Source organism: Loxodonta africana, chromosome 3, assembly GCF_030014295.1.
Source record: "Loxodonta africana isolate mLoxAfr1 chromosome 3, mLoxAfr1.hap2, whole genome shotgun sequence".
Classification (NCBI taxonomy): domain Eukaryota; kingdom Metazoa; phylum Chordata; class Mammalia; order Proboscidea; family Elephantidae; genus Loxodonta; species Loxodonta africana.
Genome location: NC_087344.1, coordinates 14,060,114 through 14,132,202, shown reverse-complemented (window position 1 = coordinate 14,132,202; position 72,089 = coordinate 14,060,114). Strand labels below are relative to the sequence as shown.

Here is a 72,089-nt window from a genome sequence, read left to right as displayed (position 1 = left end):
AGGAGAAGAAATTTTGAAACACTTGTTTGGTTCCTGGGTTCCATATTGTTGATGAATCTGATGGGATGACTGGGTGACAAGACAATCAAATGTGTGGTCACTGGACCAACAGCAGTAGTAGCAGCATCACCAGAGGCAAACATTATCTTGGGGAAGGAAGAAGAGGAATGGAGGGGGATACAAAAGTGGTAAATTCTGTATGCATATTATTTGGTTATTCAAAAAAAATAAAAAAAAAAAGACCTGAAGCTAATCTAGCAGAATGTCAACATTAATTTCTTCTGGAAAGGGGTGGGAATGGTTATTTTCTTATTACACTATCCGTGCTTTTATGATCATTTTAAATATTTAGTAATTTTATAAATAGAAATAGATAGACTTAGAAGGCAGCCTGATAAGTCAATCTGGGTCTCCATCTCCTTCCCCAAAGATCAGAAAGGGCAATGGAGATAATACAAACATGTACGAAGAACCAGGAAGATAAGATGGAGCTGACAAACCCTCCTCTGCCATTACCACCACAAGATCGCAAGTTAATGTCAGAAAATTTTGTAACGGTCATCTTGTTTGACAAAGGTTAGGGTTCCGCTCAACAGGAAAATCATCCTTGCAGTTGTAGAGACAGAGCAAGAGACTAGCAGAATGAGAACTCTTTGATATTGGTGCAAAGTTCTAAGAAAACCTGGCAAGAAAAAGACAGACAAGCAAGATTCCCATGGAAGACTTGGTTCCAGTCATTTCCTGCATGTACTCTCTTCACATGCATCATTCTCCTGGATGCCCTTTTCAAACACTAACTTTCCAAATATTAACTAGGGGACTTTAGGTTACCTGGCTGGCTGAGGAATGATACCTGACATCTGCTCTGGATGCAGAAGACAGAAGATATGTCCTCAGGAAGGACAGAGAGTCTGAGTGAAGCACTAGACTCCTGGGCAAAAAGGGTCATCTCTGGGAAGAGGGTCATGTGTCCTTATAGGGGAAGAACTCTAAAGTGAGATGTTCCAGGCAGCCTATTTGGAGTCTCTCTATCCCTGGAGGCTCAATATCCAAAGCTCCTCATTAGCCCAACACATTTATTGTCATTCTGATTGCAAGGCAGTAAAAATCCTAGAAGACCAAGACTTTAGAAGGTGGAGTTCAGGATTGTTGATTTCCTATGAGACCAGCTTCATGCCATTCACTTTGCTGCACCTGTTGTGCTCACCTCCATGTCACATACATTGTATATGCGGACCCATCATCATTTTCCAACTGGATTCCGATCTTTTCTTCTTACGTACAACAAAGGACATCTCTATCTAATCAACAGTATCAGGAAAACCAAATTCAATATTAGGTGTGTATGAGTCGGAATCGACTCGACGGCAGTGGGTTTGGTTTGGTTTTGGTTAAGTACAGTTTTTTTTTATATGCGTGAATATGAAAATATATAAAATAGCTAATATAATGTAGAAATGCAAACTCAGCAGTTTCTTCTAAGAATAATGACTGTTTCCTGAAACTTAGCCTATCTTTTGTGTATTTTAAAAGATATTCTAGCCTATCCCCTGATCGGTTTTGCCCCTGATCAATATAAGCAGATCTAGATCTGTTACTCCCTATTTAGAATTCTATAACCACTTTTTCCAACTTCCTTACGTTAGTTTAACATACATTTTTCTTTATATTGGGAGATTGTGGGTTGAAATCAGGGCTTTTGATTTTTAATAGAGTTGTGAGAAATTATAATGTGACAGGAACAACATTAAAAATGTGGTTTATCCATATTCAGTAAATTTTGTTAGATTTTAACCAAAATTTAACAGATGAAGATTGTGTTTTAAGTGAATATTCACTTAGAAACTTGTCGTTTTTTTAATTCAATATTTTCATGTGTTTATGAATTTATTTTACCACTATTTCTATAGGTAAAGAAATTTAATCTATGGTTATTTGATATATTAAAATCAACTTGAGACAAGTTGGCATTGTAGTGTTACCCGTTGCCATCTTAACTCCATTCACTTCAAATATGTGCAATAATAGATAAAACATAATAAGATATACCTGGGCTCAGAGAGTAGGCATGGCGAAGTTGGCAGAGGAGCCAGATGCCTCCAGTGGCCCCTCTTACAACAAAGACCCCCCAAAACAAGTGATTCAATTATATATATGACAAGCTAGGAACCCTGAATATCAAAGGCAAAGTTAAGAAATCGGACTGAGTCACAAGGGGAGGGAGAGACAGTGCAGAAGCAGCAAGAAGTTGTCAGACATGACTCTGTGGGGTGCAGCCCCAATTCCCTAGCAAGACCCCTGGGGGTCCAAGTCAGCATGTAGAACCCATGTACGCCTTCGGAATCTGAGATATAAGAGCACCCTCGGAACAAGATAAGTGATTTTGTCTAATTTACAGTGCAGATCTAATAGCTCCTCCTTGTGAAAGAACTCTCCCCCATCTATCTGATCCCTCCTCCCTTTGCCCCAACCAGCTTCAGCGACAGTTGATTTCCCTGGGCCTGAGTTACATCCTGCTGCACTCCCTGAGCCATTCACCTGGCCTGGGAGAAGGAACAAATTGACAAAAGGGGGAAAAATAATCTGCCGGCTTCCCTAATCTGAAAACTTAGAGCAGAAGCAGCTCCTGTCCAGGCACAAGCAGTCCACAGATTTTGAATGTCTTTCATCCCTGCATGGACCCAGGTGGCCCCAGTACAGCAGAAAGGATCTCGTAAATATATTTCAAGGGTGAATGTCCTTGACGTTTGACTGTAACTGTTTCAGCTGTGCACTGGAGAGGCCGGTTTTTGATGTTTGACACTGCTCTGCATATTAAACAGAGACCTCACCTACTCATAGCAGGGACCTAAGGACTGGTGGCTCCACCCATACCACCAAGTCACTCTGGACAGGGGGTCCATGGATAAGTGGTGCCTCCCAGTTCTTACAGTTAAAATAATTGGGTGCCTATGGTATGGCTGCTGAGCCCACCAACCAGTGCACTCTACAGAACAGAGACTAGACTTTCTCAAAGAAACTTGGAGGAAGGTTGTCAGGCCCTGCCTTCCACAGAGTGTGACCTCCTGCTGCAACCAGAAACCTGTGCATACACCAATCACCACTGCTCCACTAAGATCGTAGGTCAGGAGGTGGGCCAAGATGGCAGTATAGACAGATCCTTCCAGTGAGCCCTCTTACAACAAAGACAAAAAAAAAAAAAGTGAAATGAGTATATTTATGACAAACTAGAGTCCTGAACATCAAAGGCAAGGTTAGAAAATGAACTAAGGGGAAAAGGGGGAGAAAAAGACAGTTCAGAAGTGGACAGGAGTTACTGGACCTGAAATGCCGAGAGCTCTCAGGCACCATCCCCAGAAGTGGCTGAGGCAGTTTCCTCAGGGAGAGGTAGCCAGCCACGCAGCCTACTCATACCTCTGGAACCTGAGAAGAACTGAGCTTTCGGCAAAAGCTAAGTACTAAGTACTTGGGTATATTTTATTGCGCCCCTGCCACCAAGCCAGCTTCAGTGGCTGTTGATTTACCTGGGCCTGAGATAGGCCATGTTGAGCACCTATAGCCATCCTCCAGGCCCTGGAGAAGGAATAAATTCACAATTGGGAGAGAAGATAAGTTGCCAGCTCTGCTATCTTGGGGAGCGCAGGCAGAAGCGGCTCCTGTCCAGGCATAAACAGTGCATGGACTTTGAGTACCTTTCCTCTCTGCATGTGCCTGTGTGGCCTATTTCAGGAGAATAAGCTCTTGTTGGCAGACTATAGCTGTTTCAGCTATGCAGTGGAGAGGTGGGTGTTTGGTGATGGACATTGCTTTGCTTATTAAACAGGGTCCTCACATACCCACATCAGGGGCCTAAGGACTGGTGGCTCCATTCAGGTCACCCAGCCACCCACAACAAGGGTCCAAGGATAACTGGTACCTCCCAGTCCTTACGACCAAATACACTGGGTTCCCATGGTCCATCTGCAGAACAAACCCACCTATACACTCTAGGGAACAGGGACACTCTTTCCTCAGAGACACTTGGGGGATGATGCTCAGCCCCCTGCCTTGTTCAGAGCATGAGCCCCTGCTGCAACCAGATACTGATACCTACACCAATCGCCCCTGCCCTCTGACACTATAGGACAGAGCCTGTACCATGCACTTGATGAGCAGTTACCTGGACACCTGAACTGAATTCATACAAGAAAAGTGAATGGACTCCTAGACTGATATACCTGATAACACCTCCAGCCATCTGAGAACAGGAGGTCAGAGCCCCAAATGCAAAAATAATCGAGCTAGCTCACTCAAGCAACCCATTGGGCATATCAAAACAAAACAAAGCAGGAAGCTATGATACAGTAAGCAAACAGAAAATAAACTAATGCAATAACATATAGATGGCTCAGAGACAACAGTTAGTATCAAGTCACATAAAGAAACAGACCATGATCCCCTCAACAAGCTCTCAAAACAAAGAATCAAGGGATCTTCTAGATGAAAGTGCATTCCTGCAATTACCAGAGGCAGAATACAAAAGATTAATATACAGAACCCTTCAAGACATCAGGAAGGAAATGAGGCAATATGCAGAACAAGCCAAGGAACACACAGATAAAGCAGCTGAAGAAATTAAAAAGGCTATTCGGGAACCTAATGAAACATGTAATAAGCTGGAAAAATCCATAGACAACAATCAGGAATTCAGTAGATGAATAACAAAATTACAGAAGTAGACAACTCGATAGAAAGTCAGAGAAGCAGATTTGAGCAAGTGGAAAGCAGAATTTGTGAACTTGAAGATAAAGCACTTGGCACCAATATATTTGAAGAAAAACAAAAGAATTAAAAAAAAAATGAAAAAACCTTTAGAATCATGTGTGACTCTATCAAGAGAAACAACCTACAAGTGATTGGAGTACCAGAACAGGGAGGGATAACAGAAAATACAAAGAGAGTTGTTGAAGATTTGTTGGCAGAAGAATTCCCTGATATCATGAAAGATGAGAAGATATCTATCCGAGATGCTCTTTGAACTCCACTTAAGGTAGATCTTAAAAGAAAGTCATCAAGACATATTGTAATCAAACTTGCCAAAACCAAAGACAAGGAGAGAATTTTAAGAACAGCTAGGGATCAATAAAAAAGTCACCTACAAAGGAGAGCCAAAAGGAAAAATCTCAGACTACTTGGCAGAAACCATGCAGGCAAGAAGGGAATGGGCTTACTTACATAAAAAATAGAAGGGAAAAAAATGCCTGCCAAGAATTATATATCCAGCAAAATGCTCTCTCAAATATGAAGCTGAAATTAGGACATTTCCAGATAAACAGAAGGTTAGGGAATTGGTAAAATCCAAACCAAAACTAGAAGAAATACTAAAGGGATTTCTTTGGTTAGAAAATCAATAACATCAGGTATCAACCCAAGACTAGGACACTGGGCAGAGCAATCAGAAGTCAACCCAGACAGGGAAATCACAAAAATAAATCAAGATTAAAAAAAAAAATGCTCAGAACAGTGTAACAGCAATGTTATTACATAAAAGAAGACAACATTAAAACAATAAAGAGGGACTAAGAAATGTTGTCATAGATCTTCCATATGAAGAGGAAGATAAGGCAATACAAAGGAATAAAAGTTAGGTTTAAATTTAGAAAAATAGGGGTAGATAATTAGGTAACTACAAAGGAGACAAACTATCCTACACATCAAAATAAAATACAAGGAAAAAACAAAGACTCAGAAGAAACAAAATCAACAACAATGAATATAAGGAATGGACCATACATAAAGACAATCTACTCAGCACATAAAATTATGTGGGAAGAAGAAACTGTCAGCAACACACAAAAAAAAAGACATCAAAATGATAGCATTAAATTCATACCTATCCATAATTATGCTGAATGTAAATGGACTAAATGCACCAATAAAGAGACAGAGTGGCAGAATGGATCAAAAAACAGGATCTGTCTCTATGCTGCCTACAAGAGACACACCTTAGACTTAGAGACACAAACAAACTAAAACTCAAAGGATGGGAAAAAATATATCAAGCAAACAACAATCAAAACAGACCAGGAGTGGCAATACTAATTTCTGACAAAATAGACTTTAAAGTAAATTCCATCATAAAGGATAATGATTAAAGGGACAATATGAAATTATTTTTTTAATTTTATACCAAGAAGATAAAACCATATTAAATATTTATGCAATGACAGGACTGCAGGATACATAAGACAAACTCTATCAACATTGAAAAGTGAGATACACAGCTCCACAATAATAGAAGACTTCAACACACCATTATCAGTGAAGGACAGGACATCCAGAAAGAAGCTCAAAAAGACACCCAAACCAAAACCAAACCCACTGCCATTGAGTCAATTCCGACTCATAGTGACCTTAAAGGACAGAGTAGAACTACCCCATAGAAATTCCAAGGAGTGCCTGGCGGATTTGAACTGCCAACCTCTTGGTTGGCAGCTGTAGCACATAACCACTATGCCACCAGGGTTTCCAATAAAGACATGGAAGATCTACATGCCACGGTAAACCAACTTGACCTCATAGACATATACAGAACACTCCACCCAACAGCAACCAAGTATACTTTCTTTTCTAGTGCGCATGGAACATTCTCTAGAATAGACCACATATTAGGTCATAAAGCAAGCCATAGCAGAATGCAAAACGCTGAAATATTACAAAGCATCTTCTCTTACCATAAGGTCACAAGTGCAAATCAGTAACAGAAAGAACAGGGAAAAGAAATCAAACACTTGGAAACTGAAAAATACTCTGCTCAAAAAAGACTGGATTATAGAAGATATTAAGGATGGAATAAAGTAATGCATAGAATCCAATAAGATGAAAATACCTCCTATCAGAACCTTTGGGACACAGGGAAAGCAGTGCTTAGAGGTTAATTCATATCAATAAATGCACACATAGAAAAAAGAAGAAAGGGCCAAAATCAAAGAATTATCCGTACAGCTTGAACAAATAGAAAGAGAGCAACAAAAGAAACCGTCAGGCACCACAAGAAAACAAATAAAAAAATTTAGAGTAGGGCTAAATGAAACAGAAACAGAAAAACAATTGAAAGAATTAATAAGATCAAAAGCTGGTTCTTTGAAAAAATCAACAAAATTGAAAAACCATTGGCCAAACTGACAAAAGAAAAACAGGAGAGGAAGCAAATAACCCGAATAAGAAATGAGATGGGCGATATTACAACAGACCCAACTGGAATTAAAAGAATCATACCAGATTAGTATGAAAAATTGCACTCTAACAAATTTGAAAACCTAGAGGAAATGGATGAATTCCTAGAAACACATTACCTACCTAAACTGACACGAACAGAGGTAGAACAACTAAATAGACCCATAACAAAAGAAGAGATTGAAAAGGTAATCAAAAAACTCTCAGCAAAAAACAAAAGCCTTGGCCCAGACGGCTTCACTGCAGAGTTCAACCAGGCTTTCAGAGAACAGTTAACACCCCTACTAGTAAAGGTATTTCCGAGCATAGAAAAGGACGAAATACTCCCTAACTCATTCTATGAAGCCAGCAAAGCCCTGATACCAAAACCAGGTAAAGATATCACAGAAAAAGAAAATTATAGACCTATATCCCTCATGAACTTATATGCAAAAATCCTCAACAAAATTCTAGCCAATGGAATTCAACAACATATCAAAAAAATAATTCACCATGACCAAGAGGGATTCAAACCAGGTATGCAGGGACGGTTCAACATTAGAAAAACAATTAATGTAATCCATCATATAAATAAAAGAGAAGAATCACATGATTTTCTCAATTGATGCAGAAAAGGCATTTGACAAAGTTCAACACCCATTCATGATAAAAAAGAAAAAAACTCTCAGCAAAATAGGAATAGAAGGAAAATTCCTCAACATAATAAAGGGCACTTGTACAGAGCCAATAGCCAACATCATCCTAAATAGAGGGAGCCTGAAAGCATTCCCCTTGAGATTGGGAACCTGACAAGGATGCCCTTTATCACCACTCTTATTCAACATTGTGCTGGAAGTCCTAGCCGTAGCAATTAGGCTAGATAAAGAAATAAAGTGCATCCAGAGTGGCAAGGGAGAAGTAAAAGTCTCTCTATTTGCAGATGACATGATTTTATACACGAAAAACCCTAAGGAATCCTCAAGAAAACTACTGAAACTAAAAGAAGAGTTCAGCAGAGTATCGGGATACAAGATAAACATACAAATATCAGTTGGATTCCCCTACACCAACAAAAAGAACATTGAAGAGGAAATCACCAAATCAACACCATTTACAATAGCCCCCAAGGAGATAAAATACTTAGGAATAAATCTTTCCAGGGATGTAAAAGACCTATACAAAGAAAACTACAATACAGTTCTGCAAAAAACCAAAAGAGACCTACATAAGTAGGAAAACATACCTTGCTCATGGATAGGAAAACGTAACATTATAAAAATGTCTCTTCTACCAAAAGTGATCTATACATTTAATGCAATTCTGATCCAAATTCCAATGACATTTTTTAATGAGATGGAGAAACAAATCACCAACTTCATATGGAAGGAAAAGAGGCCTCAGATAAATAAAGCATTACTGAAAAAGAAGAACAAAGTGGGAAGCCTTACTCTACCTGATTTTAGAACCTATTATACTGCCACAGTACTCAAAACGGCTGGTACTGGTACAACAACAGATACATAGACCAATGGAAGAGAATTGAGAATCCAGACATAAGTTCATCCACACATATGAGCTGTTGATATTTGATAAAGGCCCCAAAACAGGTAAATGGCGAAAAGACAGTCTTTTTAACAAATGGTGCTGGCATAACTGGATATCCATCTGCAAAAAAATGAAACAAGACTCATACCTCACATTATGCACAAAAACTAACTCAAAATGGACTTTGTCAAATCTAAAACATTAAAGATCATGGAAGGAAAAAATAGAGACAAGACTAGGAGCCCTAATACATGGCATAAACAGTATACAAAACACTGCTAACAATGCACAAACACCAGAAGAGAAACTTGATAACTGAGAGTGCCTAAAAATCAAACACTTATGGTCATCCAAAGACTTCACCAAAGAGTGAAAAAACAAGCTACAGACTGGGAAAAAAATCTGGGCTATGACACGTCAGATCGGCATCTAATCACAAAATCTATAAGATACTACAAAACCTCAACAACGAAAAGACAAATAACCCAACTAAAAAATGGCAAAGGATATGAACCAGCACTTCCAAAGAAGGCATTCAGGCAGCTAACAGATACATGAGGAAGTTCTCATAATCATTATCTATTTGAGAAATGCAAATCAAAATGAAATGGCATCTCATCCCATCAAGGTTAGCATTAATGCATAAATAAATAAATAAATGTTGGAGAGGTTGTAGAGAGATTGGAACATTTAAACACTGCTGGTGGGAATGTAAAGTGGTACAACCAGTTTGGAAATCGATTTGGTGCTTCCTTAAAGAGGTTGAAATAGAACTACCGTACAATCCAGCAATCTTACTCTTTGGCATATATCCTAGAGAAATGAGTCCTCACATGAATAGATACATGTACAGCCATGTTTATTGCAGCACTGTTTACAATAGCAAAAAGATGGAAACAACCAAGGTGCCCATCAATGGATGAATGGGTAAACAAGGCAGGGGACTGACAACCGCCCCTCAGTGTCTGTGAGGAAAGCCTGTCCCTATTCCCTAGGGCATGTAGGTAGGTGAGCTTTGCAGCTGGAATATGGGCACCCAGTGCTGTTGGCTGTAAGAGCTAAGAGGCACCACTTACTCTTGGATCCCTGTAATGGGTGGCTAAGTGGTGTGGTTGGAGCCACCAGTCGTCAAGCCCCTGATGTAGGTAGGTGAGGACCCTGCTTAATAGGCAGAGCAATGTCAAATATGAGCGTGTCTGTCCACCATATAGCTGAAACAGTTGAAGTTAGACTTCAGGTATATACCCTGTTGCACTGTGCTAATGAAGGCCTATGTTGTTGCAAGGAGCCCACGCAGCTCTCTGGAGGGGTGAAAGGCATTCCAAGTCCATGGACCCCATATGTCTGTGCCTAAGCAAAGGAGCTGTTTCTGCCCTGAGTTCTCGGCTTTAGGGGAGCAGGCAGATTATTACTTCCCTGTTTGTTAATTTGTTCCCTTTCCGAGGCCAGGAGAATGGCTCTGGCTGTATGACAGTTTCTACTTCCAGCCCAGAGGATGCAGCCAGCTTGGACCCAGAGCAGAGTGGGGACCGAGCAGTTAAGTGGGAGAGAGGTTTCTCCCAAAAGGGTATTGTTTGATCTGCAAGGTAGGTTAGACACATGAACTTATTTTTTGCCAATTAAGCACCACTTTTAACTGATTCTGGACGCATGAATAGATGTGAAAAATGCATCCTGAATGCCTCTCCTTGTGTCACCATACTCATGCCAGTAGATTCAGCCTGCAGGATGCAGGTTCTCGCTTGGTCAGGTCTGACAACTCCTTGCTGCTTCTGAACCATCTCTCCCTCCCCCTGCTGCTCAGCCTGATTCCTCAACTTTGAGTTTGATGTTCAAAGCTCCTAGACTGTCATATATAATTGATACACTTTTTTTTTTTTTTAATCTTTGTTGTAAGAGGGACCACAAGAAGTGTCTGACTACCCCGCCATCTTGGCCACACCTGCAAGGGAAGTTTTGCTGAAAATCATTCAAAGAGGCTGCAACAGTATATTGACAGAGAATTGTCAGAAATTCAAGCCAGTTTCCGAGGAGGGCATGACATCATTGCTGATGTCAGATGGATGCTGGCTGAAAGCAGAGAATACCAGAAAGAAGTTTACCTGTGTTTTACTGACTATGTTAAGGAATTTGACTGCATGGATCATAACACACTATGGATAAAATTGTGGAGAATGGAAATTCCAGAACACTTATTTGTGCTCAGGAGGAGTCTGTACATGGATCAAGAGACAGTCATTTGAACAGAACAAGGGGACACTGCATGGTTTAAAGTCAGGAAGGGAGTGCATCAGGGTTGGATCCTTTCACCATAACTATTCAATCTGTATGCTGAGCAAATCTTCTGAAAACCTGGCCTATATGAAGAAGAATGGGGCATTAAGATTGAGGAAGACTCATAACCTTCGTTATGCAGATGACACAACCTTGCTGAAAGTGAAGAGGACTTGAAGCACTTACTGATGAAGATCAAAGACCACAGCCTTCAGGATGGATTACACCTTAACATAAAGAAAACAAAACCCCTCACAACTGGACAAATAAACAACATCATGATAAATGGAGAAAAGATTGAGGTTGTCAAGAATTTCATTTTACTTGGATCCATAATCAACACCCATAGAAGCAGCAGTCAAGAAATCAAAAGACGCATTGCATTGTGCAAATTGGCTTCACAAGACCTCTTTAAAGTGTTGAAAAGTAAAGATATCGCCTTGAGGACTAAGGTGTATCTGACCCAAGCCATGGTATTTTCAATCGCCTCATACACCTGTGAAAACTGGACAGTGAAAAAAGAAGACAGAAGAACTGATGCCTTTGAATTGTGGTGTTGGCAAAGAATATTGAATATACCATGGACTGCCAAAAGAATGAACAAGTCTGTCTTGGGGAAAGTACAGCCAGAATGCTCCTTAGAAGCAAGGATGGCGAGACTGCGTCTCACATACTTTGGACATGTTACCAGGAGGATTCAGTCCCTGGAGAAGGACATCATGCTTCATAAAACAGAGGGTCAGTGAAAAAGAGGAAGACCGGTAACTGGTACAGTGACTCTGTGGTACAACGACTCTGTGTATTCCTTCCCTCTGCTTTTGATGCTTCCTGTGTCATTCAATATTATAGTCATAGAACACTTCAATATTACAATTTGAGGCTTGAATTTTTATTTAGCTCTTTCATCTTGAGATGTAGAGCATGTTCTTTGCTTTTGGTTTTCTAATTCCAGGTCTCTGCACATCTCGTTAAAATACTTTGTCTTCTCGAGCTGCCCTTTGAAATCTTCTGTTCAGCTCTGTTACTTCCTCATTTACTCCATTCACTTTAGCTACTCTATGTTCAAATGCAAGTTTCAGATTCATTTCTGACAGCCATTTTGGTCCTTTCTTTCTTTTCTGTCTTTTAAAAGGCCTTTTACTGTATTCATGTATGATGCCCTTGATGTCATTCCACTACTTGTCTTCTCTTCAGTCATTAACGTTCGGTAGGTCAAATCTCTTCTTGAGGTGGTCTCTAAAGTCAGGTGGAATATACTCAAGGTCATACTTTGGCTTTTGTGGACTTGTTTGAATTTCCTTCAGCTTCAACTTAAACTTGTTTATGAGCGATTGATGGTCTTTTCTGCAATTGGCTGATGGCCTTGTTCTGGCTGATGGTATTGAGCTTCTTCATCTTCTATTTCCACAAATGTTCCTGCCATCTGACGACTTCCACATGTGTAGTAGCCATTTATGTTGTTGCAAAAAGATGTTGTTAGGTATTGTTGAGTCAGTTTTGACTCCTAGCGACCCTATGTACAGCAGAACAAAACCTCACAATTGTTATGCTTGAGCTGATTGTTGCAGCCACTGTGTCAATCCAACTTGTTAAAGGTTTTCCTCTTTTTCACTGACTTTTTTACTTTACCAAACATGATGTCCTTCTCCAGGGACTGGTCCCTTCTGATACCATGTCTAAAGTATGTGAGACGAAGTTTCGCCATCCTTGCTTCCAATGAACATTCTGCCTGAATAAGTTGCTGGTCTTGCAAAATTCTGTCATGTGATTTCTGGCATCTTTACTATCACCCAGGCCATATTTTCCAACTCCTGATCCTTCTTGGTTTCCAACTTTTGCATTTCAATTGCCAGTAATTACCAATGCATCTTCACTGCATATTTGATCAATTTCATACTGTGGAAGTTGGTAAAAATCTTCAATTTCTTCATCTTTGGCCTTAGTGGTTGGTGTGTAAATTTGAATAATAGTTGTATTAACTGGTCTTCCTTGTAGGCATAGGGATATTATCCTTTCACTAACAGTGATGTACTTCAGGATAGATCTTGAAATGTTCTTTTTGACAATGAATGCAACACTGTTCCTCTTCAATTTGCTATTCCCGGCATAGTAGAGTATATGATTGTCCCATTCAAAATGGCCAATACTGATCCGTTTTAGGGCATTAATGCCTAGGATATCAATCTAGTGTTTTCCATTTCATTTTGGATGACTTCCAATTTTCCTAGACTCATGCTTCATACATTTCACATTCGGATTATTAATGGATGTTTGCAGCTATTTCTTCTCATTTTGAGCCATGCCTCATTAGTAAATAAAGGTGTCATGGATTGAAATATGTCTCCCTAAAAAAGTGTGTATCAGTTTAGCTGGGCCATGATTCCCAGTATTGTGTGATTTTCCAGTATGTTATAAATCCTGCCTCCATGATGCTAATAAGGGAGAATGGGCAGCAGTTGTGTTAGTGAAGCAGGACTCAGTCTACAACACTGGTTTGTGTCTTTAGGCGATCTCTTGAGATATAAAAGAGAGAAGTGGGCAGAGAATTGGAGGACCTTATACTACCAAGAAAGAAGTGCCAGGAGTGGAGCTCGTCCTTTGGACCTGGGGTCCCTGTGTGGAGAAGCTCCCAGTCTGGGTGAAGTTTGATGAGAGGGCCGATAGAGAGAGAAAGCCTTTCCCTGGAGCTGATACCCTGAATTTGGACTTTTAGCCTACTCTACTGTGAAGAAATAAATTTCTCTTTGTTAAAGCCACCCAGTATTTCTGTTAGAGCAGAACTAGATGACTAAGACAGAAGGTCTTGAAAACTTTATTCCATCCTCATCATTAAGGTAAACTCTACTTTGAGGAGGCAGATCTTCCCCAGTCATATTTTGTGTGTCTTCCAACCTGGGGGACTCATCTTCCAGCACTGTATTAGACGGTGTTCTGTTGATAATCATAAGGTTTTCTCTGTCTTCACCTGGAAGCTCTGCTGTAACCTGTCTACTGCCACCACAGGACAAAAACTGACAGATGAGTGATGGAATATATGTAAAATAATGTGAACTAATATAATTTTGCTAAATTTATGGATGAAGAACCTGAACTTAGAGAAATGCAATAGAATATCAAACGCTATACAGCTATCACAGAGCAGAGGTAGAATTCAAACACTAGTGGTCTGATTTCAAAAGTTTCACTCTTAATCACTATGATTCCTGGTCTTCTGTATTCAAAGAACTCCGCCAGTGTTTCTGGGTTACTCATTATTTATATCTCTTTGTGAAATTCCCACAGCTTAAGCCCAAAGCTGGTGAGATGTTACAAATAACTTCCAACCCTAGCTTTTCTGGAGTTAGGGAAACCTTCTCAGGTTAAGGGCTGTGGACAGAATTTTTAATACTTGTAGCATCCAGACTTTCTGGAGTTACTGAGATTGAAAATGACACATCTGACAAACTATTGCCCTGAGATAATCTTTCAACCTTAATTAATCAGTAATTATTTCAATTGTTCTTCAAGAAAATGCTGATGAAATTCTGCATGTCTACAGGTTATTCTGTAAACAGTCTTCTGGTTCTGCTTCTGAGGTAATGCATAATTTCTAGTGACAAACTATGGTATATAACCTGTGAAAGATTTTTCTTCTTGGGAACATTTTTCACTCTCTAGTCAGAAGTGTTGTCCTGATATATAAATCATATATTCAAAAAAATCTTTGATAAATTTTCTATTATCAGCTTAACATTCTTTTTATTTTAACAGGCCATAAGGCTGCCCTCACTTCTGACACTAGCTTGAAGTTCAGGTTCCTCAGGCCACCCTCATTTCTGACCCATTAGCTAAAATTTCAGTGGTTCCCATGGCCCCCTTAGGTTCTGTAGGTCACTAGAACAACTCAAAGAACTCAGGAAAGCAATATGCTTATGATTACAATTTTATTATAGTAGAAGGATACAAAACAGAACCAGCCAAAGGGAGAGATGCATAGTATGAGGTCTGGGATGGTCACAAACATGAAACTTCTGTGTCTCCAGGGACACATTACCCTCCTGGAACATCAATGTGTGACAGTTCACAAAACATGGACAGCCAGAGAAGCCAAGCTCACCTAAGCTTCAGTGTCCTGAGTTTTTATTGCAGTTTTATTATATAGGTAGGTCCCTAGGTTGTGCAAACAGTTTGCACTTGACTACTAACTTAAAGGTTGGCTGTTCAAACCTACCAGCAGTGCCGTGAATGAAAGGCCTGGAGATGTGTTTCTGTAAAAATCACAGCCTAGAAAATCTTATGGAGCAGTTCTATTCTGTAACACATGTGGTCACCATGTGTTGGAAGCAACTTGCTGGCAATGAGTATGGGATTACATAGACATGATTGATTGAATCAATAGTCATGTGTTTGAACTCAATCTTCACCTGTCACCCTCTTTGGAGGTCAGGCTGATATCAAGTGGCTTAAAATTTCAACCACCTAATCATGAAGACAGCCTTTCTGGCATGATAACCCTATGCTGAGTCATCCCTTTAGCATTACTTGTGAAGGGGTCAACCATAAGTCACTTTGTTATCACAAACTATCAGGTGTGGCCCCAGGCCCACTATGAATAAAAAGGCAGTCCAAAAACTCATACCGCCCAAAGACCAGCAACAATAGCCAGGTGTATCTTTGTGTAAAATTCATTCTTCATCACACTCACATCAGTGGAAAGAAGATATTCTTGAGAAGAGTTTCCTCAAAGCCCCCATCATGTCCTTGTTCCTCAGACTGTAGATAAAGGGGTTCAGCATAGGCATGACTATAATGTACATCACTGATGCTATTGCACTCTTCCTGCCAGAAAGAGTAGCTGCAGAGCTAAGGTAGACCCCAAAAACTGTCCCATAGAACAAGGAAACAATAGAGAGGTGAGACCCACATGTAGAAAAAGCTTTATACTTTCCTCCAGCTGATGCGATTCTCAAAATGGAGGAGGAAATTTGAATGTAAGAAAATGATCCCAAGGAGAGTAACACCACCCCAAACACTAGTCACAAAAAATTCTAGGATATTATTGATGAGGGTATCCGAACAGGCCAGCTTGAGGACTTGACCAGGTTCACAGAAGAAGTGAGGGATTTCCAGGTCTATGCAGAAGGACAGATACAACACCATCAGACTATGGAGCAGGGCATTCATGATGCTAATGAACAAGGACGGTAGAATTAGCAGGCCACGGAAGCAGGGATTCATGATGACTGTGTACCTCAGTGGCTGACATATGGCCACATAGCGGTCATAGGTCATTGCTGCAAGGAGACCATTTTCCAAACCAGCAAAAACCAAACCAAAGCAGATCTGGGTGAGGCAGCCTGTGTAACTGCTGGATTTGCTCTGTGTCTGAATGTTCACCAGCATCTTGGGGACCGTGGCGGTGCTGAAACAGATGTCATTGAAGGGCAGGTTGGAGAGGAAGAAGTACATGGGGGTGTGGAGGTGGGAGTCTGAGCTGATGGCCAGGATGATGAACAGATTTCCAAGCACAGTGGCCAGGTATACGGTCAGGAACAGCCCAAAGAGGAGGGGCTGCAGTTCTGGATTCTCTGAGAGGCCCAGGAGGAGGAATTCTGCTATATCTGTTTTGTTTTCTAATTTCATGTTGTTGTTAAGTCTGAAAAAAAAAGTAGAGGAAATGAGACAGATAACAGATCCCTTCTTTTAGAGAAACTGTAGGATCTATATTGTGAAACAAAGTGAATATTAGAAATATCTGTCTCTCCCTGTTCCTCTCTACCTCTCTCGGTTGCTCTTCTTTTTCCCTCTTCTCATTTCTTTTTTCACTGCCCATCTACCACATTTTATTCAAGTGTCTACACATTTCCACATTTGCCAACTAACAGAAATAAAGTAGGGAATGATATATAATTTCTCCCTGAGAATTTTTTACCCTCCTTCAAACTATCAGCAAAAATAAAATAAAAATTTTAAAATGTTACATCAGTTAAATGTTAGAGCAGTGGTTTTAAAAGTTGGTATTGCATCACAATCAGCTGGAGGGCTTGTTAAAACCCTTGTTAAAACCAGATGTTTGGCCCCATCCTCAGAGTACTGGATTCAGAAGGTTGGGTATGGGGTCAAGGGTTTGCCTTTCTAACAAATTCACATATGTTCTACTGATGGTCTGGAGTCCATACTTTAAACAACACTGTTCTAGAGCATGGACAACCAACTCATTTGTGATTGGAGCAGACCTGGAATGATTAATGAGGAAAATGAAGGTCCAGCTCATTAGTGCACTGTACAGTGGGCTGTCTGAGCGTTCAAGTCCGTGACTCCACTTAGCATCTTAATTGTCAGTGAGTCCTCAAAATCTGCCCTTTTCACTTCCCATTTCTATTTCAATATCTCATTATTTCACATTGTCCTTTTCAGAATTAATTGTAATATTATCACCACAGTAAATGTAGTAATTGTTATACACTGCTATTATCACCACCACGAACACGGATTGCCAGGCTCTTCACCTCTATTAAATGATTTTATTATTTCAACAGACCTGTGAGTTAGGTACTTCTACCATTCTACATCTTCCCCATGATCTCATGTAGCTGAGATAAGGTTAAATTACAGTACAAAGTACCTGGCTCTCTGGTAACAGATGATGTGAGATTTGAACTCAGGATGTCAGACTTCAGAGCCGACCCCATAACATCATGTGATATGACCCCTAAGTATGATAGAACTAGGTATCCTGAAAGGTCAATCAGATTTCATCACTTGCCTCTTGAATAAAGACCCAAGTGTTTTACCTGGTCATGAAGATCTTCTACTCTCCGACCACATAAGTAGTATCTAGCAGGTAACGGCATTAAACAGGACCACTCACACTCAGGACTTGAGGTCAAGAGAGAATATGCTACCTGAAACCTTAAGTTGTTAAGGCTATTATGTCTGGAAGACTTTCTTTTCTCTCAAATGATAGAAGATTAAAACATTTTTCTCCTGAGGTGACATGTAGCATTTTTTTTTTTCTTTTTCCAAATCAGAAGACTGGAAGGAATATTGAAACACATGGGGTCTTGACAAAAAGGCAATAAAAAAAGCAACGATTTGTTGACTTACTGAATTCTAGGATGAGAAAGATAAATACTGCCCACACAAATGCCCAAGTGCCTTGAATTTAATATTGGGAGTAGGAGATCGGCAAGTCAATCTTAGGAGGTGACCAGACATTGAGCAAAGTACACCTGAACACCTGAAAAGCCTTTATACTTGTGGGGCTTAAAAAATAGAATCAATATAAATTGTTTAGCAAGAAGCCTCACCCCTGGAGTAAAGTACTTGTTTTTAAGGTTATCAGGAAAAATGGCTAAGAAAATGAGAAATTTCTTACCTCCTCCAGACCCCACCAATGTAAAAAATACACACATGCACATTCTTCTGTTTAACTGACACTCCTATTTTTTTATGAAAAACAATAACAGAAAGACACCATACGATTTCAATTTTATTGTAGTTATAATTTATCGCCATTAATAGGCTACTGTTTCTAGACTTGTTTTCCCTTTTCTTTATTTCTTTCCCAAGGAGCCCACTGGAATCTGCTCCTCCCTTCATATCCTCCTTTTAATAACATGGAAATAATTGTTTTCTCACTATGAGGTAGCTTGATCCATTCCCTATTCCTTTTATGTTTTCCTATATCTATCTTCCTTGTGTAATTAGCAGATAGTTTTAGAGGAGGATATATTGAAAATCAATCATGAAAGTTGATGTCCTCCTCCTTGTGTTTCTGGCTGGTCCCCATCAAAGCCTGGATCAGGCAGTTTTGGGCACTGGTTCCTATAGGGATCCTGAGATTGTGTACGAGGATCAAGTCCAGGACACTCACACTTCCAGTGTTAAAATGCCACCCCTGGGTATATGATCATTGGATCCCCCAAACAGGCGAGTGTTGATTGATAAGTCCTGGGCAAGTCAATGTATTTGCTCATTATTCTTGTAAATCACTGTATCACACACACACACACACACACACACACACACAGTTAAAGTAAATAGTAGAACCAGACAAACTTGGTTTGTGAACAAGGACATTTTTATAGCTCTTTGAGAAGCTTCTATCTTCCCATTTGTATAATGGGAGAGATCATGAATCTTTATAAGGATATTGCAAAGATAAGAATAGACAAAATCTTGACATAAGAGACCCTCTCAGTATTTCGTACTGTGATTTGTTTTTGCCATGAACACAATCTGATCACACGGCCTGATTCATTACAGGGAGGGAAGTGACAGGTGGGGCAAGATGAATGAGGAGGAGAAAAAGAGTAATTTCAAGGAAGGATGGATGTGCTGAAACTCCACTGGGAATCTTGCTTATATAGAGAAGCAAGCAGAAGGAAGACCTCAAATCACTGATCACTAATATCAAAGTTTGTTTGACATAAATATATAGCAGTTAAGATGAATAAATTAGACATAGATTCATCTACATGGATAATAAAAACTCAAAATAGAAAAGTAATCTGTCTAACAAAACATCTATAGTATGAGAAAATTTTAATAGAATCTAAAATTATGCAGACTTTATAAATAACAAAAAAGTACAGGGAAAAAACAATACAGACCTCTTTATCCACCACTCAGCAACATCAAATTAAAATATACTGCCATACTCGCACTAGCTATTCTTAAAGAAACAATGAGTATTTATTTGAAATCCTCTCTTTTATTTTTCCACATTATCAATTTTTTTTTGTTTCCTATGGGGGAACCATTGCACTGAACTTAAGTGGAAATTTTCCTGCAATATCAACACATTTATTATAATTCTATCTATGCACAATGTTTTTTTTCTGTATCTTAAAAATGTATAACTATACATGTCATTTGACTATTTCTTTAAATAATACTTTAAATGACTTAGAGATCTTGGTACATTTTGCTGTGGTCCATTAGCTTTAAATACCTTAAGGCATTCCACTGTCTTATTCTATCACTGTTTAACCCTCTCCCAACTGATGGGCATTTTCACTGTGGTATGCACACACACACACACACACACACACACACAAACACACACACACACAGAGAAACAGTTTAAAATAATGCTTGCTGACCAACCATATTCAAGACTGTGGTTGCCTCTGGGAAGGGAAGAAAAGGAATTGAGGAGTTATACTAGCTTTATGCATACTACTTTGTTCCTTTGAGAAAAGAACTCTAATAACAAGCTATCAACATTTACTAACTCTGAAGACATGGATAGATAGGTATTTGTTTGTTTTTTGTTTGTTTTTTTCTTTCTTTCTTCTTTTCTTTGCACAGCACTGCCTTGTAATGTATTGTCCAGGTTAATAAAAACAGAACAATAGACTATGGATATAGTTTATGGGCTCTGCCTCGTTCTTCATCTCTTCCCCTTGAATCCTTATACCTGGTAACAGGGTTGAGACCAAGATCTTCCCTACAAAGAGCCATCAGGAACCAGGTACTGAAAGATAAGAAGCTGACTATACATCCCTGCCCTCTGCCAAAGAAATTAAAGAAAATTTTAGAGAATCACTAGGATTGGTGACATCTCTAGGACTGTGTGTCACTAGGATTGGTGGCATATATAGGGCTGGGGTCTCATGGTGTCAATAACTCATGGTGTACCCCCCATGGACCTCCTCCCATATCAGACCATAAAGAATCCTTAGCAATTTTTTTTGTACTGTTACTAATTTTTATCATAGAATAATGTGTGACAAATATAATTGTGAATTGATTAAATGTAATAGTTCTTAGGTTACATGAATACTAACAAAATTATTTTGTAGTCTATTTCTACAATAAATGACAACATTATTAGTAACAGAGTGGAAGGCTTTTTTGTTTTTCTCTTTCTTTTCTGTTAATTACTATTTCATTCTAAAAAAAATTATCAACATAGGTTCACAAATACTAGTTACCTCAATGTTTTAGCTAAAACACCAGAAAATTTGACAAAATCAGCAAAATGAAAACACAGCAAAAACAAAAACAGCAGTGTGCACTTGTAGTGCGGGCAGATGAAACCACGTGCTTCGAAGCATCACTGTAATTGGGTAATAACGACAGCTCTGACTGGAACACATTAGAAGGTTCAAAAAATAAATTACTATAGAGTTTTAGCCTTGTAGGTATATTGATGCACGTAAGCTGGGCTCATGAAAAATGTTTTTGTTGTTATAGCTAACTACAGGGATATTTTTATTAAAAATTATAAATTTCTGCTGAAACACTGCACAAAAATTTTATAGACAGTCATTTCGGTGTCACCCCCTCTGAAAGTGTCACCTGCACCTCCTTAGTGATACCACTGTAAGAGATGGTTTCTGCTAAGATGGAAAAAGTCCCTGGAAATTATGATTAGAGTAAAAGCAGAATGAAAGCTGCTCAAGTATTAGTGCAAAGGTACAAGGAAACATGGCAAGTAGATGATGGAATATCAAGCAGACACCTCACGGGTGCCTCCATTTTGCCCCTCTTCTTCATGTACTCACCTCACAGCTACTCCCAGATGGACTGATAGAAAAAGACCTCTCCTTATTTGTCAAGAATAAACTGGGGAACTTCAGATTACCTGGGTACCACCACTAAGGAATGACATTCAGTTCTGTCCTGGAGGTTGAATGGTAAAAATGGAAGCTCTGGGCTCAGGGAGGCACAGGAAGTCAGAGAGGAGGACCAGGCTCCTGTGCAGAAATGATGATTCCTGGGATGAGGCTCAGGGGTGCTGCCTCCTGACCTGGGCAGGGCTATTGAGTAATTTGCACAGGCAGACAATTTTTAGTCTCTGTGATCCTTGGGGTTCAGTATCCAAAGCTCCTCATTAATCAAATCCTTTTGCTGTCATTTTGATCTCAGGACAGTACAAATCCTTAAGGAGCAAGGCTCAGAGAAGGAGGAACTTATTTTTAGCTGATTTCCACACTCAGAGAGGCCAGGGATATGCCAGCCCCGTTCCTCCATCTCTTTCTGCACAAATCCATTTCAAGTACAATATACACAGGGACACACGTCCCTTCTGTAATTGATTCTAGTCTTCTTTCTTTAGGTGCGTTGAAAGGAAACCCTAACACCAATGTCAGAAAAAATGACATCACATTTAGGTTAACAAGTGTAATATATATATATATGCATATATATATATATAACCCGCATAAATACAAAAAGTAATATAGAAGATGTACCCCCAAAATGCAAATATTGTTGTTGTTAGGTGCCGTCGAGTAGGTTCCAACTCATAGTGACCCTATGCACAACAGAATGAAATGCTGCCCAATCCTGTGCCATCCTCACAATCTTTATTATGCTTGAGCCCATTGTTGCAGCCACTGTATCAATCTATCTTCTTGAGGGTCTTCCTCTTTTTCACTGACCCTCTACTTTACCAAGCATGATGTCCTTCGCCAGGGACTGATGTCTCCTGATAACATCTCCAAAGTACGTGAGACATAGTCTTGTCACCCTTGTTTCTAAGGAGCATTCTGGGTGTACTTCTTCCAGGATAGATTTGTTCATTCTTTTGGCAGTCCATGGTATATTCAGTACTCTTCACCAACACCATAATTCAAAGGCATCAATTCTTCTTTAGTTTTCCTTATTCGTTGTTCAGCTCTCGCATGCAAAAAATGCAAATACTAAGGACTAATTCTATGCTTGGTTCATTGAAGGTCGATCCTGTTTCTGCATATTATAGTCAGCATCTATAAACATATTTTCTCTCATCAACATGAAATAAACAGGTAACAGACGTTTTATTTCCTTGTTAGAACTGCACTGCCACCTTTTCCCAATACAAGCAGTAGCTTCAATATACTTTTTTTTTTTCCACCAGGGGACCATGGATTGAAATTATGGCTCTCATTTATTATATTGCTGCAGTAAAATGCAAAGGATCAGAGAAGCAGTCAACCTGTGATATAATGCACATTTGTAGTGTGGGAATTATTTGTAACTAGTTATTTTTAGCTGAATGGTATGACAGAATAAGTAAGACATGATATTGATGCAGGGATACAACAGACCTATTGATCAGAAGATAAAAAAAAAATCCAGTTGCCATTGAGTCAACCCAGACTTACGGTGACCTCACGTGTGTCAGAGTAGAACCGTGCTGCGTAGGGTTTTCAATAGGTGATTTTTCAGAACTAGACAATGAGTTCTTTCTTCTGAGTTGCCTCTGGGTGGACTTAAACCTCTAAACTTTGGGCAGTGGCTGAATGTATTAACCATTTGCACCACTTAGAGACTGATTAGAAGATAGAGCCCAGATAAAAACCAACACATAAATGGGCAGCTTAGCCATTGCAGCAGTGTACTTACAGTGAACGGATGAACTATTTAATAAAAAGTTAAAAGATATAAAAATGAATTTTTGTTCTTACCTCACATCGAAGGCAAAAGCAAACCTCAGGTGGGTTCAGGCCTCAAATATAAAGGTAACACTACAAATCCTGTGCATTGAGATAGGTAGGGATTTCATAAACAAGACTTTTTGAGCACAAACAAAAAAACTGACAAATTTAACTATATTTAAACTAAGCACTTGTGTTCATCCAGAAAACACTATAAGCGATATGCAAAACAAGCCACACAGCTAATGAAGAAATTTGCAGTGCATATAACTGACAAAGGATAATTATCCTAATTAAATAAATGACTCATGAATTAATAGAAAAAGAGAGCTCAATTGTTGTTAGGTGCCATGGAGTCGGTTCCAACTCCTAGTGATCCTACGCACGAGGGAATGAAACATGACCACACCCTGTGCCATCCTCCCAGTCCTTGTTATACTCGAGCCCATTGTTGTAGCCACTGCATCAATACATCTCATCAAGGGCCTTCCTCTTTTTCCTGACCCTCTACTTTACCAAGAATGATGTCCTTCCAGGGACTGGTCCCTCCTGACAACATGTCCAAAGTGTGTGAGATGAAGTTTTGCCATTCCTGATTCTAATAAGAATTCTGGCTATACTTCTTTCAAGACAGATTTGTTAGTTTTTCTGGCACTCCATGGTATATTCAACATTCTCTACCAACACCATAATTCTAAGGCATCAATTTTTCTTCAGTCTTCCTTATTCAGTGTCCAGCTTTCACATGCATACAAGGCAATCGAAAACACCGTGGCTTGTGTCAGGTGCACCATAGTACTGAAAGTGACACCTTTGCTTTTTAACACTCTTTAACACTTCTGTCTGTAGGTTCCCCACACATCTGTCAGTTTGTCCTACTGTGGTGGCCTGTATGTTGCTGTAAAGCTGGAAGCTATGCCACCAGTATTTCAAATACCAGCAGGGCCACCCATGGAGGACAGGTTTCAGCAGAGCCTCCAGACTTAGACTAGGAAGAAGGACCCAGTGGTCTACTCCTGAAAAAATTAGCCAGTGAAAACTGTATGAGTAGCAGTAAAGATTACAGCCTTGGAAACCTATGGGACAGTTCTCTACTCTGTCCCATAGGGTTGATAATTCAGAACCCTACAGCAACAGATTTTTTTTTTTTCCTGTAAATCAGGCCACTATTGTTGACCAATGAGATTCTGACAGTGCTTCAATAGTGAATTGTATAAGCCAATCAGAAATAAACTTTTCTTTCAGTATTTTGTCAATATAAGCCAAGTCCCTTTCTACATGTGGTTTGGTGCTATCTGATTGATGAATCTTCTGCCCAAATAAACCTCATCTAATAGATTAATTTTATTATTGACTCAGTTTCTTTTGACAAAGCTAAACAAATATAACCACTGAAGCAAGTAGTAAAATATAATAATTTATATTTATATTCATAAAGCCTGCGAGCTAAAGAATTATAAGGTTTATGAATATAGGCAAGATATGGAACACAATGCATTAGTTAAACTTCACTGAGTACTTATTATGCGCCAGGAATTGAACTAAGTGCTTGCGGTGGTTATGGGGTTGACTTCCCAACAGTCAAAGCAGGAATCAAATCAAGATGGGTCACAAAGGGGCATTTTAGACAAGGTGGCCAGGGAAGGATCTGAGGGAATAATAGGTCCAGATGATAAATATTTTAATAACGCTGGGGGAAGAAAAAAACATTGCAGGGAACAGGAAATGAAAAGGAACTGAGGTGGGACTGTGCCTGGCGAAGTTTTCATACAGCAAGGAAGCCAGTCTGTGTCTGAAGACGAAAGAGTAAGAGGGAGGGAAACACAGAAACGGGGATAGAGGAGGAAGATTGCGGTCTTATAGAGGCAGTGTCTTATTGTTTATGTCCAGCATCTAGTGTTTTAGAATATGTTTGCTGAATGAATAAATACTTGAATAAGGAATGAATGAGTGAATGGACAAGTTACACAGCCTATCTGAGCCTCAGTGTCCTCACCTACCAATGATGATAAGAAAGGACCCACCTCATAATGGGCCATGTAAAGCACTTAGAACTCCTTGGCACATAGCAGACTCACTCTGCATGTGTGCTTAATAAATAAAAGCAGGAGTAAACTAAGAAGTCTTAATTCCTGCCTTTTCAGGAAGAAATCTTTTTTTAACAAAATGAATGAAACTGAATTCAAAGTTATGACGAGGGAGAATCACTCTTATTGAAGTGGTATGGCTTAGAGAACTTAAAAGCACATGCCCTTAGAGCTGTTCAAGGAGAGGTAAGGCCCCCTCCTCATCCTTTACTCTCTGATTCCAATTGGGGTTGGACCAGAAATCAGCATTTCTAAATATGTTAGAAAAGCACATAGATGTGTTAAAAAGTCTTTCATGAAAAGGAATGCGTGCCTCTCCTACTGCATCAGGGAGTAGTGGTGCTCATCAGAATTTCCTAATAACACAAAAGACAAAGGCAAATTCATACACTTGATCAGGTGTCAAAGGAAGGGGAAGTGAACTGTTAGGTCAACTCTTAGTCGGAGTTTCTGCTGGTTTTTTACTATACTGTGTTCCGCGACATGAGTAAAGTGGACTTTTGTGAGAGAATAGTGTTCAGTGAGTAGGACCTCTTTTGGGAATTTCTTCCTAAGTGGAATACACAACAGATAGGGAATAGGGAAGGTAATACAGGGAAGCTACACTTTCCAGCTCAGAAGGAGTTGATGAAGCCCATATATGCATTCAAGAAGCCCATGGGATCCTCTAGCTGTGGGTAGCGGCAAATGTGGTCATCCAGAATTGACGCTGTGGACCTTGGCAGCATTTTCCTATAAAAAAAAATAAATAAAACCTATACAGCTCCAAAAACTCCAGGTAAGGATTTATGGGATCCAATGGCCCACAGATAAAATGAATGGGAATAGATACAGAGGCAAGGGCTCCCACCCAGCATCTTCTAAACTTCTTCCTCTGGTTAACATACTGTAGAAGACTATCAATGACTAAGTCTCTGTCATTGTTACTATCTCTGCCCATACGTCCCACAGGTCACTCTCAGAGGCCAAGTGTAGGGCCCAAAGACCGGGATGAGACCTCAAGAGAATAACAAAGAAGTTCATCAAACGTGTGAGGATGGTTGACAGCATGCCTCCATCTTTAAGAAGCTTCTGGAGAAGGAGAGGATGATGAGTCTCGGAAAAGATACCTCCATCTGACAGGCAGAGACTTTATGGTAAGCTGCCCAGACAGATTCCACTTGTACCTATGGAGCAGCTCCTGAGCCACAATGTCTCCATAGTCATGAGACAGGTGGTTGATCCTACAGTTCTGGAGAACCAAAAGCCTCTCAAGCATGCCTCCGCATGCTGGCCTGTTCAAATATGGAGTAGTGGTGTGGTCTCCGTTTGTCACTGAAGCCAAAGCCTAAGAAATCAAGAGCAATTACTCATGAAACCTGAGGGTCAGACCTTCCGAAATCTTGTACCATCATAGCTGGATGTTGGAAAGCCATATAGGAGCACAACTATTTCTGGACTTCCAACCACACCCACGGAGTCTTGGTAAAAGATGCGCAGTCCCTGGTAGGTGAAAAATTTGCCTGTGGACTTTCATGAGTAAAGAGCAGGGGAAAGCTGAGCGGGCGGGATGTGCAGGTAGGCCGCCAGCAGGAACACGGCCAGCAACCCCACCTGGACCCACCACTCCCTCACCGTGTGCAGGTTATCTCGGTGCACCCTGGCCGCCCTTAGCTTGTGCAGCCGGTCAGCGCCCAAGCTGCAAGAATGCTGGCACAAGGCCTGCCAGCTACAGCTACCTCCAGCAGCGCGAGAGGGCTGCAAAGCGGGCCTGCTGCCCAGCGGCTCAGCCACCTAAATGGCAGTCCGCTGAGGCACTGCGTGAGGACTGGCCGCTGCCACAGCAGCTGTTATTTCCTTTTTTAATGCGTTGAAGCTTTCATCAGCCTAAGGGATTCATCTGATTCAGTGTGAATGAGTGAACTTTGTCTTCTCTGGGTCCATTGAGGAATAAAGCCACTTCACAGGAGGGCTTTCCCAGACAACAAACGAGGCAAATAGGAAGGCTGGTGTCTGTCTTTCCTCCAAAGGAAACTCAGGTTAAATCCCAATAAAGTCTGCAGTTTAGTTAATAGTATTGCTCCAATATATACTATGATTATGAAAGATTAAGAGCCCTGGTAGCCCACTGGTTAAGAGCTTAGCTGCTAACTAAAAGGTTGGCAGTTTGAATCCACCAGCCACTCCTCAGAGACCCTTTGGAGCAATTCTACTCTGTCCTAAAAGGCCAGTCTGAGTCCAAATCGACTCAATGGCAAAGGGTTTATTGAGAAAGATTGTGTCACCATTGGAGGACGCTGGGTAAAGGGTACCCAGACAATCTTGGTACTATTTTTGCAACTTCTATGTGTGAATAAATTATTTAAAAATAAAGAGTGAAAAAGGCAGTGGGGAAGCACTGTCTCTCATGGGGTAAATAATCAGATATAGTTTTTGTTTAATAAGAAATTCCCAGGCTCAATGGCTTAGTGTTACCCTCCTATTCCATGAAGGGAAAACTGATTTCCTTTTTCTTGACTGAGGTCTTGACTTGCCTAAACTTAACTCATTCTGAATACCTATGCCTCTTTCTTTTCTTTGGATGAGAAAGAGATTCCATTAGACACAAACAATTATGAGTCAGATAGAATGTGGGGAAGAGCTGTGTTTTCCCATGCAAATGGTTCATCTACTCTGTGCTGGGGCGAGACCTATAATGTGACTACAGTGTTCACTACAGGCAAGTGGTATTTGAACTGTGGGTGCAGGCACACTAGAGCAATAAACTCTGGGACATGACTGGTTTGTGGGTGATTTTTATCCATTTACAGAGGGACCTACTGTCCTTGGAAACCTCCCTGCCAAAAAAAAAAAAATCTATTGTTTTAGTTACTAGTGCTGCTATAACAGAGGTAACTCTGGTGGCATAGTGGTTGGGTACTACGGCTGCTAACCAAGAGATCGGCAGTTCGAATCTGCCAGGTGCTCCTTGGAAACTCTATCGGGCAGCTCTACTCTGTCCTACAGGGTCACTATGAGTCGGAATCAACTTGACGGCAGTGGGTGGGTGTTATAACAGAAATATAAGTGGATGGCTTTAACAAAGAGAAATTTATTCTCTTACAGTCTAGTAGGTTACGAGTCCAAATTCAGGGTGTCACTTCCAGGGGAACACTTTCTTTCTCTGTCATTTCTGGAGGAAGGTCCTTGTCCTCAAACTTCCCCTGGCCGAGGAGCTTCTCAAGCACAGGGACCCTGCGTCCAAAGGATGTGCTTTGCTCCTGGTGCTGCTTTCTTGGTGATATGAGCTCCCCACTCTCTGCTTGCTTCCATTTCCTTTTATCTCTTGAGAGATTAAAGGTGGTGCAAGTCACACCCCAGGGAAACTCCCTTTACCTTGGATCAGGGAGGCGACCTGAGTAAGGTTGGTGCTACAATCCCACTCTAATTCTCTCAACATAAAATTACAATCACAAAATGGAGGGCAACCACACAATACTGGGAATTGTGGCCTAATCAAGTTGACAAACACATTTTTGGAGGAGCATAAATCAACCCATGACATTCCATCTTTTGCCCACCCCCAAAATCACATCCTCGCAACATGCAAAACATATTAATCCCATTATATCATAGCAAAAGTCTTAACTCCAAGTCCAAAACCCCAAAATTCCTCTTCATCTGTGAAATCTAGAATACGAGTTATCTGCTTCCACTGGCACAATGGCAGAACAGGCATAAGGTAGACATTTCCATTACAAATGGGAGAAACTGAAGGGAAAAAAGGCATAAGCAAGTCAGCAGAACACATTACATTAGCTCTCAAAGCTTTGAAAATAATCCTCTGTTCCCTGAGACAATTTACACAATAACCCTGCCCTCCAGCCTCTAGGTATTGGCCACACTCTCCGGATTCTGTGTGGAGGCCCCTTGGTCCTGGGCTTCAGCTCTGCCTTCCAGGCTCACTGGGACCAAACCTCTGCTCCCTCAGCTTTAGGCACACCATTCTCCTAGTCCATCTGAGTGGTGACTCCACCCTTAGAAACACCAGAGGCCATGGCTCCATCCTTTGAAACCCCTGAGGTCATGGCCATACATTTTGAGACTGAGGCAGCTCAGTTTCTTGTGTTTTTTGTCTCTTCAGCTTCTGTTTCTGGTTTCTTGGCCTCTTGGCTCCTCAGGCCTCACATCTGCATCTGCCCTGCTGGAGCAAGTGTTCCAAAGCTTGGTGGCTCCACCAATAAGTTCCTGGAGGCTCCCCACTCTGCCAGGAAGCCTCCTGCACACAGGCACTCAGCTTTCTTGCTCCATGGGTCGGCAAGCCTAGCTCCACCGATAAGTGCCCGGAGGCACCCCAATCCGCCACTGCATGTTCTCTGCTGCTGTTGGTCCTGTGCCATTGCTGCAACTCTATCCATTCACAGAGAGACTTATATCAGGGAAATGGCTCACACAGTTGTAGAGGCTGGAACATCCCAAGTCCGTGGGTCAGGATAGAGCCTTCTCCTGATTCACGTAGCCACAGGGCCTGGCGAACCCAAGATTGGCAGGTCAGGGGGCAGGGTTATTGTTGACAGGCTGCAAATACCAATGAATTCCAAGATCAGCAGGCAAGGCTACAGGTAAGCTGCTAGCTCAAGTCCCAAGAACCAGGGGTCAGACGAACAGAAGCAGCTGAAGGATCCAGCAGGAGCAAAAATCTCATGAGCCTTGCCAGAATGTCCACTTATATTCAATGCAGGCCACACACCCAAGGAAACTCCCTTCCAACTGATTGGCTACTCACAGCAGATCCCACCACGGAGGTGATCATAACATCTTACGACTGCCAAACCCCTGAAAATCTTGGCCCACAAATACCTAGGAGTGAAATTGCTGGTCATGTGGTAATTCTATGTTTAATGATTTGAGGAACTACCAGAATATTTTCCAAAATTGCTGCACCATTTCACTTTCCCATCCACAATGTACAAGAGTTCTGATTTCTCTACGTCTTTGCCAATTCTTGTGCATATTTTCTTTTTTTTAAATACAGACTATAAAAAAAGCCCATTGCCATCGAGTTGATTCCGACTCATAGCAACCCTATAGGACAGAGTAGAACTGCCCCATAGGGTTTCCAGGGAGCACCTGGTAGATTCGAACTGCCAACCTTTTGGTTTGCAGTTGTAGCTCTTAACCACTATGCTACTAGGGTTTCCAAATAGACTATATCCTAGTGGATTTGAAGTGGCATCACATGGAAGTTTTGGTTTGCATTTCCCTGATGACTAATGATGCTGAGCATCTTTTCCTGTGCATTTCTTCTTTGTAGAAGTGTCTATTCAAGTGCATTGTTCATTTTTTAATTAGTCATTTGTCTTTTTAGCTTGAATAAAAATATATGAACACATACAATTTGCAAATTTTTTCTCTACATGTTGTCTTTTCACTTCTTTGATGGTATCCTTTGAAGTAAAGCATTTTAAATCCAATTTATCTTTTTTTTTTTCTTTTGATGCATGTACTTTTGGTGTCATATCTAAGAATTCTTTGCCAAATCCTAGGTCAAGATTTACCCCTATGTTTTCTAAGCATTTTACAGTTTTAGTTCTTACATTTAGGTCTTTGATCCACTTTGGGTTCTTTTTCTTTCTTAATGTCATTTGAGGTAAGAATCCTACTTTATGCTTTTGCATGTGGCTACACATTTGTCCTAGTACCATTTGTCAAAAAGATTATTATATCCCCGTTGGATGAATCTTGGCACATTTGTTGAAATGAACTGACCAGGTATATATGGGTTTTTTTCTAGGCTCCCAATTTTCATCCATTGATCTATATGTCTATCCTTGTGCCAGCACCACACTATCTTAATTACTGTTGCATTTGTGGTAAGTTTTGTGTTGAAAATGTGAGTTTTCCTACTTTGTTCTCTTTTTCAAGATTCTTTTGGCTGTTTTGGGTCCCCTGTAATTCCGCATAAATTTAGAATCAGTTTGTCAATTTGTATAAAGAAATAATCTGGTATTCTGATAGGGATTATGTTTCATCTGTAGGTCACTTTGGAGAATATTGCCATTTTAACAATGTTAAGTTTTCCAACTCAGGAACATAGATTTTTTTCTAATTATTTAGATCATCTTAAATTCATTTCAACAATGTTTTAACTTTTCAATATATGTCTCCCACTTCTTTTATTAATTTATTTCTAAGTATTTTATTCTTTTTGATGCTTTTATAAATTGAATTTTTCCCTTAATTTTGTTTCTCGGTTGTTCAAGGATATAGAAATACAACTGATTTTTACATAGTGATTGTGTATCCTGCAATCTTGCTGAGCATGTTTACTAGTCCAAATAGTTTTTTTTGATGGATTCTTTAGAATTTTCTGTAGGTCATCTCTCATGTCATCTGCAAACATAGTTTTAGTTCTTCCTTTCCAGTTTGGGTAACTTGTATTTATTTTCTTTTCTTCTTATTATTTTTTCCATATTTGCACTAACTCAAACCTTCACCACAAATGGAATAGAAGTAGAAAGAGTGAACATCCTTTTTTGTTCCTGATCTTAGAGGAAAGCACCCAGTCCATTAAGTACAATGTTAGCTGTGAGTTTTTCATAGACGCCATTTATGAGGTTCAAGGAAGGGATACATATAGAGGCAGTAAAACTAATATGTTGAAACACATGAACATGACGGTTATGTAGATCAAAAACAGTGAAATGCTGGCAATTTCATAGAGTCCAAACCAATATAAGGAACAGCAAAGAAAATAATAAATGTGAAATTCAAGATACTGGTTACTTCTGGGACAGAGAGAGGGTGATTAGACTGGGAGGCCCTACAGGGGGATTCTAAGATGATTGTAAATGTCCATTTTCCAATTTAGGTGCTGAGTATATGTGTTTTTATTGTATGAATATTCTATAAGAACTTCAGATATATTACACACATTTTTACATATATTTCACAAATAAAATTGAACGAATATATTTCATACGCCGTATTTTAAATACCTTCTAGCATTAAAAGTATGGTTTCAAAATGTAGAGCTCATCATTATTTCACAAAGACCTTGTTAACAATACTTTTCCTAGGGACCTATCCCCACAGTTCAGAGACAGTAGTCCTTGAATGAGGTCCAGGAACCTGCAGCTTTAACAAAGGCCCAAAATGCTGCAGGTAATTTAAGGACATCATTGGGTGAACCACTCACTAGCAGAGGACTTGGATGCCAGTTTGGGAGCTGTCCCTAGAAGTGGTGCTGAACATAATGGAACTCAGTGATGAGCAGAGCAGGGGGCTCTCTAGGCATTCACTTAATTTTCCAGGAAGTCATCCATTCTCAACATGAATTCTCTCCTTAGTGTAATAATGATCCCCAATAAAAGCAAACTTTCTCCTAGCTTCTCTATAGTATCACAATTGACTCCTCCAATACATGGCAGACCCCTTCTAAGACTGCAGTGATTCTATTTGCTTTATTCAAACACATTTAATGTCTGTATTTCATCTGAAAAAGAATCAGAAACAGAAAGGGTGACTCAAGGAAAAAAGGAAGAAGTCAGTCATTGCTAGCAAGTAATCAGTGAGAAAGAATCATAGGAAATCAACTGTCAAGAAAAGATAATTCACCTTAGCTTGAATGTCTAATAATTATGTATTAGATTATATTGCTAGATTCACTTAGAATGCTGATACATACTTAAATTAAGGTAAGCAATGATAACTGCTAAAGCAAGTCTTATAAAACGTGTGAAAGCAAAAGGTTTTAATAGCAAAGAATACAGGGCAAGATAAGGAATACAATGATACTAGTCTAATTTTATTGAATACTTCCTGTACCAGTGGGCTCCCCTCACACTACTGAGCCCAAATCTCTTAGAATAGGCTAAGGAATCTGTTATCTAACAAGTTCTCCAGTTCTTATACTCATTAAGGTTGGAGGACAGCTTTTCTAGATGATTGGTCAAATGCACTCATAATAATCCCATTCTCCTCACAAAAGAATAGTTTAATAAGGGGCTTGTACATCCTAATTCAGGTGTCTAAGCAATGAAATGATGTATTCTTAATGACTCATTAGAAATACCACCTCTTTATTAAAAAACAAAAAACATGAAGTCATAGTCAGCTTTCTGGGATATGATGCCTGTAAGTGATGCAGCCATCTGGTGACCTTGAGGGAAACCAGTCATAGTATGCAACCAATGAAATATCACAAAGCTAGAGGAGAGCAAATTTGGATTCCATGTTGAAATACTGTTATTCACTATGGTATACGATGGTTGTAGCAAAAGATTTGAAAGCAGAAACACAGATACTTGTATACCAATGTTCGTTGCTGCACTATTCGTAATACCTATAAGGTGGAAACAGGGTAGATGTCCATCAACTGATGAATGGATACACAAAATATCATACATACTATGAAATACTACTCAGCCATAAAGAGAAATAAAGTCCTAATACATACTACAACATAGATGAACCTTGAAAACATTATGCTGAGTGAAATGTCAGCTCCACTTATATGAAATACCTAGAGTAAGCAAGTGTATAAACTCTGAAGTTTATTAGTGGTTACCAGGGCCATTAAGGACGAAGAAAGAAATGGAGACTCATTGCTTAGGGGACACTGAGTTAAGGGTGATGAAAAAACTGTGAAAATGGATAGTGGTGATGGTTGAATAACATGAAGAATGTAATAAATGTCACTGAAAGGTACAACTAAAAAATGTATAAACGGCAAACGTTTTGTTAAATATATATCTGCCAAAAATAAAAACAATAAATCGACATTTTAACGTACTAAATTATCAAAGTAAAAATTGTGATGACAGAAGTGTGCAAGTAAATATGCACACATATGTAAAAATTATTTAAAATTAATAATAAACAAAAATATTATCACAATGTAAAAAAAAAACTTGTTACTGGAAGATTCTAACCTTCTGATTCACCAAGTATTCTTTCACTTTGACTCATTATAGAAGCACAAGCCTAAGGCAGATGATACAACTAAGAAAAAGAAGATGTTCTCCAGAAGAGTTTCTGCAAGGCCCCCTGCATGTCTCTGTTCCTCAGGCTGTAGATAAAGGGGTTCATCATTGGAGGGACCACAGTGTACATCACTGAAGCTACTGCTAAGTTTTTGGAAGAATGAGTAACTGCAGAACTAATGTAGACTCCAAAAGCTGTTCCATAGAATAAGAAAACCACTGACAGGTGAGACCCACAGGTGGAGAAAGCTTTATACATTCCCCCGGCTGATGGCATGCTCAGAATGGAAGAGACAATTTTAATGTAAGAGAAAATAATCCCAAGGAGAGGAACACTACCCAATATGCTAGGTATTAAATATACCAGGATGTCATTGATGAGGGTATTGGAGCAGGCAAGTTTGATGACCTGAGCAAGTTCACAGAAGAAGTGAGGGATTTCCAGGTCTGCACAGAAGGACAGACGCAGCACCATCAGACTGTGAAGCAGGGCATCCACCAAACTAATAAACAAGGAGAAGAGAATCAGCAGGCCACAGAGGTAAGAGTTCATGATGACTGTGTACCTCAGTGGATGGCAGATGGCCACATAGCGGTCATAGGCCATTGCTGCAAGGAGAAAATTTTCTACACCTGCAAACATTAGAACAAAGCAAGCCTGGGCGAGGCAGCCTGTGTAACTGATGGATTTGCTTTGAGTCTGGATGTTCACCAGCATCTTGGGGACTGTGGTGGTGCTGAAACAGATGTCAGCGAAGGACAAGTTGGAGAGGAAAAAGTACATGGGGGTGTGGAGGTGGGAGTCTGAGCTGATGGCCAGGATAATAAGTAGGTTCCCCAACACAGTGACTAGGTACATGGTCAGGAATAGCCCGAAGAGGAAGGGCTGCAGTTCTGAATCCTCTGAGAGCCCCAGGAGGAAGAATGCTGCTACACCAGTTTGGTTTTCTGATGCCATGCTGTTCATGAGTCTGATGATAGAAGTGATAGAACATATAACAGATTTAGAAGAATTGTGTATTTCAGAGAAATTCTAGAATCTATATTGTGAAACTAAGTGAATACTACAGATTTTTCCTCTCTCTGTCCCTCTCTTCCCTTTTCTTTTCCTTTTCCCTTTCCTTCTTTGTCTTTCTCTCCCTTCACCTGTCTCTGTCCCATCCTCTCTCCCTTCCTCCCTCCTGTTTTCTCTCTATTCTTCTCTCTCTTCCATCACCACATCTTCCAAAAATCTTTCACCTGAATAAAGACACAAGTGCTCTCCCTGGTTTTAAAGATCCTTTACTCTCTGAGCAAATAGGTAGTATCTTTGTGTTTATTGTATATCTACTATTTTTTCACGTTGTGCCAACTAACAGCCATAAAGTAGAAAAAAATACATGGCTTTTTCCTTGGGAATTTTCCTAAGCCTTCAAACTAGCATAAACACAAACTCTACACCTATGTTTTTAGAGCAGTGGTTCTCAAACTCCTCCTTTCATCAGAATCAGCTGAAGAACTTGTTAAGCCCCACCCTCAGAGTATTGAATTCAGAATTTGGGGTCTAAGGCTCTAAAATTTTTCTTTCTAACCATTTCTCAAATGCTACTGTTGCTGGTCTGGGGATCACACTTTGAGGTTCACTGTTCTAGAGCATCAACCATTGTGGCCCATGTATAATAGATTCATATTCACGGAAGAACAGATTTGATGTACCTCAAGAGGAGATGGGGACCTGGCTCGCCATGCTCTGCTGAGGGAGCTGGCCAGGATTTCATTCTCATGACTCAACTAAGCTTTTTCATTTTCAGTTGTTCCTCAAAATCTGTCCTTTATATTCTTATTTCCATTTAAATGTTCCATCATTTAGGTTCTTATTCCTTGTCATGGATTCAATTGTGTCTCCCCAAAATATGTATCAATTTGGCTATGCCATGATTCCCAGTATTATGTGAATGTCCACCATTTTGTTATCTGATATGATTTTCCCATGTATTGCAAATATCCTATCATTATGATGTTAATGAGATGGATCAGCAGCAGTTATGTTGATGAGATCTACAAGATTAGATTGTCTTAAGCCGGTCTCTTTTGAGATATAAAAGAGAGAAATGAACAGAGAGATGTGGGGACCTCATACTACCAAGAAGCAAGAGCCAGGAGAATAGCACATCCTTTGTATCTGGGGTCTCTGCACTGAGAAGCTCCTAGTCCAGAATAAGATTGATGACAAGGGCCTCCCTCTAGAGCCAACACTAAGAGAAAACCTTACTCTGGAGCTGACACCCCGAATTTGGACTTCTAGCCTACTACACTGTGAGAGAATAAACTTCTGTCTGCTGAAGCCATCCACGTGTGCTATTTCTGTTATAACAGCACTAGATGACTAGGACGTCCCTTGTTATTATTGTTTTAATTAATAGTATTATCAGAAAGCATAGTAATAAACATCATAATTATTATAAACCGCTCTCTTTACCAACACTAACACTTACTGATCTCTGATTATTGGCAGGCATAGTTTTCAGGATTTACTATACTACCTGTTTTTATTCTCACAATGGACATATGAATAAGGTGCTCCTATTATCTCACATTTTATCCATGACCTCGTGTAAAGGTAAAAGAAAAGTGAAGTTGCAGATACAAAGTACATGGTACTCTGCAAAGAGGTAAAAACAGGATTTGAATTTTGGCTGCCAGAACTTGGAGCTGACCTTATATGACCACTGTTTTGGGGTGATATAATCTCTGAGTAGGGCAGGACAAGGCATCCTGAAGGGGCAACAAATTCTATTACTTACCTCTTGAAACCTTTCACCTGAATTAAAACCAAGTGCTTTCCCTGGTAGTTGAGGTCACTTGCTCTCTGACCACATAGGTAGTATCCAACAGGTGACAGAATCAAAACAGGACCCAAACTCAGGACGTGATGTCAACCTACAATGTACTAGCTGAAACCTTAAGCTTAACAGCTATTATGAAATGAGATTTCCTTTTCTTCCAGTTATTTGAAGATTGAAATATTATTCTCATAAGTTGATATATACCCATTGCAGGTGAGTTGATTTCCACTCATTGTGACCCTATATGACAGAACTGCCACATAAAATTTCCAAGGCTGAAAACTTAATAGAAGCTGACTGCCATGTCTTTCTCCTGTGGGGAAGCTGGTGTGTTCAAACTGCCAACTTTTGATTAGGAGCTGAGTGCTTAATCACTGCGCTAACAGGGCACCCAGGTGATATGCAGCATATCTTTTTTTACCCAAAGCTCAAGAATGGGAGGAAGGAGGAAATGCATGAGCCTTGAAAAAACTGGAGAAAAAAAGCAACAATTTTTTTAGTGTGTTCAAAGCAGAATCTTGACATCTCTACTTATTAACAATTTTAAAAGATCTTTTGCAGCAGATTTCTCCAAAGAAATACATCATTTGATTTCTTGACTGCTGCTTCCGTGGATGTTGATTGTGGTTCCAAGTAAAATGAAATCCTTGACAACTTCAATCTTTTCTCCACTTATCATGATGTTGCTTTTCGACCCAATGTGAAAATTTTTGTTTTCTTTATGTTGAGGTGTAATCCATACTGAGTGCTGTAGTCTTTGGTCTTCATCTGTAGATGTTTCAGCCCTCTTCACTTCCAGCAAGCAAGGTTGTGTCATCTGTACATTGCTGATTATTAATTCGTCTTCCTCCAAACCTGATGCTGCGTTCGTCTTCATAAAGTCACCTTCTCAGATTAAATGGTCAGCATACAGATTGAACAGATATGGTGAAAGGATACGATTCTGACATACACCTTTTCAGATTTTAAACCATCAAGTATTCCCTCGTTGTATCCGAACAAAAGTCTCTTGGTCTATGTACAGTTCCACAAAAGCACAATTAAGTGTTCGGGAATTCCCATTCTTCCCAGTGTTATCCGTGATTTCTTATGATCCACATGTTTATTTGAATGTGTTTGCATTGTCAATAATAATAATAATAATAAAAGATGGTAAACATCTTTCTTGTTTTCTTTGCTTTCAGTCAAGATCTATGCGACATCGACAACGATATCCCTGGTTCCACATTCTCTTCTGTATCCAGCTTGAATTTCTGGCAATTCCTTGTCGATGTACTCCTGTAATGGTTTTTTTTTTAATTATCTTCAGCAAAATTTTACTTGTGTGTGATGTTAATCATATTATTTGATAATTTCCACATTGTTATGTCACCTTTCTTTGGAATGGGCACAAATATGGATATCTTCCACTCGACTGGTCAGGTAGCTGTCTTCCAAATTTCTTGGCAAAGATGAGTACTTCCAGCATTGGATACATTTGTTGAAACATCTCAGTTGGTCTTCCCTCAATTCCTAGAGCCTTGTTTTTCACCAATGCCTCAGTGTACCTTGGACATCTTCCTTTAATGCTATCAGTTCTTGATTATATGCTACCTCTTGAAATAGTTCAACATCAACCAATTCTTTTTGTACAGTGACTCTGTGTATATCTTCCATCTTCTTCTTATGGTTCCTGCATCGTTCAATATTATGCCCATAGAATTCTTTGATATTGCAACTTGAGGATTGAATTTTTTCTTTAGTTCTTTCAGCCTGAAAAATGTCAATCCTGTTCTTCCCTTTTGGTTTTCTAACTCCAGGTCTGGGCACATTTCATTATAATATTATACTTTGTTGTCTCAAGCTTCCCTTTGGAATGTTTTGTCCAGCTCTTTTACTTTATTGTTTCTTCCATTTGCTTAGCTACTCTAAGTTCAAGAGCAAGTTTAAGAGTCAAGAGCAAGTTTTGGTCTTTTCTTTCATTCCTGTCTTTTTTAATGACCTTTTGCTCTCTTCAGTTATGATGTCCTTCCACAACTCATCTGGTCTTCAGTTATTAGTGTTTGAAATCTTAAAAAGGAAAGGTGCCACTTGGAGGACTAAAGTGTGCCTGACTCAAGCCATGTTATTTTCAATGGCCTCATGTGCATGAGAAAGCTGGACAATGAAAACAGAAGGCCAAAGAAGAATTGGTGTGTTTAAATTATAGTGTTAGGAAATAATATTGAATATACCATGGACTGCCAGAAGAAGAACAAATCTATCTTGAAAGACATACAGCCAGAATGCTCCGTAGAAGCAAGGATGGCAAGACTTTGTCTCAAGTACTTTGGACATGTTATCAGGAGGGACCAGTCCCTGCAGAAGTACATAATGCTTGGTAAAGTAGAAGATCAGCAAAAAAGTGGAAGACACTCAGTGAGATGGATTGACATGGTGACTGCAACAATGGGCTCAAACAATAGCAACAATCTTGAGAAATGTGTGGGAGTGGACAGTGTTTTGTTCTGTGTAGTACACAGGGTTGCTGAGCCAGAACTGAGCCCATGGCATCTAATAACAACAGCAAGCAGAATCCTAAAATGAGAAAGACACAATCTAACAACACAAACACCTAGGCTGCTTGACAGGAGGGTCCCAACAGTAGTAGAAAATTGAGGAACATTGTCAAGTCAGCCTTAAAGGAGAAAAAAACACAGAGCAAAGTACACCTGGACACTTCAGATACTTGTATAATTGTGGTACTTAAAAAATGTAATCAATACAAATTGCTTAGCAGGAAGCCTGGAACCTGGTGAGTGTGAAGTATTAAGATTATCATGATAATTGAATAAGATAATGTAACTTTATTGTTTTAGAAATTTCTTACCTTGTCACACACAACAATGTATGAAATAAACACATATATACTCTTTTCTGTTTAACTGCCGCTCACATTTTTACACATAAATCAGTGGAAAAGGGAACCATTCAATTTCAAAAGTAATGTCACAATTAATATCTATTAATAGGTTATTACTCCTAAATTTATTTTCTCATTTCTTTACTCCCTTCCCATATAGCCCACAGTGATCTGTTCCTCCCTTCCTCTCTCCCTTTTTATGGCAGACGGTGGAAAAAATCCCATGCTGCTCAGTAGCTTCATTGATTCGCTATTCCTTTTATGTTTTGACTCAGCATCTCCATTGTAAAATTAGTAGATGTTAGAAAAAGAAATATTGAAAATCAATCATGTAATTTTGGATCTTCTTTCCTTCTGTAGCTGGTTGGGTCCTATCAAAGCCTGAGTCAGGAAATATTGGCCACTGCCTTGTGTGGGAATCTCAAGGTTGTGTACTAAGATCAACTCTAGGACACTTCCATTTCCTATGTTAAGATGAGACTCTCAAGAATATCTGGATCCCTAAAACCAGGTAAGAGTTAACTGACTATGTCCTTGATGCATTTGCCAATTATTCTTATGAACCAATGCTTTAGAAAAATTCTGTGAAGGAAAACTACAAAACACTACTGCAAGAAACCAAAGGAGACCTACATAAATGGAAAGATATATCATGCTCATGGATAGGTAGACTCAACATTCTGAAAAGGACAATTCTACCCAAAGTTATTTACAAATACAATACCAATCCAAATACCAACAACATTCTTTAAAGAGATGGAAAAAACTTATCATTAACTTCATATGGAAAGGGAAGAAACCCCATAAAGCACAACCAGCCAGGTACTGGTTGTCAAAACCGCCTGGTACTGGTACTGGTATAATGACAGATGCACTGACCAATGGAACAGAATTGAGTACCCAGATGTAAATTCATCCACCTATGGTCACCTGATCTTTGACAAGGGCCTAAAGCCCATCAAATGGGGAAAAGACAGTCTTTTTAACCAATGGTGCGGGCAAAATTGGTGGATGTCCATCTGCAAAAAAGTGAAACAGGACTCACACCTCACACCATATTTAAAAACTAACTCAAAATGGATCAAAGACCTAAATAAGGAGCCTAAAACTATGAAGTTCATAAAAGAAAAAAAAAAAGATCAACACTAGAGGCCCTAATACATGGCCTTAACAAGATACAAACCACAACCAACAACACACAAACTCCAGAAGATAAGCTAGATAACTGGGATCTTCTAAAAATTAAATACTTATGCTCATCAAAATAATCCTCCAAAAGAGTAAAAACAGAATCTACAAACTGGGGGACAAAATGTGGCTATTACAAATCAGACAAAATTTTAATCTCTAAAATTTACAAGAAAATCCAACACCTCTAAAACAAAAAGACAAAATTGTCCATTAAAAAATGGGCAAAGGAAATGAACAGACACTTCACCAAAGAAGACATTCAAGCGGCCAACAGACACATGAGGAAATGCTCGTGATCACTAGCCATTAGAGAAATGCAAATCAAAACCACAATGAAATACCATCTCACCCTGGCATTACTGGCATGAATTAAAAAAAAAAAAAAAACAGGAAATAACAAAAGTTGGAAAGGTGGTGGGGAGATCGGAACTCGTATGCAGTACTGGTGGGAATGCAAAGTGATGCAACCATTTTGAAAAACAATATGGCTCTTCCTTAGAAAGCTAGAAATAGAAATACCATATGATCCAGCAATCGTACTCCCAGGAATATATTCTAGAGAAATAAGAGTTGTCACATGAGTAGACATATGCACACCCATGTTCACTGCAGTGTTGTTCATAACAGCAAAAAGATGGAAACAACCTAGATGCCCATCAACAGATGAATGGATAATCAAACTGTGATACATACACACAATGGAATATTACACAATAAAGAACAATGATGAATCTATGAAGCATCTCATAAAATGGATGAATCTAAAGGACATTATGCTGAGTGAAATAAGTCAATCACAAAAGGACAAATACTGTATGAGACCACTAGTATAAAAACTCATGAAAAGGTTTACACACACAAAAAAACAATCTTTGATGGTTATGAGGGAGGGGAGGAATGGGGATGGAAAAACACTAAATAGGCAATAGATGAGCAGCAACTTTGGTGAAGGCTAAGTCAGTACAAAATACTGGGGAAGCCAGCACAACTTGTACAAGGCAAGATCATCAAGCTCCATAGACACATCCAAACTCCCTGAGGTGTCGAATTGCTGGGCTGAGGGCTGTGGGGACCATGGTCTTGGGGAACATGTAGCTCAATTGGCATAACATAGTTTATAAAGAAAATGTTCTACATCCTACTTGGTGAGTAGTGTCTGGAGTCTTAAAAGCCTGTGAGCAGCCATCTAGGATACTCCACTGGCCTCACCCCTTCGGGAGCAAGAAAGAACGAAGAAAACTAAAGATACAAGGGAAAGATTAGTCCAAAGGACTAATCGACCACATCTACCATGGCCTCCACCTGACTGTGCCCCGTAAAACGAGATGGTGCCCGGCTACCACCACTGACTGTTATGAAAAGGATCACAATAGACAGTCCCAGACAAAGCTGGAGGAAAATGTAGAACAAAATTCTAACTCAAAAAGAAAGACCAGACTTGCTGGCCTGACAGAGAATGGAGAAACCCTGAGAGTATGGCTCCCGGACACACTTTCAGCTCAGTAATAAAGTCATTCCTGAGGTTCTCCCTTCAGCCAAAGATTAGACAGTCCCTAAAACAAAATGAGACTAAAGGGGCACACTAGCCAAGGGGCAAGGACTAGAAGGCAGGAGGGAACAGGAAAGCTGGTAATAGGAAATCCAATTTTGAGAAGGGAGAGTGTTGACATGTCGTGGGGTTGTTAATGTCATAAAACAATATGTGTACTAACTGTTTAATGAGAAACTACTTTGTTCTGTAAACCCTCATCTAAAGTACAACAACAAAAAAAAGTGACAAGTCAGACCTATCAGCTGACTGACAGAGCGAGGGAGACACAATCAGAGTTCAGGGCTACCAAGGCAGTCAGGACTTAAGAGCCCAAAATCCTAGAAAAAAGGGAACACAGAGAAATGAGCCTCCATTACGTGCTGCTGTTTTCTTTCAGGAATGTGTTTTATTTCCTAGCTGCACAGAGTTAAGACACTCAAGTTGAAAAGGACACACAAAGGCTAAAAATAAACCCTGAGCTTTCTCAGCCTTCACAGGCAGGGACTCTAGTAAACACTCCAAGCTTTCATTAATCAATGAGGATGAAGTTCAATAGTCATTATCTTTTTGAAAGAAATGACTGGGAAGGGAAACCGAGAAGACTTTTGAAGCAGTGTCAATGTTGAATTTTTTGATCTAGGTGGTAGTTACATGGCCATGTTTATTTTGCAAAAATCATTAATATATTTGTAATTTGTATACTGTTCTGTATGTATGTTAAATGTTGATAAAGTAGAAAACCAGCATCACTTGCCATAAGAAAAAACGAAACATTGCTAACATAGTAATAAAGGGGGACATTAAAAAAAAAAAAAAGTCTGAGAAAGTGTCTATTTCAAGGGTGAACAACTCATTAAGATTCTTATTTTTTTAGCTTAACTGAGCAAGGCAAAAAATTCTCCCCCAACACAAACATCCAGGCTGTTTGACAGGAAGTTCTGGGCCCTGAGAATGAAAATAAAAAACCATAATAGCATCAATTAATTGGTGTAAGGTTTGGGCTCACACACAACTAATTTTAATCCAGTATCTTTTTTTAATCCAGTGTTTTTTTTTTCTGTCAAAAAGGATTTTTTAGAACTCTGAGAATCTTCCATCACCTCATTGTATAATGGGAACCATCATAAAACCTTATCGCAGTTGGCAAGGATGAAAAACAAATAGACAAAAGTGTCAAGCACAGTGTTCAAAATATAACAACCACTCAGTATTTCCCATTGTGATTTGTTCTGCATGGGCACAGCATGATGGTTCATTACAGAAGGGAGTAATTGGTGCATCAAAATCGGGGAAGAGTAGAGAAAGAACATCCCTACCAAGATAACTGCAAATTTTAGGGGGAACAGACATGCTAGAACTTCACTGGGACTCCTCCTCGTGTAAAAAAGCATGGAAAAGAAAGGGCCCAAATGAATATGAATGATATCAACGTTCATTTGTAATGGACATATTATAAAATATATAGCAATTAAAATGAATAAATTAGATACACCAACCCAAATAATAAAAACTCAGAAGAGAAAAGCACCTCATATAAAATGACATCTATAGTAATGGAAAATTTAAACAAGTTTTAAAATTACATATACATAAATTTACACTTTTAATTATGAAACATTTCGAGCATACCGAGAAGCACAGAGAAAAATAATAAAAGCCTATTTTCGCACCAGTTTGCACCATCTAATTAAAGCCCACTTCGCCGAACAATTCACGTAGAAATTGTTGACAGGAAACCTAAATTGCTATTTAAATCTTTACCAAAAATACAATAAAATATTATTTAAAAAAAAATGCTGCCATGCTTCCATTGAGAATTTTTTAAAATAAAATAATGTGTACTTATTTGAAATCCTCTTTTATTTTTACACATTCTCAATATTTTTACCTCCCCCAGGGAAACTGCTACACAGAACTTGGGATGCATTAGTCGCCTGTGTTTTCAGTACATATATTATGATTCTATCCATAAAGAATGTTTTTGTTTCACCTTTGATAACTTTTTACAATACAATTGTTTCTTTAAAATAATACATGTGTTGATGTGTCAGTATTGCTTTGGTTCATTAACCCCAGCTACCTTCAGATACTCCACTCTTTGATTACATCACAACTTAACCTTTTTCCGGCTGATGGGCATTGTCGTTGTGGTATACATGCACATGTACAGTTAAAATATACCAGAGACCAACCAAATTCAAGAATGTGGTTGCCTGTTAGGAATGGAAGAAGGGAAATGGAGGGTAATATAAAGGGTGTCTTTATGCATTCTACTTAGTTACTTCAAAAAAAAAAAAACTCTAATAGCAAAAGTCAACATTTATTAATTCTGGAAACATTGATACATGGGTATTTGTCCTATTATTCTGTGCTGTGTTGTCTTTAAAATATTTAGTAGAACACTAGTAGACTTGGAATATAGCTTGTGGGGTCACCCTCATTCTCCACATCCTATCTGAGTCCTCATAGCTCAGGAATTGGGTCAAGACCAAAGGTTTTCCCTACTAAAGGGTGTTAAGACTCAGATACCGAAACATAAGGAGAAGCTGACCACATGCTCTTGCCCCCTACCAAAGAACTAAAAGAAAATTTTAGAGAATTCTAAAGCATTCATAAAAACTGAGCAAGGACAGTTTTCTCTTGAGGAAGAAAAAAATCCCTGAAACTTCAGGGTCAGAGTAGATTGTTAGCAGAATGAGAGCTGATCAAGTACTGGAGCAAAGGTACAAGGAAGCATGTCAAGAATATGATGACCAATTAGGCAGGGACCTCACAGATGACTCTATTCTGCTCCTCTTCTATCTGTACTCAACTCACTGCTGTCCAAAATAGGCTGATAGAAAAAGACCCCTCCCTATTTGCAAAAGATAAACTAGGGGATGTTAGATTACCTTGGTGCCAGAACTAAAGAATGACATTCAGTTCGCCTCTGGAGGTTGAAGGATAAAAATGGAAGCTCTGTATTGAGGAAGCACAAGAGGCAAAGAGAAGGGCCAGGCAGGCTCCTGTGGAAAGTGTTGGTCCTTGGGACAAGGTTCAGGTGTGCTGCTACTTACCAGGGCAGGGCTGTAGAGTGGGTGGTCACAGGTAGACTATTTATAGTCTCTGCCGCCCTTGAGGGTTCAATATTCAAAGCATCTCATTAGTCAAACTCTTGCAAATCCTTATGGAGCAAGTCTCAGAGAGGGAAGAGCTTCATGTTGGCTGACTTTCTCATTCAGAGAGGTCCGGAATATGCATTGGTATGCATTACTTTTTCTTCCCTCCACCTCCTTCTTCTCACATCCACTTCAGATAACTTACAAACATGGGCACACCTCTATTCTGTAATTGATGCTAGTCTTCTTCCACAATATGTGTTGAAAGAAACTGCTACCCTAACTTCAATGTCAGGAAGACTAACACCTCATTTAGGCTAAAAAAAAATAGTGTATTTATAAAGTGATATGAATTCCTGATATACATACAAGTGATAATACAGTGAATGTATCCTAAAAAATGAAAGCACCAACAACTATTTCTATGTAAATTGCTCATTGGAGGTTTATCCAATTTCTACATATTATTACAGCACTTTCTATTTTCTGTAATCAAAATCAGCTGAACACGTAACAGACATTTTATTACCTTTTGAAAGTTTTACTACCAATTTTTTCAATTTCAAATTAGTAACTTCAATATACATTTCTTTTCCACTATGGGTTGAGACTATTGCTCTTTGTTATCAACAATGTTGAAGTAGATTATGAATGATCAGATACCCAGTCAACATGACATACAATGTACCTTGGTGATTGTAACTAACTGTTGTTTGGGGTGCGTTCCTTAAGACAGTAAACTTGTTTTTTGCTGACTGCTATGCTACCATAATTAAGACCTGCAATTCTGATGCAGGGGTAGATACAACAGAGCTCTTGATCTGAAAAGAGAGCCCCTCAAAAAAGACCAACACATAAATGGGCAGTTTATGTCTAAAATGGTATTACAAAGAATGGCTCTATTCTTTAATAAAAACAAAGGGCTCTCCAGATATATCATAAATATATACTTCCCAAAAGAAGAAAAATAATGGGCTATAGCATGTGAAAGAGTCTCAACCTCATAATAAATATTATTATTTAATATTATGTAATAATATTTTATACCCACTAAATCATCACAATAAATGAAAATGTATTGTTGAAGAAGTCAAACACCAGGGACTTCTAAAACCAAAAAAAAAAAAACAAAACCAAACCCAGTGCAGTGGAGTCGATTCCAACTCACAGCAACCCTATAGGACAGAGTAGAACTGCCCCGTAGAATTTCCAAGGAGCACCTGGCGGATTCAAACTGTCGACCGTTTGGTTAGCAGCCATAGCACTTAACCACTATGCCACCAGGGTTTCTGGGACTTCTAAAGGGAGTTTAAATTGATTCAATCATTTAGGAAAACCCTTTGGAACTACATGGAGGCAAACAGACCTTCACTATACCCAACAACATTACCCCAAGTATAAAACTCTTGCTCATTTGCACAAGGACATGTACGAAAATATTCAAACAACATCATTCATAATAGCAAAAAACTAGCTACCAGCAGTTCCATTGACATCAGAAGGAGGCTATTTTTTTTTAAATCACCATGCATAATGTAAAAATATACAGTATTGGAAATAAATGAATTAGTGCTACACCCGACAATAGGGTTGAACTTCAGAAGCACAATGGCGAGACAGACTATCAAGACCCCATATTTATCTATTATGATTAAATTTTTAATAAGTTTTATAAGAGGCACATTTATTTAATAAATCATCTACAGATTCATACAGCAGTGATATAAAGATGCTATTGAATACTTTGAAAATGTGAGATTGTAAATCAAAAAATGATTAAATACTGGAAATTTCATAAAATACAACCTGATAGAAAAAACCACACACACACAAAAAAATATAAAAACAGAATTCAGGATAATAGTTATCATTGGGAATTGGGAGGGTGATGTGATTAGATGAATGCAAGTGGAATCTATGGGGGTAGTAATTTTTTTTTCTTAATTCAGTGATGGGTATATGTGTTTTCATTATACTACTATTCTGTAAGAACTACAGATACATTTTATACATTACTTTGGATATGATATTTTTTATTGTGGTGAAAATAAACATAAAATTCACCATCTCAACTATTTCTATGTGTACAGTTCAGTGACACTGATTACTTTTTTCAAGTTGTACAACCATTATGACCATTTTCCAATGCATTCCACCACTTTTAACATAACCTCAATGCCCCCTAAGCAAAAACTTCCCCTTCCCCTGGTAACAACTAATAATCTTTCCTTTCTGTATATTTGCTTATTTCATATAAGTGAGATCATACATTATTTTTCCTTTTGTCACTGACCCATTTCACTCAATATGATGTTTTCAAGGTTCATCCATATAGCAGCATGCATCAAGACTTCATTTGTCTTTATGGCTGAATCATTTTCCATTTTATGCATATACCACATTTCATTTATCTATTAATCTGTTGATGGACATTTCTACCCTTTGGCTATTGTGAGAAGTGCTCAACAAACATTGATGTATAGGTTATACAGACATTTTAACAAGTTGAGGAAAGGGCTTTTATATTCCAGATTATAAATATATTCTCCCATGTTCTTCTAATATTAATGCCTGATTGTCAGATTTCATGGTACATGAGAATTTTCAAAAAGTGCTTCAGGAGTCTCTTCCTTTAGGTGTCTCCCCAGAGATTCAAAGTCAGTAATTTTTGGATAAGGTCCAGGACCCTGCAGTATGGACAAGTGTCTCAGGTGACTAGGGTCTTCAGGTGTTCTGTGGACATCAGTGTACGAAGGTCTACACTAGAAAATACCTTGAGTGCATGGTGGCGAGCTGTCCTCTAGCTTGATTAAAAACTACTGATAATTATTACAATGAGGATAAACAAATATAACCACTGAAGCAAGTGTTAAAAATATGTGAGATCCAAATTATTAGAAGACTTATGAATATAGGCCATACCTGGAACACAATAATACTATTTAAGTTTTATTGAATATTTACTATTGTGCCAGACATTTTTTGTAAGTACTCGTTATGGTTCTGGGGATTAATGTCCCAACAGGAATTACACTTCAGAAGGTCAGTCTAAGATTTTCATACTAACCATTTTTCCCCACACCGGGTATTAGACTGAGAAGGGGCATATGATCCTACTCTCAGTCATGAGATGGGAAGGAATATCTCTAGATGATTCCATGGGAAGGTCTATTACCAATACACCCAGTAAAGCCCAGTAAGTTTTCTCTCTGGGCAACATGTGTGGGTATAACACCTGCATCTGCTGCAGCAATCAGATGACGAGGGGAACAAGTTCTAGGATGGAACCACTTCATGGGAGACTAAATAAAGTGCTTGTGTCCTGTTCTTGTGCATTCTCTATCTGTGAAGTCTTTTCCTTTTAATGAAAATTAATTCTTTGTATTGTTCAAGCACATTAGAGTCAGGATTTATATATCCTTATTGGATCTGGTGAGGCAGTGGTTAAGAGCTTGGCTGCTAAAGAAAAGGTCAGCAGTTCAAATCCACCAGCCACTCCTTGGCATCCTTATGGGGCAGTTCTAGTCTGTACTAGAGGGTCGACATGAGTCAGAATTGACTTGACAGCAACAGGTTTGGTATAGTTTTTGTTTTACTAGAATTGAAGACTTCCACATACGGGAAGCTCAAATACCTCAAAATCATCTCAAGCCAATTGAGATCACCTAATTAGCCAATTCTATAGATGACGCCCACCACACATCAGTCAGTTTGTTGTGCTGTGGTGGCTTGTGTGTTGCTGTGATGCTTGAAGCTATGCAACTAATATTTCAAATATCGGGAGGGTCACCCATGATTGACAGGTTTGAGCAGAGCTTCCAGACTAATACAGATTAGGAAGAAGGACCTTGTGATCTACTTCTAAAAAACAAATAGCCAGTGAAACCTCATGAAAAGCAGTGGGACATTGTCTGATATAGTGCTGGGAGATGAGCCCCTCAGGTTAGAAGACACTCAAAATACAACTGGGGAAGAGCTGCCTCCTCAAAGTAGAATTGACCTTAATGACTTGAATGGAGTCAAGCTTTCGAGACCTTCATTTGCTGGTGTGCCACTATTCAAAATGAGAAGAAACAGTAGCAAACATCCATTAATAATCAGAAAATGGAATGTAAAAAGTATTAATCAAGGAAAATTGGAGTCATCAAAATGAAAAGGAAAGCATGAGGGTTGATATCCCGTGCATTAATGAGCTGAAATGGACTAGTATTGGCCATTTTGAATTCAACAATCACATGGTCTTCTATGCTGGGAATGACAAATTGGAGAGGAATGGCATCACATTCATCATCAAATATAACATTCCAAGACCTATTCTGAAGTACAGCGCTGTCAGTGAGAACATAATATCCATACACTTACAAGGAAGATCAGTTCATATGACTATTATTCAAATTTATGCACCAACCACTAATGCAAAGATGAGGAAATTGAAGATTTTTTACCAACTTCTGCAGTCTAAAATTGATCAAACATGCAATCAAGATACATTGATAATTAGAGCTGAATGGAATGTGAAATTTAGAAACAAAGAAGATGGATCCATAATTGGAAATATGGCCTTGATGATAGAAACTATACTGGAACTTGCATGATAGATTTATGCAAGACCAATGATTTATTCGTTGAAAATATCTTTTTTTCAACAACATAAATGGTGATTATACATGTGAACATCACAATATGGAAAACACAAGAATAAAATTGAGTACATCTGTGGGAAGAGACAATAGAAAGCTCAATATCATCTGCCAGAACAAGACCAGAAGACTACTGCAGAACAGACCATCCATTGCTCATATGGAGTTCAAGATGAACCTGAAGAAAATTAAAACAAGTCAGTGGGAGCCAAAGAACAACCCTAAGTATCTCACACCTGGATTTGGAAACTATTTCAAGAATACATTTGACACATTGAACACTAAAGACCCAAGATCAGACAAGTTGCAGGATGACACCAAAAACATCATTCATGAAGAAAACAAAACAGTCATCAAAAATACAGAAAAGACCAAAATGGCTGTTAGAAGAGGCTCTGAAACTAGCTCTTGAACTTAGAGTAGCTAAAGCAAAGGGGAGAAATAATCACATAAAAGGATTGAACAAAAGATTTCCAAGGGCAGCCTGAGAAGACAAAGTATTATAAAGAAATATGCAAAGACCTGGAGTTAGAAAACCAAAATAGAAGAACAGGATTGGCATTTATCAAGCTGGAAGGACTGGAGAAAAGATTCACGACTTGAGTTTCAGTTTTGAAGTATTTTATGGGCAAAATATTGAAAGACGTAGGAAGCATTGTAAGAAGATGGAAGAAATACACAGATTCATTGTACCAAAAAGAATTGTCCATGTTCAATGGCTTCACGAGGTAGCATATGATCAAGAACTGATGGTATTGAAGGAAGAAGTTCAACCTGCACTGAAGGTATTGATGAAGACAAGGCTCCAGGAATTGACAGAATACCAATTGTGATGTTTCAACAAATGGATGCAGTGCTGGAGGTGCTCACTTGTCTATGCCGAGAAATTTGGAAGACAGCTACTAGGCTAACAGAGTGGAAGAGATTCTTATTTGTGCCCATTTCAAAGAAAGGTGACCCAACAGAACGTGGAAATTATTGAACAATATCTTTATTATCACACATAAGTAAAATTTTGTGAAGATATCAAAACTTTTTTCAAGCTGGATTCAGAAGAGAACGTGGAACGTGGTATCAGATGGATCTTGGATGAAAGCAGAGTATTCCAGAAATACCTTTGTTTCATTGACAATGCAAAGGCATTCTACTGTGTGGATCATAAAATAATACAAATAACATTTTGAAGAATGGGAATTACAGAACAAATAATCGTCTCATGTGGAACCTATACATAGACCAAGAAGCACTCATAAGAACAGAACAAGGGAATACTGCATGGTTGAAAATAAGGAAAAGTGTGTGTCAGGGTTATATCCTTTCACAATTCTTATTCAATCTGTATATTGAGCAAATAATCTGAGAATTGGACTCTACAAAGAACACAGCATCAGGATGGAAGGAAGACTGATTTAACAACCTGCTACATGCAGATGACAGCCTTGTTTGCTTGAAAGTGAAGAGGACTTAAAGCACTTACTAATGAAGTTCATAGACTACAGCCTTCAATATGGACTACACCTCCACATAAACAAAACAAACAAAAAAATCCTCACAACCAGACTAAAAGTAACATCCCAATAAATGAAAAAAACACTGAAGTTGTCAAGGATTTCATTTTACTTGAATGCACAATCAATACCCTTGGAAGCGGCAGTCAAGAAATCAAATGACATTGTATTGGGCAAATCTGCTGCAAAGAACTCTTTCAAGCATTGGAAAGCAAAGATGTTACTTTGAACATTAAGGTGCACATGAAACAACCCATCACATTTTCAGTTGTCTCGTATGAAAGCAAAGCCTGGACAATGAATAAGGAAGACCAAAAAAGAATTGACACATTTGAATTATGGTTTGGGCAAAGAATATTGCATATACCATGGACTACCATAAGAGGGGACAAGTGTGTCCTGGAAGAAGTACAGAGTGTTCCTTCGAAGCCAGCATGCCAAGACTTCATCTCACATACTTTGAACATGTTATCAGGAGGGACCAGTCCCTGGAAAAGGATATCATGCTTGGTATGACAGAGGGTCAGCATAAAAGAGAAAGACCCTAGACGAGATGGATTGACACAGTGGCTACAACAATGGGTTCATACATAGAAAGGATTGTGAGAATGTCACAAAACTGGGCAGTGTTTCACTCTGTCGTGTATAAGCTTACTATGAGTTGGAATGGACTCGACGACATCTAACATCAAAGAACAGCTTATCATTGAGCCCAAGTGCCCTCTCTCTGTGAATTCTTGTCTTCACAAAACTCACATTAAATTGATAATTTATTATGAACATAATGTTAAGAAATTCTTGATGTTATTAATACAATCCAATTATGTTGCAAACTAGGATTTTAAATCGGTTAGGTAGTATTAAAATTTAAGCTTATAATGTGGAGGCGGTAATACACTTAGATCTAGGCAAAAGGAGTCCCTATGCTGGGCCCCAGCTCTAGAGGCCCTCTAGATGTCATAAACGTTCAAAAAAAAATTATTAAAAAGTATGGGAGCCTCGAGCACTTCGAACACTTGTAATCTTGTATGACTCATAATCTTACAGTTCCACTCTTGAGATTTATAATAACACTCAGGCCCCTCACAAGAATTTTTCATCAGTTTTGGCCTGTCATTGAGACAAAGGTGACTGTGCCTAAATGCCACACTGCTCTATGGGCTGTGATGCTGAGGACAGCAGTGAGAGATTATGTTCCAGAAACCAGGGAGAATTTGAATGGTGGATTTAGTTAAGTAAGAACAAACACGAATTAGTTTGTCAAATCCTTCCTCTCAAATGACATTAATGTTTAGTTTTTGTAAAGTTTCTTTTCCCAGTAGTGCTGAGTATCCTCTTCATGTTTCAATAGATGTTGCAAGGGTACTCACATCAAACTTAACATTTGCAACCATTGCACATTCTGCAATACTATTTTACTTCTAAATCTGTACCTACACAGGATGTAATATACATGAAACTTGGTACTATTTGTTTACTGTAATAATCTAGATAATGCTTTTAAAAAGGTATATGGTAAACTTAAAAACATTTATAATTTTTTTTCTGCAATAATAACTTACCATTTATAATCCATTACAATGTGCACATGTGATATATAAATTCATGCCTAATTTCTGGGTCACAATATGGTTTTAAAACTTCTCATTGATAGTTTCAATTACCACCATCTAAGCAAAGTTCCTCCAAATTGATTTTAATTTTTTAACAACTTTATTGAGATATAAATCAAATGCCATACAATTTACTAATTCAAAGTGCACAATTCAATGGTTTTTAGTCTATTCACAGATATATGCAACCATCACCACAGTCAATTTTAGAACATTTTCATCACTTGGAAAAGAATCTGTGTGCCCTTTAGTTATCACTCCCTATCCTCTCATTCCACACCCACCCCTAGCCCTAAGCTAACTCTAAGCTATTCTCTTTCTCTATAGATTTCCCTGTTCTGGGTAATTTATTTAAATAGGAGTATGTAATATGTGGTCTTTTGTGACTGGCTCCTTTCACTTAGTATAATGTTTCAGACTTCATCCATGTTATAGCATGTAGCACTACATCATACATTTTTATGGCCAAATAATATTCCAATTTGCATACATATCACATTTTGTTTATCCATCCATTACTTGATGGTCATTTGAGATGCTGTGATAAACATTTGTGTACAATTTTTTGAGTTGACTTATGTTTTCTTTTTTTTGTATATTCCTAGGATGAGATTACTGGGTCATATGGCAACTATGTTTAATTATTTGAGGAACTACCAGAATATTTTCCAAAATGGCTGTACCATTTCACATTCCCTTCAACAATGTGTAAAAGTTCCAATTTCTCCACATCTTTGCCAACGTTTTTTTTTTTCTTTTATTAAAAAAAAAATTTTAATAGGTGCTATTTTTTTTATCCTAGTGGATGTGAGGTGGTATCTCACTGAAGTTTTGCTTTGCATTTTCCTGAAGATTAATGATGTTGAGTATTTTTTCTTATGCATTTCTTCTTTGAAGAAACGTCAATTCAAGTCCTTTTTTTTTTTAGTTGGTTGTCTTTTCATGTTTGATTAAAAATGTAATATATGTGGTTTGCAAATATTTTCACTAATTCTATGGATTGTCTTTTTATTTCTTTCATGGTACCCTTTGAAGCATAATGTTTTCAAATTCAATTTATCTATTTTTTATTTTTTGCATCTTTTGGTACCATATCTAAGAATCCTTTGCCAAACCCAAGATCAAGATTTACCCCTATGTTTTCTAAATGTTTTACACTTTTGGTGCTTTCATTTAGGTCTTTGATTCACTTTGAGTTTTTTTTTTTTTTTTTAAATCTCATTTGAGGTAAGAGTTCTACTTTATACTTTTGCTTGTGGCTATCCATTTGTCCTAGTACCATTTGTCAGAAAGACTAGTCTTGCCCCATTGGGTGATCTTGGCACCTTTGTTGAGATGAGTTTTATATATGTATATATATATATATTTCAAGGCTCTCAGTTCTAATCTATTTATATGTCTGTCTTTGCACCAGTACCACACTATCTTGATTACTGTTGCTTTGTAGTAAGTTTGAAATCAACAAGTGTGAGTTTTCCTACTTTGTTCTTCCTTTTCAAGATTGTTTTGGCTATTCTGTGTCCTTGCAATTCCATATGAACTTTAGAATCAGTTCATCAATTTATATAAAAAAAAAATCTGGAATTCTGATAGGGACTGTGTTTAATCTGTAGATCAGCTTGGAAAATATTGCCATCTTAACAATTCAAAAAAAATTTTTTTTAACAATTCATGTACATGGTGTATTTTTTCTAATTATTTAGATCTTCTTAAGTTTATTTAAACAATGTTTTATACTTTTCAATATATGTCTTATACTTCTTTGTTTACATTTATTCCTAAGTATTGTATTCTTTTTGATGCTTTTGTAAATGGAATTCTTTTCTTAATTATATTTTTGGTTTATTAATTGCAAGTATGTAGAAATACAGTTGATTTATGCATATTGATCTTGTATTCTGCAACTCTGCTGAGTGTGTTTATTAGTCCAAATAGTGATTTAGTAGACTCTTTAGGATTTTCACTACATTGTCTCTCATAACATCTGCAAATACAGATAGCTTTACTTTTTCCTTTTCAATTTGGGTACCTATTAATTATTTATTTTCTTTTACTTTTTTATTTTTTGCATAATTCCCCTAGCTAGAACTGCCACCACAGGTAGAAGCAGAAAGAATGGACATTCTTTTTTTTTTTTTTTTTTCCTGATCCTAGAGGGAGGCACCCGGCCCATTAAGTGCAATGTTAGCTGTGAGTGTTTCATAGATGTCATTTATGAGATGGAGGAAAGGGATGTATGTAGAAGTGGTAAAACTATTTTGTTGAAATGCATGGAATTGGAAGTTCAGTAGATCAAAAATTGAAATGCTGGCAATTTCATAGGCTTCATCTCAAAATAAGGAACAGCAAAAAAAAAAGATAAATACAAAATTCAGGATAGTACTTACTTCTGGGAGATAGGGAGGGCCTCACAGGGGGATTCTAAGATGACCATAATTATCTACTTTTCAATTTAGGTGATGGTTATGTGCTTTTATTATATGAAGATTCTACAAGAACTACAGGTACATTACACACACTTTCTACGTATGACATATTTCACAAATAAAATTGAAAAAAGTCTTTCATACACCAGATTCTAAATATATTCTAGTATTAAAACTATGGTTCCAGAACATAGAGCTCATCACTATTTCACAAGGGTCTTGTTAACCATACTTTCCCTAGGGATCAATCCCCAGGGTCCAAAATCGTTGGTCCTTGAATGAGGTCCAGGAAGCTGCAGCTTTAACTAAGGCCCAAGATGCTGCAGGAGATTTAAGACCATCATTGGGTGAACCACTGCCCTAGCAAAGGCCTTTGGTGCTAGTCTGGGAGCTGTCCCCAGAAGTGGTGCTGAAATCAATGGAACTCAGTTATGACCAGAACAGAAGGCTCTCTGGGAACTAAATTCTCCAATGAGTCATCCATTCTCGCCAGGAATAATCTCCTTAGTTTAAAAGTGATCCCCAGTAAAAGGAAACTTTCCACTTGGTTGCCTATAGCACCACATACAACACCTCCCCTACATGGCAGAGTCCTTCTAAGATTGCAGTGATTCTATTAGCTTTATTAAAACACATTTGATGTGTGGATTTTATCTGAAATGAAAAAGAAGCAATCAAAATGGTAAGACAAGAAATAAATGAAAAAATGAAAGTCATTGCTAGCAAGTAATCAATGAGAAGGAATCAAAGCAAATCAACTGTCAGGAAAATATAATTCACCTTAGCCTGCAAACCCAATAATTATGTCTTTGTTTATATTACTAGGTTCACCTGAAATGCTGATATATATTTACATTAAGGTAAGCAAAGCTAAGTGCTAAAAAAAATGTTAAAAAATGTGTGAAAGCAAAAGAATTGAAAGGACCAAGGATAGGGGACTAGATATGGAATACAATGATACTAGCTAAATTTCAATGAGTACTTACTGTGTGCCAGATATTGTGCCTATTGAGTTTCCAACACTAATTACATTTTAGATCGGTGTCACACAAAGTGTAATACTTGGACTATGCACACAGGCATCACATATGAGCTTGTTAGAAGTGCACATTCATGGGCCCACCTCACACTAACCAAAACTCAAACCAAACCCATTGCTGTTGATGCAATTCCTACTCATAGCGACCCTATAGGACAGGATAGAACTGCCCCCATAGGGTTTACAAGGAGCAGCTGCTGGATTTGTCAAATGCTTATCCACTATGGCACCAGGGTGCCGAAATTGCAGAGAAAGGACACAAGAACCTGTGTATTAACAAGTTCTCCAGTTCTCATACACATTAAGGATGGAGAACAACTGTTTTAGACGATATGTAAAATCAACTCATAATAATTCCATTTCCCTCATCAGAGAATAAAGAAGAGGTCTGTATGTCCCAGTTCAGGCTTATAAGTTGTGAAAGGATGTCTTCTGAGTGACTCACTGGAAAAGTCACCTCATTATTTAAAAAAAAAAAAAGAAGAAGAAGTCATAGTCAGCTTTCTGGGATATAATGCATGCAAGTGATACAGCCAACTGGAGACTGCCAGAAAAACCTGTCCTAGTATGCAATCAATCAAATATCACAAAGCTAGAGAAAAGCAAAATCAGTTTCCATACCTATTTTGCACTGCTGTTAGTCATTATGGTATATAATAATTGTAGCAAAAGAATTGAAAGCAGGAACACAGATACTTGTACACCAATGTTCCTTGCAGCATTATTCACAATAACCATAAGGTGGAAACAGGCTAAATGCCCACCAACAGATGAATGGATAAACAAAATATCATCCATACAATGGAATACTGCTGGACATAAAGATAAATAAAGCCCTGACACATGCTACAGCATAGATGAACCTTGAAAACCTTATGCCAAGTGAAATGTCAGTTAGAAAAGAATAAATACTTTATGATCCCGATTGTATGAAATACCTAGAATAGGCAAGTATATAGAGACCAAACTCTACTAGTGGTTGTCAGGGGTGGTGAGGAAGAAAAAAGAAAGGAAGACTCATTGTGTAGGGGATACTAAAGTAACAGTGATGCAAAAATTTGAAAATGGGCAGTAATGGCAGTTGAACAACATGAAGAATGTAATTAATGTCCCTGAATAGTACAAGCAAAAAATGTTGACATGACAAATGTTTTGTTACATACATATTGACCAAATTAAACATAAAAAAATAAATGCTTTAACATGTCTTGCTAACAAGGTAAAAATTGTCACAAGGCAGAAGCATGTGTAAGTAAATACATACATAGGTAAAAATGCATAAGAATAAATATAAAGATAAAATTATTTTTATTATCAAAATGTAAAAAACAAAAACTTGTTACTAGAAGGTTCTAACATTCTGATTCACCCAGTATTCTTTCACTATGACTCATTCTAGAAGCCCAAACCTAAAGCAGATAACACAATCATGAAAAAGAAAATGTTCTCCACAGGAGTTTCTTCAAGGCTCCCTTCATGTCCCTGTTCCTCAGGCTGTAGATAAATGGGTTCATCACTGGAGAGACCACAGCGTACATCACTGAGGCTACTGCTGTCTTTTTGGAAAAATGAGTAACTGCAGAACTAATGTACACACCAAAAGCTGTCCCATAGAATAAGAAAACCACTGACAGGTGAGACCCACAGGTGGAGAAAGCTTTATACATTCCACCAGCTGATGGTATTCTCAGAATGGAAGAAATAATTTTAATATAAGAGCAAATAATCGCAAGGAGAGGAACACCACCCAGTATACTAGTTAGTAAATATATCAGGATGCTATTGACAAGAGTATTGGAGCAGGCAAGTTTGATGACCTGAGCAAGATCACAGAAGAAGTGAGGGATTTTCATGTTTGTGCAGAAGAACAGCCTTAGTATCATCAGCCTGTGGAGCAGGGCATCCACCAAACTAATGAACAAGGAGAGTAGAATCAGCAGACCACAGAGGTGAGAGTTCATGATGACTGTGTACCTCAGTGGTTGGCAGATGGCCACATAGCGGTCATAGGCCATTGCTGCAAGGAGAAAATTTTCCATGCCTGCAAACATCATGACAGAGCAAGCCTGGGTGAGGCAGCCTGTGTAACTGATGGATTTGTTCTGTGTCTGGATGTTCACCAGCATCTTGGGGACTGTGGTGGTGCTGAAACAGATGTCAGTGAAGGACAAGTTGGAGAGGAAAAAGTACATGGGGGTGTGGAGGTGGGAGTCTGAGCTGATGGCCAGGATAATGAGTAGGTTCCCCAACACAGTGACGAGGTACATGGTCAGGAATAGTCCGAAGAGGAAGGGCTGCAGTTCTGAATCCTCTGAGAGCCCCAGGAGGAAGAATGCTGCTACACCAGTTTGGTTTTCTGATGTCACGTTGTTGATGAGTCTGATGATGGAAGTGATAGGAAAGAGATCTAAAAGTGTTGCTTATTTCAAAGAAATTCTCGCATCTGTATTGTGAAATGAAGTGAATACTACAAATCTTTCTACTCTCTGTCTCTCTCCTTCTCCCTCCCCCCTTTCTATTCCTTCATCTGTCTTTCTCCCATCCTCCCTTCCCCCTCTTTCTGCTTTTTCTCTTATCCATTACCATACCACTGCACCATATCTCCCCCAAAATATCCACCTGAATAAAGACCCAAATAGCCTCCTTGATTTTTTTTTCTTGTTGTTGTTCTGTGCCTTGAGTCAAATCAGACTCATAGCAATCCTGTAAGACAAAGTAGAACTGCCCCCTAGGGTTTCCAATGAGCAGCTGGTAGATTTGAACTGCTGATCTTTTGGTTAGCAGCCAAACTCTTAGACACTATGACACTAGTGCTCCTTGCTTTAAAAGTCTTCAACTCTCTGACCACATAGGTAGAATTTATGTGTTTATAGAATATCTATTCTTTATCCACATTGTGCCACGTAATAGGAATAAAAGAGAAAAAAATACATAGCTTTTTCCTTGGGAATTTTCCCAAGCCTTCGAGCTAGCAGAAAAACAAACTCTACATCCGTTTTTTAGAACAATGGTTCTCAAACTGCTTTTTGTCAGAATCAGTTGAAGGACTTGTTGAGCCCCCACACTCAGACTATTGGCTTCAGAATTTGGGGTCTAAGGCTCTAAAATAGTTCTTTCTAACAAATTCTCAAGTGCTATTGCTGATGGCCTGGGACTATACTTTGAGGTCCACTCTTCTAGAACGTCAACCATTGTGGTTCATGTACAATCAACTTATCTGCAGGGAGGAAAAGATGTGGTGCACTTCATGAGGAGATGGGGACCTGGCTCACCAGGCTCTGCAGAGGGACTTGGGGAGGAGTTCAAGCCCTCGACTCAATCAAGCTTCTTCATTTTCATTTTTTCCTCAAAATTTGTCCTTTCAATTTTCTATTTCCATTGGAATGTCCCATCATTTAGGTTCTTATCCCTTGTTGTTATTGTTCTAATTAATAGTTGTATCATCAGAATTGATAATAATAAATGTCAAAATTGTCAAAAACTGCTGCCATTACCACTACTAACACTTACTGAGCTCTAGCAATTCCAAGCCATTTTTAGGATTTGCTACAGATTCCATCACTTGCCACTTGAAAAGTTCCAACTGAATTAAAACCCAGTTGCTTTCCGTGATATTCAAAGTCACCTAAACTCTGACCACGTAGGTAGTGACAGCATCAAAACAAGACCCACAGTCAGGACCTGAGGTCAGGATAGAGTGTGCTACGTGAAACTTCATGCTATTATCCGATTATGGCAATGAGACTCTTCCAATTATTTGAAGATGGAAACATTATTCCCATAAATAATATATACCCATTGCCATCTAGGCGATTCCAACTCATAGCATCCCTACAGAACAGAGTTACACTGCTGTATAGAGTTTCCAAGGCTGAAATCTTTGCAAAAACAGACTGCCACATCATCCCCTGATGGAGAAGCTGGCAGATTGGAACCGCCAACCTTTCAGTTAGCAACAGAGCTCTTAATCACTGCATCATAAGGGCACCAAGGTGATATGTAGTACATCTTTTTTTCCCCAAAAACAGAGGAATGGGGGGAAAAAGAAAATACATGCTTTTCAAAAACTGGAGAAAAAAAAAAGCAACAATTTGTTAGTGTGTCCTAAGCAGAATTCTGATCTCTTTGCTTTTTCACAATTTAAAGAGGTCTTTGGCAGCAGATTTGCCCAATGCAATACGCCATCTGATTTCCTGCCTGCTGCTTCCGTGGGCGTTGATTGTAGATCTCAGTAAAATGAAATCCTTGACAACTTCAATATTTTCTCCCTTTATCATGATGTTGCTTAATGTCTGAGTTGTGAGATTTCCATTTTCTTTATATTTAAGTGTAATCCATGGTGATGAAGGCTGTAATCTTTGATCTTCATCTGCAAATGCTTCAAGCTCTTTTAATTTTCAGGAAGCAAACCTGTGTCATCTGCACATTGCAGGTTGTTAATGAATCTTCCTCCAGTCCTGATACCCTGTTCTTCTTCATAAAGTCCAGCCTCTAAGATTATTGCCTCAGCATACATGCTGAATTAGCATGGTGAAAAGATACAACTCTGACACACACTATTCCTGATTTTAAACTATGCTGTGTCCCCTTGTTCTGTTTGAACAACTGCCTCTCAGCCTATGTACAGGCTCTGCATGAGCACACTTGACTGTTCTGGAATTTTAATCTTTCTCAATGTTATCCATAATTTGTTATGATACACACAATTGAATGTCTTTGCATAGTAAATCAAACACAGGTAAACATCTTTCTGGTATTCTCTGCTTTTAGCCAATACCCATCTAACATCTGCAATGATATCCCTCATATCACATCCTCTCCTTTGTTCTGCATCCTCTTCTGAATTATCTTCAGCAAAATTTTACTTACTTGTGATATTAATGAAATTGTTCAATGATTTCTGTATTCCGTTGAATCACCTTTCTTCACAATGGGCACAAATATGGATCTCTTCCAGTCAGTTGTCCAGGTAGCTGTCTTCCAAATTTCTTGGCATAGACGAGTGACCACTTTCAGCATTAAATCTGTTAGTTGAAATATCTCAATTGGTATTCCATCAATTTCTGAAGACTTGTTTTTCACCAATGACTTCCATGCAGCCTGGACTTCTTCCTTCAATACAACTGGTTGTCATCATATGATACCTCCTGAAATGGTTGAACACAGATCTTTTTTTTTTTTTTTTTTGGTGTAGTAACTCTGTGTATTCCTTCCATCTTCTTTTGATGCTTCCTGTACTGTTCAATATTTTGCCCATAGAATTCTTCAGAACTGCAACTCAAGATTTGAATTCTTTCTTCAGTCCTTTCAGCTTGAAAAATGCCAAGCATGTTCTTCCCTTTTGGTTTTATATTTCCAGGTCTTTGTACATTTCATTATAATACTTTAATTTTTATAATACTTTATAATTTCATTATAATACTTTAAGCTCACCTTTGAAATCTTCTGTTCAGCTCTTTTACTTCAACATTTCTTCCATTTGCTTTAGCTACTCTGTGTTCAAGGGCAAGATTCAGAGTCTCTTCTGACATCCATTTTGATCTTTTATTTCTTTCCTATCTTTTTAATGGCCCTGTGCTTTTGTAATGTATGACGTTTTGATGTCATCCACAACTCGTCTGGTCTTCAGTCACTGGTGTTTAAAGTCAAAAATGAAAGATATCACTTTGAGGATTAAAATGCACCTGATTCATGCTAAGGTATTTTCAATGGTCTCATACACATGGGAAAGATGGACAAAAAATAAGGAAGATTAAAGAAGAATTGATGCATTTGAATTATGGTGTCGGCAAAGAATATTTACAATACCATGGACTTACAGAAGAACGAACAAATCTGTCTCAGAGGGAGTAGAGCCAGAATGGTCCTTAGAAGCAAGGTATGTGAGAATTTGTCTCAGATCCATTGAACATGTTATCTCCAGTCCCTGGAGAAGAACATGATGCTTGGTAATGTAGAGGGTCAGCAAAAACTAGGAAGACTGTCAACAAGATGGATTGACACAGTGGCTACAACAATGGGCTTAAGCATAACAAGGATCATGAGGATGGTGCAGGACCAGGCACTGTTTTGTTCTGTTATACATAGGGTCACTATGAGTCAGAACTGACTCGCTAGTACCTAACAAAAAGAACAACAAGCAGAATTGAGAATAAGAAAGACATACTCTATCAATACAACCATCTAGGCTTCTTACAGAGGGTCTCAATGGTAGTAGAAAAAGAAGAATGATTGCCAAGTCACCTTAAAGGAGAAAAAAGACACTGAGTAAAGTATAAGAGGACACATTAAATACTTATATAGTTGCAGGACTTAAAAAATTTAATCAATACAAGTTGCTTAGCAAGGAGCCTGGCATCTGGTGAGTGTGAAGTACTATTTAAGACCATCACGATAATTGAATACAATAACGGAACTTATTTTTTAGTAATTCTTTACCTTCTCAAATGCAGCAATGTATGAAATAAACGCATATACACTCTTTTCTGTTTAACTGCCACTCACATTTTTACATGTAAATCAATGGAAAAAGAAACCACAGAAATTCAAATTTCATATGGAATAATTAATCTCTTATTAATAGGTTTTTACTTCTAAATTTATTGTCTTCTTCCTCTCTTTTCAGATAGCCCACTGTGATCTGTCCTTCTCGTCCTCTCTTCCATTTTATGCCAGAGGATTGGAATAATCCCTCACTGCTCCGTAGCTTCATTCATCCCCTCTTCCTTTTATGTTTTGACTCATAGTCTCCATAGTATAAGCAGCAGGTGTTATGAAAAGAAATATTGAAAATCAGTCGTGGAATTTTGGCACTTCTTTCCTTCTGTTTCTGGCTGGGCCACATCAAACCTTGGGTAGGAAACATGGGCACTGGCTCTTATGAGAATCCTGAGGTTGTGTACCTAGTTAAACTCTAGTACACTTCCATTTCTGATGTTAAAATGAGCCTTCTGAAAATACCTGGATCCCTGAAACCAGGTAAGAGTTGATTGACTACAATCTCGATGAATTTTCCCATTTTTCTAATGAACGGATGCTTTAGAAAAAGTTGTGAAAGTGCCTGTTTCTAGGGTGAACAACTCATTAGGAATCTTATTTTTGTATCTTAATGGTACTAGGCAAACAAACTCTGCCCCCTCAACACAAATATCCAGGCAGCTTGACAGGAGGGTCTGACCTTAAGCTTGGGGTCTGGACAACAAGCAACCTTAACAGCATCAATTAATTGGTGTAATATTTGGACTCAGACAGACCCAACTTTCATCCAGTCTCTAGCACTTGCTTTATCAACAAGAATATTTCTAGAACTCTTTGAGAATCTTCCATTACCTCATTGTATAGTGGGAACCATCACAAAACCTTACAGGAATTTTACAAGGATGAAAAATGAACAGGTAAAACCCTCAAACAAGATGTTTATCATATGACACCCTCTCAGTATTTCCTGTTGTGTTTTGTTCTGCATGGGCACAACCTGATGGTTCATTATAGAAGTGAGTAATTGGTGCACCAAAATAAAAGAAGTATAAAGAGAGAAAAAACATCCCTAGCAAGATAACTACAAATTTTAGGGAGGAATAGATATGCTAAAACTCTGCTGGGACTCTTCCTCATGTAAAAAAGCATGGGAAAGAAAGAATCCAATTGCATATGAATGATATCAGTGTTCATTTCTAATGATATAAAACGTATAGAAATTAAAATGAATAAAGTACACCTTTTTAGATGTATCAACACAAATAATGAAAACCCAAAAGAGAAAAGTACCTTGTCTAAAATGACATCTATAGTAAGGAAAAATTTAAATAAGTTTTAAAATTACGTACATATAAATTTACACTTTTTATTCTGAAACATTTCAAGGATCTGAGCAGTATGGAGAAAACCAATAAATGCCTGTTTTTTCACCACGCTCCACCGTCAAATTAAAACCAACGTCACTGTATAATTTCTGTAGAAATTATTGAATGGGAACCTAAACCACCGTGTAAATCTTCAGCAAAAACACAATAACATATTATTTTTAAAAATATGTTGCCACACTTTCATTTTTTTTTTTAATAAAATAATGTGTACTTACTTGAAATACTCCCTTATTTCTCACATTCTCAATGTTTTTCCCTCTTTCAGGAAAACTAACACAGAATTTGAATGTGTTAATCTCCTGTGTTTCCAATACATTTATTATGATTCTATCCATAAATAATATTTTAGTTTTGCTTTGATACTTTTATATACAGTAATTGCTTCTTAAAATGATACATTTAATGATTTATCAGTCTTGGTATACTTTGTTTTGGTTCATTAACTCTAGCTACCTTAAGATATTCCATTCTTTGTTTACATCACAATTTATCCTTTCTCTAGCTGATGGGCATTTTTATTGTGGTACACACACACACACACACACACACACACACACACACACACAGTTTAAAATGCACTGAGACCAATGAAATTCAAGACCATGGTTGTCTTTTAGGAAGGAAAGAAGAGAAATGAAAGGAAATATAAAGGATGTGTCTTACTCATGCGCATTATTTTGTTACTTTACAAGAAGAACTTTAATGGCAAAATATCAGCATCTTTTAATTCTGGAAACATTGATACATGGGTGTTTGCCCTATTACTCTGTGCTCTGCTACATTTAAAATATTTAAGAGAACACTGGTTCACTTGGGATGTAGCTAGTGCAGTCTCCCTGGTTCTCCGTCTACTTTCTGAGTCCTCATATCATTGTAATCAGGTCAAGACCAAAGATCCCCCCTACTGAAGTGTGTCAAGGCCAAGGAACTGAAAGATTTGGAGAAGCTGACCATATGCCCCAGCCCCCTGCCAAATAAATAAGAGAATATTTTAGAGAATTCTAAAACATTCATAAAAATTGAGCAAGGACAGTTTTGTTTTGAGGATGAAAAAAAAAATCTCTCCAACTTCAGGGTCAGAGTAGGTGATTGGGAGACTGAGAGCTGCTGAAGTACTTGTGCAAAAGTACAAGGAATTATGTCAAGAAGATGATGAACAGTTAGGCAGGGACCTCACAGATGATTCCATTCGGCTCCTCTTCTACCTGTACTTAACTCACTGCTGCCCCAAATAGGCTCATAGACAACCACCTCTCCCTATTTGCAAAAGATAAACTAGAGGATACCAGATTACCTGGGTGTCATCACTAAGGAATGACATTCAGTTCTCCCTTGAAGGTTGAAGGATAAAAATGGAAGTTCTGTATTGAGGGAGCACAGAAGACAGGGGAAGGACCAGGTAGGATCCTATGGAAAGTGATGGCCCCTGGGAGGAGGTCCAGGTGTGCTGCCTACTGACCTGGGCCAGCTGCTGAGTGGGTGGTCACAGGCAGACTATTTGTAGTCTCTGTGGCCCTTGAGGGTTCAATATCCAAAGCTCCTCATTAGTCAAACTTGCTTGCAAATCCTTATGGAACAAGTCTAAAAGGAGCAATAGCATCACTTTGGCTGACTTCTTCATTCTGAGAGGCCAGGACGATGCCCTGGTATGCATCACTTCCTCTTCCCTCCACCTCCTTCTTTTCACTTCCATCTCAAGTACCTCACACACATGGACACACCTCCATTTGTAACTGATGCTAGTCTTGTTCCATTATGTACATTGAAAGTAACCGCTATGCTAACTACAACATCGGGAAGACTGACACCACATTTAAGCTAAAAAATATAGTGTATTTATGTAGTGATATGAATTCCTAATATAAATACAAGTGATAATATATCAAATGTATCCTAAAAATGCAAATACTAACAACTATTTCTGTATATATTGCTCATTGAAGTTTTATCTGGTTTCTACACATTATATTCAGCATTTTCTAAAATACTTTCAGGAATCAATATGGACTGAACATGTAACAGATATTTTATTCCCTTTTTTAAAGTTTTACTACCAACTTTTCCCAATGTCAAAGTAGTAGCTGCAATATACGTTTCTTTTCCACAGTGGGTTGAGTTTAGCACATTTCGTTATCAATAATGTTGAAGTAGATTACAGATGATCAGATAACCAGTCACTGTCATACAGTGTAACTTGGTGGTTGTAAACTAACAGTTATTTGGGGTGCGTTCCTTAAGACAGCAAATTTATTTTTTTCTGACTGGTATGCTACCATAATTAAGCCCAGCAATTCTGATACGGGGATAGATAAAACAGGTCTCTTGGTTTGAAAATAGAGCCCTCTCAAAAAGATCAACATATAAATGGAGAGTTAATGTATGAAGTGGTGTTACAGAAAATGGATCTATTATTTAATAAAAACAAAGAGCTCACTAGAAATACCATAAACATATACTTCCCAAAAGAGCTCTCAATCTCATAATAAATATTAGCATGTGAAAGAGCTCTCAATCTGGTAATATATATTAAAATTATGTAACAATAGTTTTTTGAATAGTTATGGTGAAAGAATACAACCCTGGTGCACACCTTTCCTGACTTTAAACCAACCAGTATCCCCTTGTTCTGTTCAAACAACTGCCTCTTGATCTATGGAAAGATTCCTCCACTATTAAGTGTTCCGGAATTCCCATTCTATGCAATGTTATCCATAATTTGTTATGATCCACACAGTCGAATGCCTTTGCATAGTCAATAAAACACAGGTAAACATCCTTCTGGTATTCTCTGCTTTTAGCCAGGGTCCATCCGACATCAGCAATGATATCCCTGGTTCCACGTCCTCTTCTGAAACTGGCCTGAATTTCTGGCAGTTCCCTGTGCATATACTACTGCAACCATTTTTGAATGATCTTCAGCAAAATTTTGCTTTTGTGTGATACTAATGATATTGTTCAATAATTTCCACATTTGTTGGATCATCTTTCTTGGGAATAGGTATAAACGTAGATCTCTTCCAGTCAGAATCGGGCATCAGGATTGGAGGGAGACTCGTTAACAACCTGCGTTATGCAGATGACACAACCTTGCTTGCTGAAAGTGAAGAGGACTTGAAGCACTTACTAATGAAGATCAAAGACCACAGCCTTCAGTATGGATTGCACTTCAACAGAAAGAAAACAAAAATCCTCACAACTGGACCAATTAGTAACATCATGATAAACAGAGAAAAGATTGAAGTTGCCAAGGATTTCTTTTTACTTGGATCCACAATCAACAGCCATGGAAGCAGCAGTCAAGAAATCAAAAGACGAATTGCACTGGGCAAATCTGCTGCAAAGGACCTCTTTAAAGTGTTGAAGAGCAAAGATGTCACCTTGAAGACTAAGGTGTGCCTGACCCAAGCCATAGTATTTTCAGTCACATGATATGCATGTGAAAGCTGGACAATGAATAAGGAAGACGGAAGAAGAATTGATGGCTTTGAATTGTGGCATCAACGAAGAATATTGAATATACCATGGACTGCCAGAAGAACGAATAAATCTGTCTTGGAGGAAGTGCAACCAGAATGCTCCTTAGAGGCAAGGATGGCGAGACTGCATCTTACATACTTTGGACATGTTGTCAGAAGGGATCATGCTCTGGAGAAGGACATCATGCTTGGCAAAGTACAGGGTCGGTGGAAAAGAGGAAGACCCTCAACGAGGTGTATTGACACAGTGGCTGCGACAATGGGCTCGAGCATAACAGCGATTTTGAGGATGGCGCAGGACTGGGCAGTGTTTCGTTCTGTTGTGCATAGGGTCACTATGAGTCGGAATGAACTCAACGGCACCTAACAACAACAACAGTAGTTTATACCCACTAAATAGTCACAAAAAATGAAAATATTTTGGTGAAGACGCAAAACAGCAGAGACTTCTAATGGGAATTTTAATTGATTCAATCACTTAGGAAAACTCTTTGAAACTACAGGGAGGTGAAGAGACCCTCCTCAATACCCAAAAACATCATCCCAAATATAAAACTCTTGCTAATTTGCACCAGGGACGTGTACAAAAATACTCAAACAATTTCATTCACAATAGCAAAAAACTATCTCAAAACAGTCTCAGTGACATCAGAGAAGAGGCTTTTTTTCTTTAATTTTCCATGCTTAATATAAAAGTATACAGCATTGAAAATAAGTGAATTAGTGCTACACCCAACAATAGGATTGAACTTGAAAAGTACAATGGTGAGAAAAACAATCAAGACCCCAAATTTATCCGTTAAGATTAAACTTTTAATATGTTCCCTAAGAGGCACGTTTTTTCATAAGTCATCTAGGGATTCATACAGCAGTGATATATTCTATTGAATACTTTGAAAATGACAGATTGTAAAGCAAAAAAAAAAAAAAAAAAATCAAATGATAGAAATTTCATAGAATATAACCTAATAGAAAAACATCAAAATATAAATACAGAATTCCTGGTAATAGTTGTCACTGGGAATGGGGAGGGTAATGTGATTAGATGCCTGTTCAAGTGGAATCTATGGTGATAGTAATGTTTTTGTCTTAATCTAGTGATGGGTAAAAAGTAAAGTCTTATAATGACATGTGCAAAGACCCGGAGATGGAAAACCAAAAGGGAAGAACACGCTTGGGGTTTCTCAGGCTGAAAGAACTGAAGAAAAAATTCAAGCCTCAAGCTCCAATAGTGAAGGGTTCTATGGGGAAAATATTAAATGACACAGTAAGCATCAAAACAAGATGGAAGGGATACATAGAGTGATTATACCAAAAAGAATTAGTCGATATTCAACCATTTCAAGAGGTGGCATATGATCAGGAACTGATGGTATTGAAGGAAGAAGTCCAAGCTGCTCTGAAAGCATTGGCGAAAAACAAGGCTCCAGGAATTGATGGAATATCAATTGAGATGTTTCAACAAACAGATGCAGCGCTGGAGGTGCTCGCTCGTCTATGCCAAGAAATATGGAAGACAGCTTCCTGGCCAACTGACTGGAAGAGATCCATATTTATGCCTATTCCCAAGAAAGGTGATTCAACCAAATGTGGAAATTATAGAACAATATCATTAATAATATGTGTGTATCATAACATATTATGGATAACATTGCAAAGAATGGGAATCCCAGAACACTTAATTGTGCTCATGCGGAACCCTTACATAGATCAAGAGGCAGTTGTTCAGACAGAACAAGGGGATACTGATTGGCTTAAAGTAAGGAAAGGTGTGCATCAGGGTTGTATTCTTTCACCATACCTACTCAATCTGTATGCTGAGCAAATAATCCGAGAAGCTGGACTATATGAAGAAGAATGGGACATCAGGATTGGAGGAAGAGTCATTAACAACCTGCATTATGCAGATGACACAACCTTGCTTGCTGAAAGTGAAGAGGACTTGAAGCACTTACTAATGAAGATCAAAGACCACAGCCTTCAGTATGGATTACACCTCAACAGAAAGGAAACAAAAATCCTCACAACTGGACCAATGAGCAATATCATGATAAGCAGAGAAAAGATTGAAGTTGTCAAGGATTTCATTTTACTTGGATCCACAATCAACACCCATGGAAGCAGCAGTCAAGAAATCAAAAGACGCGTTGCATTGGGCAAATCTGCTGCAAAGGACCTCTTTAAAGTGTTGAAGAGCAAAGATGTCACCTTGAAGACTAAGGTGTGCCTGACCCAAGCCATAGTATTTTCAATCGCATCATATGCATGTGAAAGCTGGGCAATGCAGAAGGAAGACCAAAAAAGAATTCATGCCTTTGAATTGCGTTGGCAAAGAATATTGAATACACCATGGACTGCCAAAAGAATGAATAAATCTGTCTTAGAAGAACAGCCAAAATGCTCCTTAGAGGCAAGGATGGCGAGACTGTGTCTTATATACTTTGGAAATGTTGTCAGAAGGGATCAGTCCCTGGAGAAGGACATCATGCTTGGCAGAGTACACAGTCAGAGGAAATGAAGAAGACCCTCAACGAGGTGGATTGACTCAGTGGCTGCAACAATGAGCTCAAGCATAACAACGATTATAAGGATGGCTCAGAACCGGGCAGTGCTTCGTTCTGTTGTGCATAGGGTCGCTATGAGTTGGAATCAACTCAGTGGCACCCAGCAACAACAACAATAAATTTAGATTTAAGCAAAAGGAATCCCTACCCTGGCCCCACTCTAGAAGCTCTGTATATTTCATAAAGATTCAAAAAATAGATTTATTAAAGAATACATGAGCCTTGAGCACTTCCAACACTTATAATCTTGTATGACTCATAACCTTGAACTTCCACTCTTGAGATTTACAATACCATGCAGGGCCCCAGCAAGAATATTTCATCATTTTTGGCCTAAATCATTGAGACAAAGGTGAGTACATCTAAATTCCATGAAGCTCTATGGGTTGTGATGCTGATGACATCAGTGAGAGATTAAGCTCCAGAAAGCAGGTTGAATTTGAATGGAGGAAGTACTTAATGAGAAAAACACAAATTAGCTAATGTATCAAATCCTTCTCCTCAGATAGCATTAATGTTTAGTTTTTATGAAGTTTCTTTTCTCAGTATTGTTGTGTATTCTCTTCATGTTCCAAAAGGTATTGCAGTGGTACTCACAGCAAACTCAATATTTGCGACTGTTGCACATTTTGCAATTCATTTTTAAATTTATATTTCAACATAAAATATATGTTAAATTATATTTATATTACAATTTATATTACTTTTAAATCTGTACCTATACAGGATGTAATATACATGAAACATGACACTATGTTTACATTAAGAATCTATACAGTGCTTTAAAAAAGGTGTATGATAAAATTAAAAGTGTTTATATTTTTTTTCTGCAATAAAACCATATATAACCTGTTGTAGGGTAAAAACATCACAAAGTTTAATAAAGCAAAATGAAAGTTTTATTCAGCATATATTCAAAAAGGCAAGAGCGGGAAGTGGACAAGCATGCTGCCAGAGCTCATGTCTACCCAGATCCAAGGAAATATTGCAGAATAGGAAAGAAGAGAAAACAAACAAGCATGTTGCTAGACTCATGTCTA

The 72,089-nt window shown here is 38.4% G+C and overlaps 4 protein-coding genes and 1 pseudogene across 4 annotated transcripts in view; all 5 read right to left on the bottom strand.

Moving 5' to 3' along the window:
* LOC135230865 (olfactory receptor 7G2-like) overlaps nt 1–105 on the bottom strand; it is a 997-nt gene extending 892 nt beyond the window's left edge. Inside the window, exon 1 of the mRNA XM_064283100.1 lies at nt 1–105. This exon is cut by the window's left edge and continues 892 nt beyond it. Within this exon, the coding sequence (XP_064139170.1) occupies nt 1–44 (44 nt within the window). The 5' untranslated portion in view covers nt 45–105.
* Nucleotides 106–15,930: 15,825 nt separating this feature from the next.
* On the bottom strand, nt 15,931–16,635 carry LOC135230481 (olfactory receptor 7G2-like). Its single transcript, XM_064279835.1, has one exon. The coding sequence runs from the start codon at nt 16,633–16,635 to the stop codon at nt 15,931–15,933; it is 705 nt and encodes a 234-aa protein (XP_064135905.1).
* A 9,360-nt stretch (nt 16,636–25,995) lies between these two features.
* LOC135230480 (mesoderm-specific transcript homolog protein-like) lies at nt 25,996–29,808 on the bottom strand (annotated as a pseudogene).
* A 4,603-nt stretch (nt 29,809–34,411) lies between these two features.
* LOC100672301 (olfactory receptor 7G3-like) lies at nt 34,412–45,112 on the bottom strand. The gene has a single exon (XM_064279834.1). The coding sequence runs from the start codon at nt 35,357–35,359 to the stop codon at nt 34,412–34,414; it is 948 nt and encodes a 315-aa protein (XP_064135904.1). The 5' UTR covers nt 35,360–45,112.
* A 13,012-nt stretch (nt 45,113–58,124) lies between these two features.
* LOC100672011 (putative gustatory receptor clone PTE03) lies at nt 58,125–62,306 on the bottom strand. Its single transcript, XM_064280539.1, has one exon. It carries the CDS (start codon nt 59,409–59,411, stop codon nt 58,572–58,574), a length of 840 nt encoding a protein of 279 aa, XP_064136609.1. The 5' UTR covers nt 59,412–62,306; the 3' UTR covers nt 58,125–58,571.
* Nucleotides 62,307–72,089: the final 9,783 nt, after the last annotated feature.

Bases quoted from the DNA above. Each gene is read 5' to 3' on its own strand.
- LOC100672301 (XM_064279834.1), bottom strand. From the start codon at position 35,359: ATGAACAGCATGGCATCAGAAAACCAAACTGGTGTAGCAGCATTCTTC.
- LOC135230481 (XM_064279835.1), bottom strand. From the start codon at position 16,635: ATGAAATTAGAAAACAAAACAGATATAGCAGAATTCCTCCTCCTGGGC.
- LOC100672011 (XM_064280539.1), bottom strand. From the start codon at position 59,411: ATGTACCTCGTCACTGTGTTGGGGAACCTACTCATTATCCTGGCCATC.